Source organism: Pinus tabuliformis, chromosome Q (assembly GCF_031772625.1).
Source record: "Pinus tabuliformis cultivar Carrire ecotype Pingquan chromosome Q, CPIR1, whole genome shotgun sequence".
Lineage (NCBI taxonomy): Eukaryota > Viridiplantae > Streptophyta > Pinopsida > Pinales > Pinaceae > Pinus > Pinus tabuliformis.
In genome coordinates, this window is record NC_142296.1 from 564,221,414 (window position 1) to 564,293,502 (window position 72,089).

The 72,089-nt window shown below is 38.5% G+C and overlaps 4 long non-coding RNA genes across 7 annotated transcripts in view; all 4 read left to right on the forward strand.

Moving 5' to 3' along the window:
• LOC149220692 (uncharacterized) overlaps nt 1-2,235 on the forward strand; it is a 3,992-nt gene extending 1,757 nt beyond the window's left edge. Inside the window, exons 7-8 of the long non-coding RNA XR_016248764.1 lie at nt 1,873-1,937; nt 2,074-2,235. This is a non-coding gene — a long non-coding RNA (uncharacterized LOC149220692). The remainder of the gene's footprint in view (nt 1-1,872; nt 1,938-2,073) is intronic.
• An 8,998-nt stretch (nt 2,236-11,233) lies between these two features.
• LOC149220693 (uncharacterized) lies at nt 11,234-22,311 on the forward strand. Of its 2 annotated transcripts, XR_016248766.1 has the most exons (5): nt 11,234-11,887; nt 12,217-12,298; nt 21,635-21,711; nt 21,814-22,083; nt 22,224-22,311. It is a non-coding gene; the product is annotated as an uncharacterized LOC149220693 (long non-coding RNA). The 2 variants fall into 2 exon arrangements; XR_016248765.1 differs by having other exon boundaries at nt 11,234-12,298.
• Nucleotides 22,312-23,236: 925 nt separating this feature from the next.
• On the forward strand, nt 23,237-39,331 carry LOC149220694 (uncharacterized). 2 transcript variants are annotated; one of them, XR_016248768.1, is made up of 8 exons: nt 23,237-23,349; nt 23,440-23,516; nt 23,619-23,861; nt 23,998-24,070; nt 24,207-24,288; nt 35,726-35,788; nt 35,995-36,039; nt 37,840-39,331. It is a non-coding gene; the product is annotated as an uncharacterized LOC149220694 (long non-coding RNA). The 2 variants fall into 2 exon arrangements; XR_016248767.1 differs by having other exon boundaries at nt 23,622-23,861.
• A 406-nt stretch (nt 39,332-39,737) lies between these two features.
• On the forward strand, nt 39,738-49,911 carry LOC149220695 (uncharacterized). 2 transcript variants are annotated; one of them, XR_016248770.1, is made up of 7 exons: nt 39,738-39,886; nt 40,000-40,112; nt 40,251-40,396; nt 48,407-48,502; nt 48,604-48,699; nt 48,895-49,481; nt 49,562-49,911. It is a non-coding gene; the product is annotated as an uncharacterized LOC149220695 (long non-coding RNA). The 2 variants fall into 2 exon arrangements; XR_016248769.1 differs by having other exon boundaries at nt 48,895-49,911.
• Nucleotides 49,912-72,089: the final 22,178 nt, after the last annotated feature.

The following is a 72,089-nucleotide window of genomic DNA, read 5'->3' on the forward strand; positions in this document are numbered from 1 at the left end:
TGAGCCATACTTTTCTCATACAAAATACTATTGTCCTTTAATACACTGAAATTGATTTTTGCACAAGTTATCCTTTTGTAATGGTTTCGAGGTAGTATGATCTTGTTCATGTGTGTGAGATTCAAGAATATTTCCTAAAACTTTGATATGAAAGAAATAGAAAAGGTATACTTGAGGATCACATCTTTAGTGCTTATTTTTCATGATTGCTGCTACTATAATATTATCCAAGGGAGGGTAGGTATGTGAATGGTTGATAACACACTCAAAGGTGACAACACTTCTACTTTGCACAACGAAATAACATACATTAGTGAATCAACTAGTGCACATGACAATTTTGAGCTTTTTAAACCCTCTACTTTTTATATTAAAAACTATAATACAACAGTCTTGGGGATCACGTACTAGCAATCATGGCCCTTACATACAACCTTGATACGAGGACATTACTAGGGCTTGGTGTCAACTGCTATGACCACCAATCTACCCTAAACAAAGTAATACTTGACCTACTTGTTGATAACATGCACTATAACCCTTTTAGTCCACCTACCCTGAACACATATGGCAAGTCCTCTTGCCTCCAAATTCGCTCATCACTTCACTTGCATCTTCAGCTGCCACTATCAATGATCAAAACTCCTTTTGTGTCATTGAACTTTGGCTCACTGATTTTCCCACTAGCAGCCTTCAAATCCATTGAGAAGCTTTTTCCTTGGGTCTTTTGGATCTTCCCTCTTGTCAACCATATGGCTTCTTTCATAAGCTGAATTAGGGCTCCATTACCCTGCATCCTAACAGCCCATTGATTCCTTTCATGAACATTGTACTTGAGGTCTTCTAGACTACCCACTTGTCAACGTCTTGAATGATCCAAAAATGCTATTCTTAGGGCACACCAGATGTAGCCCTCTTGGTTGCCCTTTCACCCTTCAAATCTCAACCCTCAGGGCTTCCAAAATTACCCATACATCGTCAACACCATGACTAATGTAGGGTTTCCAAGACTGCCCTTTCTTCCTCAATTTGTCTCCTTAAATTATCTAGATCTAGGGCTATTCCAAACAACCCACCAACATTGATAAGATGCGTTCTATATCCTATCCCATTTCTTAGGGATAATTGCAACTTTTATTCAAACCTTTGAACAAACCTTCTCTTTTCCTTTACTACATCAACCTTCTCGCTTTCCTTCCATCTCAAACTTCTTTCCACAACAAAGAGTCATTTGCCTCCCTTTCTAGGGTGTCGACCCTCCTTATTCATCACAAATATTGGCTATTCTTTCGCTGAGATTTGGACAAACCATCGGATGCCTCCCTGCATAGGAAGACGCCCCAACTAGGGCATATCAAAATTGTTGGCCAAACCCTCATGGACAACCCTCCAACCTTAGCATTCTATCTCCTTGAGGACACTGCCACTTAGTCTCCAAGTAACCACAGTTCTGGGCATTTTCTTGACTAATATCTTAGTCCTTGCTACAGATCTCTGCGAACCCAAATCTAGGGTTATCTCAGACCTGTGGTTCCCTTCTTCCAACCATGTACTTGTTGCCTTAGTGTTATAAGGCATGCAATGCTACTCTAACTTTCCTCCAATCCTCATGGCGTACCAAAACCAGTGTTCTAAAAACCGACAGTGGAGATAATGTGCAAAGGGGAAGTTTGCAATTTTTATTTGTTGTATTCATGTTTTGTTTTTGTTGAGTTTGAGCATAGCCATGCTTTTTGTTGTACTTGTTTTGCTTTGTTTTACATTTTTTTCTCATTTCTTGTAGTTTGGTCTTGGTTTTGTTTAGCTTTGTTTTACGTTTTATTCTCATTTCTTGTAGTTTGGACTTGGTTTTGTTTATTGGATGTGCAATAGGAAAGGATGGCAACAAGCAGGGAAAATCAAAGAGATAAGATAGAGGTAATCATTCATAAATGAAGGTGAATCACCTTAACTATATACAATGCATTTCACTCAATTATTTCCCTCATTTGTGAATCCATTTGCTTGCTTTTCATTTTATTATATGTTTTGTATGTGGTCTCACACTCAACTATATCGATATGCTTTGTGTAGTGAGCGACCACAATTGTATAGTCTATGAAGGTCAAGGTGAAGATATCCTAGACATTCTACCAACACAGCTTGGACGATTGGTGAACCATATTCTTTTCCTACATAAAAATATTGTCCTTTAATCGAATGAATTTTTTTTTGCTAATCTATTTATCCTTTTGTCATGGCTTTAGGGTAGTGTTGTCGCGCAAATTGACACGACAACGCTCAGACCGGGGGTTGTCACTCTGATCCCCGATCTCTCCGTTTAAGCCTGTCTCCCGCGGCTAAGGGGGGTAGACCCTGCGAGATAAAGAATACCAACTGCCAAACAATTGGGTGGGAGACACGAGACACGATCAAGAGAAGCACTAAAATGGATTTAGAAATGAAAAGACCAGTGCCTTAAGAGATTATAGTTAAGATGATTACTTGTTAGATGATATGGAAAATGTAAATCGTGAACAGCAATCATTTGTCATCAGCTAAATCACAATGCTCTTAGAATGACCAAAACGATATCCAGCAACTAAAAAATGAAAGATGAATGCTTTAAACCACCACGAATCATAAACCATTAACCAGATATCGATTTCGCATCTCGACTTGAAAATTTAGATTTCAGTATGAAAGATATAGCATGAAAAAAAACCACTGAAACTAGCAAAACTAATTTTTCCACGAAAATTTTAATATTTTTTTTTTTAAATTTTTTTAAATTTTTTTATTTTTTATTTTTTTGTTTTTTTTTTTTTTAATAAAAAAGGGAAATCTAAAAATTTAAAAATCAAAATCTATTTAAAACTAAAATCTAAAAAAAAACTAACCCAAAAATCTTTTTTATTTTTTTTATTTTTCATAAAAATGAAAACTAAAAATCTAAACTAAGCAAAAATTTAAAACTATATTAAAATCTAAATAAAATACAACCTAACTTAAAGAATAAATTAAAATCTAAACACAATCTATGCTAACCTAAATCTAAAAGCTAATAAACAAAATCTAAAACTTTTTAATAATATATTTTTTTTTTTAAATAAAATTAAAAAAAAAAAAAACTAAACCCTAATGCATATATACGATTTAACCAAATGAAACTTAAACTAAAAAATAGAAAACGTAACTAAAAAAAAATCGACTACGTAATTACACCTAAACAAAATAAAGGAAAAATCGATTTTTTTAAATTTTATCAAACCTACGCTATGAATCTACACATATAACTCAAAAATGAAACCCTGAAGATGCAAGCAGACCGGCGGGATTTCTCTCAGCAAAAAAAAGAACTCATTTTACAGTTATTTACCTGGCGTTTTTACCTGGACATTGATGTTGGATGGAAAAATACCTGCGTGACTGCTACGGATTTCTTCGACGTCAAACTCGGCTTCACCTGACATGCTTGTTGAAAGAAAATCGACTGTTTAAAAACCCTGTCATACGCATTTCGTGCCTCAGTCGATGATGAGAAAATGTGAATCGGATGGGCATATGCAGATCGACCGCAGTTGTATTCGTTTTTTTTTTTTTGTGGAAATCGAAAGTGCTGTTACCGCCCGAGGACGACCTGCGTGATGGAGGCTTGGAACGGAATGATTTACGCCAGAAGTCTGGCATTTGATGCGTTTTCCCTTTTTATTTGTGCGTGGACGAACCGGCGGAGGAAACAATCTTATGATAATGTGCTGAGCGAGATCACTGCGTTTATTTGAACGTGTTCATCCGCTGGAAACCGTAACTCCATACGAATGTGATCTATCTTCTTACGGCTTCAATACTTTGATATGCAGTTTGCAATTTCCGGCACCAGACGGAGGCACGCTTGATCAATCCGCATTTATCAATTTCGATTTTAAATCCAGCTTTGCTGCTCACTGATGGGACGATCTTGATTTATCTCCACGCTGGATTAGAATGCAAATATTGCTTGCTGTCACTTTGCATGGAGGAGCGCTATGATCCGGGCAGCTCTGATCCCCTTCTGAAACCCTGTAAAACAAAACCCTAAAAAAAAAAATCTGTATAAAACAAAAATTTTAAACCCTAAATAAAAAAATTTGTGAAAAACAGAATTTTGAAAACCCTAGATCAACTGATTAATGTACAGATTCGGATTCTGGCGATAAGCTCAGAAATATTATCAAAATTTAATGTAAAACACTTCAGAAAACCCTGCATGCATTCATAAAAATATATTTCGAATAATAAGCCCGGGATCAAGAACTGGCTGGGCTCTTTCAGAAAACACAACCCGGGAGTTGGCTGGTTCAGCCGAGAACTTCCCCTAACGCCCAGTAATCTGAAAAAGGATTTCCTGCACAACTTAAAATCAACCATCAACGTAGAAGGAGAAAACAATAGTGAAACCCTGATCAAATGGAGATACCTGCCAATGTATTTCAGAATCTAAACTATCATTCAAACCCCAAAGATCAGGCAAGATACCTGTGCCTAGATCAATCTTCGTTAAGCTACCATTAATGACTGAAAATAAAATTATGCAGAACACATAGAACAATCTTACAGCATTTTCAGAAGAGTAACACCAGCAAGATTTTTAACCCCAAAGTCTTCTTTATTGCACAAGAATGAATTACAAGAGAGCTTCTTCAGCACCAGACTCACAAATCGAATGATCTCAAATGACTCCCTAAGACCCTATATAAAGGAAATGATCCTAACGGCTAGTTCGAGTGATCCATGTAGAAATGATCTCGACCGTTGATGAGGATCAAGACATCTCTTGATCTCATCCGTCGATTTATTAACTTAAAATATTATTATTTTATTAGTTAGAGTTTTTGCTTCATTTTTTAATTTTTTTATTATTTTATTATTTTTATTCATTTTTTAATTTTTTAATTCATTTTAAAATGGATCACTGAACTAAGCCCTTTCGGAAACATCACCTAGGACCTAGGACTTAGGACTCATGAGGGGATTTAAAACATTTCTCGACCCTCGGGACACATTACATCACGACTTTTACAAAATTACATCTTAAGGGACAAACCCATTTAATACAGACCCTCACAAAACACCCAGCTCTGCGACACAACGATAATCTAGCAGATTAACATATAAGATTCTCCTAAAGTTCTGATGACGAAATCCATCCCGGCTTTGGGGTCAGGTTTGAAGGAAAACTCTGCCGATCGTAGATCGGTGAGACGAAAAACCTCCCGGGATGCAGATCATCATTAGAAAGTTAGGTCCACCTAGGCAACTTTTAGATACATGACTCTGATCTGCTTAGACTATTTACAACTTATACATGCAGCTGGGTTTACAAAAAAAATGATCAAGTTGCTGATGATGGCAGGATGGCACGGTCATGCTGATCAGGTGCTGCTTCTCTCTGTCAAGAAAAACGTGGTGCACTGCATGGGTAGTTGACCAGTAGGGGTCAACATCTGGCTCTACTTGGGGACACGTTGATGCTTGCAGGAATGTGAGAATCCAGAATCTGCATCCATACAACACAAAAATAAGTAGCGTCCATCCAAAAATCAGCATATACGTTAAGCACAATAAAGATAAAAGCTCTTCATTTATTGACTATCTAAAACAGAAACGAAAATGCGGAAAAAACAAGGAGTAGGGTTAGAAATACGATACAAAGGATGCCCTACAGCATCAGATGTTTTCAATATAGTGCATACTGAGCATTTGCCTGCTTTCAGGCAAATCTGTCGGCTGCTTGTCGGATGTGCCATGTCCCATTTTGCATATGGTAGGACTCCTTCTTATCCGAAAATCAAGTTGCTCGCGGCCGTCTGATGCGTCAAATCTTCTTCTCATTTTCTTCCTCTTGCGCTTTTTCTTTCTGGCAGGATGAATTACTGATGAGCTGGAACTTTCTGTCTCGAAACTATTAGATGAAGTACGCGTGATATGTCTCTCTTTAGCCCGCATCTGATCTTTATCATTCTTAAGTCCATCCTCAATCAACCATCTTTCAACTGAACTAATAACCTCCTCATAATAAGATGGATCTTGTTGCAACAAATGAGAAGGCTCCTGATCTATTGATGTTATCTGTTTTCTTTCATTTTCCAATTGCTGAAATTTTTGAACCTGTATTCTAATGGCATCCATCTGTCTAGAGTGTTCAACCTTTATAGCACTAATTTGTCTGGCATGATGTTCTTCCATGTCTTTTATTACTTTAACATTTTCTTCCTTTATGTTCATCAAGCAATGCTGCATGGAATTTATTTCTTCTTCATGATTCGCTTGCATGTTTCCAATTTCCGTTTCATGTTTAGTTTTCATGGCCTCAATTTCCTTAGCATGCTGATTTTGCGTGTCCTCAATCTCCTTATTACGTTTTTCTAGATGGGTGCGTAAAGTTTTAACATCATTGATAAGATTAATTTGGTTGCTTTCCAGATTTTTTACCAGCATCTTTAAATCTTGTATTATTTGCTTTTGCTCCTCCTTTTCATTGTCACTTATCACTGATTTTTCACTATCCTGAACTTGATCTGACATATTCTGATCTTGAACTCTTTCTTCAACAGCTTGACCTTTAATATGATTACTTTCTTCTTTTTGCACAATTTTATAGGTAGAAGGCAAGCTGTGTGGACTATCATATCTATCTTTAAAAGCATTGAGAATGTCTTGTAAAGAAGTGAAAAAATCATTAGGAAAGTTATTAAACCAATTCAAGGCATCACCCTCTAAAGAACGGACAAATAGACGCATCTTGAAATCTTCATTATTATATTGAGGAAATCTACAGTATAAGATCATTACACAAGTAAACATGTTTAAATGCCTTTTAACAGTGACCGAATCATCACCCGAGAACTTAAGTAATTTACCAATGGCCTCTTTCGGAAGATCATGGAGATTATCAGTAAAATGACATGGTTTAAATGAATAATCCATGATGAACAATAAGGGATCAGATGGATGATAGAACTAGCTCTTTGCTCAAGAAAATCAAAAGATGAAAGAAGTGGAGTCGCCACTTGAACAATAAAACTGATTCTAAGATCCAAGAAGTAACCAACAAACAGATATGCGGGAGGCTTCTTGTCTGGGAAAAAATAAAAAATGGAGTCGCCACCCAAACAAGAAACATACCGAAGAGATGCTGCTGATATGTGATGAAAAGATGCCAAAATATTGAATCTGCCAGCTCAAATGAGAGATGATAAGATGAGAAGATGAATGTCAATGAAACTCCAAGAACAGAAAAACTCTGTCCCCGGCAACGGCGCCAAAAAATGTTGTCGCGCAAATTGACACGACAACGCTCAGACCGGGGGTTGTCACTCTGATCCCCGATCTCTCCGTTTAAGCCTGTCTCCCGCGGCTAAGGGGGGTAGACCCTGCGAGATAAAGAATACCAACTGCCAAACAATTGGGTGGGAGACACGAGACACGATCAAGAGAAGCACTAAAATGGATTTAGAAATGAAAAGACCAGTGCCTTAAGAGATTATAGTTAAGATGATTACTTGTTAGATGATATGGAAAATGTAAATCGTGAACAGCAATCATTTGTCATCAGCTAAATCACAATGCTCTTAGAATGACCAAAACGATATCCAGCAACTAAAAAATGAAAGATGAATGCTTTAAACCACCACGAATCATAAACCATTAACCAGATATCGATTTCGCATCTCGACTTGAAAATTTAGATTTCAGTATGAAAGATATAGCATGAAAAAAAACCACTGAAACTAGCAAAACTAATTTTTCCACGAAAATTTTAATATTTTTTTTTTTTAATTTTTTTAAATTTTTTTATTTTTTATTTTTTTGTTTTTTGTTTTTTAATAAAAAAGGGAAATCTAAAAATTTAAAAATCAAAATCTATTTAAAACTAAAATCTAAAAAAAAACTAACCCAAAAATCTTTTTTATTTTTTTTATTTTTCATAAAAATGAAAACTAAAAATCTAAACTAAGCAAAAATTTAAAACTATATTAAAATCTAAATAAAATACAACCTAACTTAAAGAATAAATTAAAATCTAAACACAATCTATGCTAACCTAAATCTAAAAGCTAATAAACAAAATCTAAAACTTTTTAATAATATTTTTTTTTTTTTAAATAAAATTAAAAAAAAAAAAAACTAAACCCTAATGCATATATACGATTTAACCAAATGAAACTTAAACTAAAAAATAGAAAACGTAACTAAAAAAAAATCGACTACGTAATTACACCTAAACAAAATAAAGGAAAAATCGATTTTTTTAAATTTTATCAAACCTACGCTATGAATCTGCACATATAACTCAAAAATGAAACCCTGAAGATGCAAGCAGACCGGCGGGATTTCTCTCAGCAAAAAAAAGAACTCATTTTACAGTTATTTACCTGGCGTTTTTACCTGGACATTGATGTTGGATGGAAAAATACCTGCGTGACTGCTACGGATTTCTTCGACGTCAAACTTGGCTTCACCTGACATGCTTGTTGAAAGAAAATCGACTGTTTAAAAACCCTGTCATACGCATTTCGTGCCTCAGTCGATGATGAGAAAATGTGAATCGGATGGGCATATGCAGATCGACCGCAGTTGTATTCGTTTTTTTTTTTTTGTGGAAATCGAAAGTGCTGTTACCGCCCGAGGACGACCTGCGTGATGGAGGCTTGGAACGGAATGATTTACGCCAGAAGTCTGGCATTTGATGCGTTTTCCCTTTTTTATTTGTGCGTGGACGAACCGGCGGAGGAAACAATCTTATGATAATGTGCTGAGCGAGATCACTGCGTTTATTTGAACGTGTTCATCCGCTGGAAACCGTAACTCCATACGAATGTGATCTATCTTCTTACGGCTTCAATACCTTGATATGCAGTTTGCAATTTCCGGCACCAGACGGAGGCACGTTTGATCAATCCGCATTTATCAATTTCGATTTTAAATCCAGCTTTGCTGCTCACTGATGGGACGATCTTGATTTATCTCCACGCTGGATTAGAATGCAAATATTGCTTGCTGTCACTTTGCATGGAGGAGTGCTATGATCCGGGCAGCCCTGATCTCCTTCTGCAACCCTGTGAAACAAAACCCTAAAAAAAAAATCTGTATAAAACAAAAATTTTAAACCCTAAATAAAAAAAATTGTGAAAAAACAGAATTTTGAAAACCCTAGATCAACTGATTAATGTACAGATTCGGATTCTGGCGATAAGCTCAGAAATATTATCAAAATTAAATGTAAAACGCTTCAGAAAACCCTGCATGCATTCATAAAAATATATTTCGAATAATAAGCCTGGGATCAAAAACTGGCTGGGCTCTTTCAGAAAACACAACCCGGGAGTTGGCTGGTTCAACCGAGAACTTCCCCTAACGCCCAGTAATCTGAAAAAGGATTTCCTGCACAACTTAAAATCAACCATCAACGTAGAAGGAGAAAACAATAGTGAAACCCTGATCAAATGGAGATACCTGCCAATGTATTTCAGAATCTAAACTATCATTCAAACCCCAAAGATCAGGCAAGATACCTGTGCCTAGATCAATCTTCGTTAAGCTACCATTAATGACTGAAAATAAAATTATGCAGAACACATAGAACAATCTTACAGCATTTTCAGAAGAGTAACACCAGCAAGATTTTTAACCCCAAAGTCTTCTTTATTGCACAAGAATGAATTACAAGAGAGCTTCTTCAGCACCAGACTCACAAATCGAATGATCTCAAATGACTCCCTAAGACCCTATATAAAGGAAATGATCCTAACGGCTAGTTCGAGTGATCCATGTAGAAATGATCTCGACCGTTGATGAGGATCAAGACATCTCTTGATCTCATCCGTCGATTTATTAACTTAAAATATTATTATTTTATTAGTTAGGGTTTTTGCTTCATTTTTTAATTTTTTTATTATTTTATTATTTTTATTCATTTTTTAATTTTTTAATTCATTTTAAAATGGATCACTGAACTAAGCCCTTTCGGAAACATCACCTAGGACCTAGGACTTAGGACTCATGAGGGGATTTAAAACATTTCTCGACCCTCGGGACACATTACATCACGACTTTTACAAAATTACATCTTAAGGGACAAACCCATTTAATACAGACCCTCACAAAACACCCAGCTCTGCGACACAACGATAATCTAGCAGATTAACATATAAGATTCTCCTAAAGTTCTGATGACGAAATCCATCCCGGCTTTGGGTCAGGTTTGAAGGAAAACTCTGCCGATCGTAGATCGGTGAGACGAAAAACCTCCCGGGATGCAGATCATCATTAGAAAGTTAGGTCCACCTAGGCAACTTTTAGATACATGACTCTGATCTGCTTAGACTATTTACAACTTATACATGCAGACTGGGTTTACAAAAAAAATGATCAAGTTGCTGATGATGGCAGGATGGCACGGTCATGCTGATCAGGTGTTGCTTCTCTCTGTCAAGAAAAACGTGGTGCACTGCATGGGTAGTTGACCAGTAGGGGTCAACAGGTAGTATGATCTTAATGGTTTTGAGGTTTGAGATTTTCCAAGAACTTTAATACAGAATAAAGGGAAATGTTATATTGAGGTTCACAATTTTAAAGCTTATTGTTCATGTTGGTTGTTGCTATAACATTAGCCAAGGGTGAACAGGTATGTGTATGATTGATTTATCTCTTTGTATATATGTTATTCATTTTCACTTATGGTTTATTTATGATCTCATATATACTATTACTTTGTGGAGTGATTGACTATAGTTGCAGTGTATGTTTTCTCGCTCCACATCACATGCACATCCCCACAAAATGTGCCTTGTAGAGGAGGTGGGTAAGGTCGAGCTAGCAAGCATACTGACCCTTCAACCAATCAACCATCGTGCTAACTTACAACACTATTGCCTTGTGGACCCTAGGATTTTGGGTGTTCAATATGTTTAGATATGCTTAGATTCCTTTTCCGAAAAATTTACATCTTATGAAAACATTGTTTGTATTACTCGTAGTAGAAGTACATCTAGTTTATAAAATTTATATTTTTTTGAGATATAACACAGAATATAACTGGAATCGAACTAAGTTGCATGACAAGTTCATACCTTCAAACTCTCTAGTTTAAATTCTATTAGAAATCTAATATTTTATTGTATATCTAGTGCAAATGGCTTGTTCCATTGAGCATGAATAAATGAAATACAAAATCGACTCTCCCCTTTTATATAATAGTCTTAAAGAAATGTGTGTTTCTTATTACGATTAGTTATTGTGTTCAACTCTTTAGTTGAACTTATATAATGATTCTAATATCGTATTTTGCGTTTGTTGTAGATGTCTTGTTTTGGTGAGCACGAGCAAGTGGAATACAAAAGAAAGTGTCAATCGATATAAAAGAGTAAGAAAGTGTCAATCGATATAAAAGAGTAAGAAAGTGTCAATCAATATAAAAGAAACTCTGGGGAGGTGCGTTTCCTATTATGAATAATTATTGGTTTTGAAATATGCTTACCATTACTAATTTTGTGTATATTTTAACCTTATTCAACCTACCTTTTTTCCTTTCAGCAGAGGAGAGCACATTGTTGGAGAGAATGTGTAAAGGGGATATTTGCAATTTTTCTCTGTTCTTGTTTATTTTTTTTGATATTCTGAGTTTGAGCATGGCCATGCTTTGAGTTGTACTCATTTTGCTATGTTTATTTTTTGTAGTTTGGTCTTGGTTTCATTTGTTAGTTGTGTTGTACTCGTTTTCCTTTGTTTTCTTTTTTATTCACGTTTTTTGTAGTTTGGTCTTGGTTTCATTTGTTGGGTGTGGAAAAGGAAATGAAGGAATCAGACAAAGAAAGAAATGAAGGAAGCAAACAGAGAAAATGGTGGTTATTGTTCATAAATGAAGGTGAGTTAACATAATGGAGGTTATTCTTCATAAATGAAGGTGAGTTAACATACCTATATGCAGTGCATTTCGCTGAGAAGTATCTTTTGCTAATTTGTGGCTCCACTTGTTTGTTATTCAATTTATTGTGTTATCTATGGTCTCATGATCAACTATATTGATCTTATTTACGTAGTCATTCATGGAAGTGAAGGTGATTTAGCATACCTATATGCAGTGCGTTTCACTAAAAAGTATCTTTTGCTAATTTGTGCCTCTACTTGTTTGTTATTAAATTTATTGTGTTATCTATGGTCGCATAATCAATTACATTGATCTTCTTTATGTAGTGTATGACTACAATTGTATAATCTACAAAGGTACAGTGGTGAAGGTACACTAGAAATTCTACAAACTTGGCGCAAAGGATGGGTGAGCCATACTTTTCTCCTACAAAATACTATTGTCCTTTAATACATTGAAATTGATTTTTGCACAAGTATTTATCCTTTTGTAATGGTTTCAAGGTAGTGTGATCTTGTTCATGTGTGTGAGATTCAAAAATATTTCCTAAAACTTTGATATGAAATAAATAGAAAAGTGATACTTGAGGATCACATCTTTAGTGCTTATTTTGCATGATTCTTGCTACTATAATATTAGCCAAGGGAGATAGGGAGGGTAGGTATCTGTATGGTTGGTTGATTTTTCCACGACACTCAGGAATCTAGTTTGAGTCTAAAATCACGAACACAAACACACGCAAATGTGACAACACTTCTACTTTGTACATACGAGCTATGGCTCTTAAGCACGAAAAGGAGTAATTACAGTCTGTGCACGTAATTGCTTATTCTACCTAGCAAGATTGGCATAATCAATGTAAGAAATGTTACAACACTTCTACTTTGCACAACGAAATAACGTACATTAGTGAATCAACTAGTGCACGTGACAATTTTTAGCTTTTTAAACCCTCTACGTGTTATATTGAAAACTATAATACAACAGTCTTGGGGTCACGTTCTAGTGATCATGGCCCTTTCATACAACCTTGATACAAGGACACAACTAGGGCTTGGTGTTAACTGCTATGACCACCAATCTACCCTAAACAAAGTACACTTGTCCTACTTGTTCACAACACGCATTATAGCCCTTTCAGTCCACGAACCTTGAAGACATATGGCAGGTCCTCATACATCCAAATTTGTTGATCACTGCACTTACATCTTCAGCTGCCACTATCAATGATCACAACTCCTTTTGTGTCATCGAATTTTTTCTCACGTATTTGCCCCATAGCAGCCTTCTAGCTCCATTAAGAAGTTTGTTCCTTGGGTCTTTTGGATCTTCCCTCTTGTCAACCATATGGCTCCTTTCATAAGTTGAGCTAGGGCTCCATTACTCTGCCTCCTAACAACCCATTGATTCCTTTCATGAACATTGTAATTGAGGTCTTCTAGACTACCCACTTGTCAACGTCCTGAATGCTCCATATTTCTACTCCTAAGGCACACCAGATCTAGCCCTCTTGGTTGCCCTTTCATCCTTCAACCCTCAACACTTAGGGCTTCCAAAATTACCCATACATAATCAACACCATGACTAATCTTGTTGAAGAAAGTGTAACTAGGTTCGGTCTTCATAGTGACATGATCTTTGTATTTGATGTAATAAAAGGAAATAAATTATTTTTGTAATCTTGCTACATGGGTTTCATGAGCAAGAAACGTCTCTAGGTAAAAGACTTCTTGATGTCTTTAGGATTTATTTAAATGTCAAAGAGTCATGTCATGTGTATAGAAACTCTTCATGAGTTCATGTAAATATGTACAAGTCTTCAAAGGTGTGTAACAACCCTCCAAGACCATGATCATCCAAGACCATGATCAATGCCTCAAAGAAAGCATATCAAAGTCTGCTAGCAAAATGATAAGAAGATGGTCATGTCGGCTCCAAATAAATGAATTAAATAAATACATGTCATGTCGGCTTGAAGCAATAGTCATGTCGGTTCATGGATCACGTCCGCTCATATATGAAAGTGTCACCACTATAAATACCCATGAAGGGTCAGCGCAATTACACCAAGAGATAGAATTCGTATGCCTCTGAAATCTCGCATGAAAGAGTCGCAGTTAAGGAGCAGGTGATTGGGTGAAGAGGCCGCAGATTAGGAAGAACATAACTTGCATTTTATCTCTGTGTTTTCGGGTTTCTAAGGAGCAACAGATCCACATTTCTCTGTGGATAGATCTAGGGTTCAGCTGCCTCCTTGGATGGGTATAAGGTGCAGCAGAACCTAGATCATCTTCCACTCGGCATACCTGCGATGTCCTCGAATGGATAAGGGTAGATCAGGCAGCATGTGATCTGGGTGCTCAAGTAAAGTGATGATTCTCAGAATGGGGACACAGTCACTATGAATAGAATACCCTCAACCTTCACACATACGATGATATACTTGTAGGAGCCTCGACACAGTGTATTGTAGTAGTTAGGGTTACATAAAGATGATCTATACTATCTCAATGAGTTTCTATGATGGCAGAAACCCTTGGCAGACCTGTGAGAAGAGACATAGTCTCATTGGTTACCACAGCATTCGGATTGAATATGATGTAGTCTTGACGTACTACAAAGAGCAGTAATCACAACAGCTATAGATATTGATCTAATAGATCAGTGATCTCAGTTTCAGTGTAATGAAGAAGGAGGAGCCTCGTCATGATGAGAAAGGAGTAGTGTCAAGGTCCTAGTGTCCCAACATGATATCATAACCTCGATGAAGGCTACAACAGTAAAGAAGATCTTAATGAAGCAATCATGGTGCAACAGTGACCTAGCTGGAGGAGCAGCAAGATGATGATCTCAACAGTGCTCGAGGAAGATGATTGATGGCTTGGTCTTGGAGAGGCAAAATTGTGTCAAGGGTCATGGTCTTGGTATTTGTTAATGGAATCTCTATAAGAAGAATTTTGCATGGGTTTTCCTCTCCAAGAATGAGAGGTTTTGGCCTTGGCAGAAAGCCAAAACATTTGTGTTATTGTCTCTTTTTGGTTTTGATAGCAGTTTGATGAAGCTAACATATACATGTTAATAATGAAGTAAAGATCAAGCTAAGAAAACTTGTCTAAACACTTCACAAATTGTTATCGTGTAACGAAGAATCAATGTAACTATGCCTGCCCTAGATTCTTCAACATGGTATCAAAGCAGAATGTAACTATGCTTGCCCTAGATTCTTCAACATGGTATCAAAGCGGAGGTTCAGAAGTCAAAAAGAGGGTAGAAAAGAGACATGCAAAAAAATTCAAGCATAACAAACTGAAGAATATCAAGAACTATACCTTGATCAAACTCTAGATCAAAAGGGTCAGTCTTCAACAGCAGTATGTAAACACAAGGATGGTTGATCAAGGAGACAATCTATAACCGTATCAAAGAATATCAAAGTACAATAAGCAGTCCACAACTATAGTCATCTACAACAAGGGTTTTGGAAGTCTGAAGTCGAAATCTGGTCTATAGCAACAGCTTTGGTGTTTCTCACAATCCACATCATGGCATGATCTCAACATTACAGTGATTGATCCTTTCAAAGAACAACTCGGATTCCCACTCAAAGAAGCAGATCCTCTACATCATGATTTGTATGGACAATACTCAATAAAGATTGAAGGTATTTAACACTAAGTAACGAGTCTCTATATCATGGCAAACAATCACAAGATAATGCTGCATAAATTCCTTATGCAACCCAAATATAGATGGCTGAAAGGCAAAGGAGGCAATCTTTATATAAAAGATCTCAGTCAAAGGAAGCACCAATATGTCTACTCCAACTACTATCAAGGTGAAAATTTCATCTTCACGATCAAGTAAGTACTTGTTTCATTTTATAATCAAATTTGGTTTTATGACTTCATGATTGCAAGAAGACCTATATACAGGATAGGTCATCAAAGGTTCTTGCATGGAATGAGAAGGATTGTCACAATCCTTAGAGAAGTCAATACATCAAGGTCTCCGTTGAATTCAAAAGAACTCTTAAGGTTCTATAAATCAAGAAAGGGGACATAAGAAGGAAACATGAAATACTAGAGGATATACTCTCTGGCATACAGTGCAGAAGGTGCCAAAGAATGAAGAAATGTCTTCATGAGATCTCAACTGAGAGATCTGGGAAAATGATGAACAGACAATCATCATTGATAAGTAAAGTGGCAAATGTCTATGAACAAGAAGGTCACCTCAATCAACAGTCTGTGGTTTGTATGTCAGATAGAGAAAGGCAAGTTGAAAGGACACAAATAAGTGCAAATAAGTCAAGGAAGGTTGATAAGACAAAATGAAAGAGGAACTCATATCATTGGAAGGATGGAGGAAGTTGAATAAAGATTAGAGAAAGAGGGAATGATAGATCTCCATTATGAATGAGATGGTGTCCCTCTCAAAAAGGATCCTATCAAAATCCCTTGCAGTTATGACAGTGGTTAGAAGATGCACCGTGGCATCATGGAAACAAGAATTCGAATGGAATCATGAAGAACATAGCTCTTGGGAATCTCCTTGGACATTAAAAGGAAAAAGGAAGAAGTCATCCAAGTTAGAGGAAACATTTGCCAAATGGAGACATACTAGATCTTGAAGGATCTCTGATAGAAACCTTAGTGGAGGATCCCCTAGTCTGGGAAGGCAACAAATGTTTCATCAGGATTTCCAACTTATGAAAATCATGAGACAAAGGACTAATGACATGATGAAGCAGATCAAGGGATTGAAGATCTGTTCAATCAAGAAAGCTGTTGAAAGTAGCCTAAAGGGAAAATGAGGTATGTATGCTAATATTTGTATTTGATATCATAATGTCATGATATATGGTTGCAGGTAAAATGGATCGGGCATGATCAAAAGGACAAGGATCTCTTCCTCTGAAAAGATGCAGAAAGACAAAAGTCAAACTAGATGAAATCAACATAATATGTACTCATAATATAGGATGAGGTAGTTGAAGACCGTTAAGGAACTCTGAGAGCTCCTAGGAATGAAGGATGTGAGGATGGAAAAGATCGTGAATTATGCAACCATGATGGAGGCAATCAACATCCAGAGGATCAGGAAGTCTTGACCAGGTCTCCCGGAGTAATGTGAAGACTTTGATGGAAGTCTGAAAAGATGAAGACCCTTGACAACGGATAACATAGGGAGATGTGTCAACTTATATGCAGGATGATTGGTACCTACAAGAAGATGTCACTAGAAAAAGGCCACCACCAAAAGGTAATATGAGATTTGTCTTTGGTATCTGACCTCTTGGAAAAGTCTGGGTATGTGTGTAGGATCAAGGAAAGGAGAGTTGTGAAGGATGTCACAACTATGTACCTTGTGATCCAGAGAATCATTGTTGAAGGAAAGTAAAGACAAATGAGCTTATGAAGGAAGCCCTAGATGTAAAGCCAAGGAGGATACTTTACGGAAAAGAAGGAATAACATGATAGAGGAAAGTGATGGCTGGTTGAACCCTACATGTGAAGAAATTGATGACATCGAAGTCTTGAATCGTCAGTCAACTAGAAAACCCTATAAAGCAGTAATGATAGAGTCCCTGGGTACGAGGGAGCTCTTGGAAGTTCCTATGACCAAAGGAACTCGAGCAAGTTTCTGAGTAAAGAGAAACTTGGAACTCTTCCCTGGTTTAAGAGGGAGAGTTAGACACGACATTCTTGTCTTCAGTTCGGAAGAAAAAATGGAGGATTGTGTAATCATCTGGCATCCAACACTCTTTGAGGATGTGGTAGGGCATCCAAGACAAGAGTGGGCAAGATGACCGATATTCTTGAGGGCTGGGAACCCAAGATGAGAATAGTCCTAGTAGGGCATACTCGGAGAATGCCCGGGTGGGTATGACCTTAAGAGAGACAATGATGATGTGTGTCTATCAGTCATTGGTCTCGCCAACATTATGTGCTCTGATCTAAGTGAAAGATAGAGTTGTTAGTCAAGGCCTTGCTAAATGGAAACAATGTTGGTTGAAATGATGCTATAACAGATGGATTGTGAATTCGATTCTTCTTATGAGAAATTCTTCAGATTGAGAATGAACAAGTACCATTATGAATACCTCCCTAGTTAAGAGGGAGTGTTGAAGAAAGTGTAACTAGGTTCGGTCTTCATAGTTACATGATCTTTGTATTTGATGTAATAAAAGGAAATAAATTATTTTTGTAATCTTGTTACATGGGTTTCATGAGCAAGAAATGTCTCTAGGTAAAAGAATTCTTCTTGGTGTCCTTAGGATTTATTTAAGTGTCAAAGAGTCATTTCATGTGTATAGAAACTCTTCATGAGTTCATGTAAATATGTACAAGTCTTCAAAGTTGTGTAACAACCCTCCAAGACCAAGATCAATGCCTCAAAGCAAGCCTATCAAAGTCTGCAAGCAAAACGATAAGGAGATGGTCATGTCGGCTCCAAATAAATGAATTAAATAAATACATGTCATGTCGGCTTGAAGCAATAGTCACGTCGGTTCATGGATCACGTCGGCTCATATATGGAAGCCTCACCACTATAAATACCCATGAAGGGTCAGCGCAATTACACCAAGAGATAGAATTCGTATGCCTCTGAAATCTCGCATGAAAGAGCCGCAGTTAAGGAGCAGGTGATTGGGTGAAGAGGCCACAGACTAGGAGGAAAATAACTTGCATTTTATCTCTGTGTTTTCGGGTGTCTAAGGAGCAACAGATCCACATTTCTATGTGGATAGATCTAGGGTTCAGCTACCTCCTCAGATGGGTATAAGGAGTAGCAAAACCTAGATCATCTTCCTCTCGGCATACCTGCGATGTCCTCGGATGGATAAGAGTAGATCAGGCAGCATGTGATTTGGGCACTCAAGTGAAGTGATGATTCTCAGCATGAGGACGCAGTGACTATGAATAGAATACCCTCGAGCTTCACACATACTATAATATACCTGTAGCAGCCTCGACACAATGTATTATAGTAGTTAGGGTTACATAAAGATGATCTATACTATCTCGATGAGTTTCTATGATGGCAGAAACCCTCAACATACTTCTGAGAAGAGACATACGGTCTCATTGGTTACCGCAACATTCAGATTGAATATGATGTAGCCTTGACGTACTACAAAGAGCTATAATCACAAAAGCTATAGATATTGATCTAATAGATCAGTGATCTCAGTTTCGGTGTAATGATGAAGGAGCAACCTCGTCATGATGAGAAAGGAGCAGTGTCAAGGTCTTGGTGTCTCAACATGATATGATAACCTCGATGAAGGCTACAAGAGTAAAGAAGATCTTAATGAAGCAATCATGGTGCAACATTGACCTAGCTGGAGGAGTAGCAAGATGATGATCTCAGCAATGCTCAAGGAAGAGGATTGATGGCTTGGTCTTGGAGAGGCAAAATTGTGTCAAGGGTCATGGTCTTGGTATTCGTCAAATCTCTATAAGAAGAATTTTGCATGGGTTTTCCTCTCCAAGAGGGAGAGGTTTTGGCCCTAGCAAAAAGCCAAAACATTTGTGTTCTTGTTTCTTTTTGGTTTTGATAGCAGTTTGATGAAGCTAACATATACATGTTAATAATGAAGTAAACATCAAGCTAAGAAAAATTATCTAAAAACTTCACAAATTGTTATCATGTAACGAAGAATCAATGTAACTATGCCTGCCCTTTATTCCACAATTTGTCTATTTAAATTGTCTAGATCTAGGGCTATTCCAAACAACCCACCAACAGTGATAAGATGTGTTCTATATCCTATCCCAATTCTTAGGGCTAATTGAACCTTTTCTTCAAACCTTTGAACAAACCTTCTTTTTTCCTTTACTACACCACCCTTCTCGCTTTCCTTCCATCTCAAACTTCTACCCACAACAAAGAGTCATTTGCCTCCCTTTCTAGGGTCTCGACCGCCTCATTCATAAAAAATGTCGGTTATTCCTTCACTGAGATTTGGACAAACTATTGGATGACTCCCTGCATAGGAAGAAGCCCCAACTAGGGCATATCAAAATTGTTGCCCAAACACTCATGGACAACCCTCCAACCTTAGCAATTTATCTCCTTGAGGACGCTACCACTTAGCCTCGAAGCAACCGCAGTTCTGGGCATTTTCTTAACTAATATCCTACGCCTTGCTACGAGTCTCTGTGGCCCCAAAGATAGGGTTACCTCAGACCTCCGGTACCCTTCTTCCAGCCATGTACTTGTTGCATTAGTCCTATAAGGCATGCAATGTTACTACAACTTACCTCCAATCCTCACGGCGTACCAAAACAACCTTAGTCTAGGTGTTTTGGCCCTCTAATAAGGTACAAGAGTTTGTTGCTATCACAGAAGTACCACTGTTATTAGCCCAGAACTTTCTACAGTTTTCCACAAGTCTCTTCCACTACTTCGATGCATGGACTTGCCCACTGAAACCCTCGCCAAACTCAGACAACATCCCTCATTGAAACTGGACTAGAGCATGAGACAAAAAGACAAACACGAAAGCCTTCTTATTCCTCCTTATCTAGCTCAACTTCCTGAGGTATGCATCCTCATTGGATTAGTCTTCACTTGAGAATAATTGCACTTGTGGGATAATCAAATGAGTTTCACTACTTCCCTTCTTAGAATTTTCTCACGATGGTAGACGTTGCCCTCAGAGGGTGTCTTTGCAAATCTAGGCCGACTTGAAGTTTCTAGACAAACCCCAACTAACTTAAGGAAAATTAGTTTCTTCATTTGATCAAAGACCCTTCATCATAGCCTTTATGAGACATTATGAAGACCAAACCTAGTTACACATTTCAACATCATGGGTGCGAGATTCAAGATTTTTCCTAGAACTTTGATATGAAAGAGGGTTGACATGTTTAGGGCTTTTTGTTCGTGATTGTCACTACTATAATATTAGCTAAGAGAGGGTAGGTATGTGTATGGTTAATTCATCGCTCTGTGTATTTGTTATTTGAGCTCTCATGGTTTATGACTACATTTGTAGTGTTTGGGAGGGTCGAGTGGAGAAGATACCTTAGGCAATGTAGATGCAACATAGAGGATGAGTGAGTCATGTTGTTTTCCAACAAAATATTGTTATTATTATTTGTTTGCCCGATGTTTTCTCCTTCTAGCATGGTTCTTGAGTAGTAGCACTCAATTAGTGGTTTGACATATACATCAAATGGTATGTTTAAATTTATATGCTTTCTTGCTCCACATCACATGCACACCCCCACACAACGTGCCCTAGAGAGGAGGATGGTAAGGTCGAGCAAGCAGGCATACTGACCCTTCAACTAATCGACCACTGTGTTAATGGACAACACTACTGCCTTGTGACCCCTATGATTTTGGGTGTTCAATAAATTTAAAATATGCTTAGATCTCTCTTACAAAAAGAATTATTTCTCTTATGATAACATTGGTTGCATTATTCCTAGAAGAATAACATCTAGTTTAGAAAATTTATATATTTTTAGATATAGCATGGAATATAAATGGTCTGGAATCAAGTTGGATGACAAGTTCATGCCTTCAACTCTCTAGTTTAACTTTTGTTAGAATTCTAATATTTTATTTTGTACTATAGAAGATGGATACATGAAATACAAAATGGATTATCCCTCTTTATATAACAAAACTCAAAGACAAGTATGTTTCATATTATGATTAATTATTGCATTCAATTCTCCAGTTTAAATTGTATATTGATTCTAATATCTTATTATGTATTTGTTGTAGATGTCTTGTTTTGGTGAGCACGAGTAAGTGGAATACAAAATGGAGTGTTTATCGTTATATAACAAACTCTAGAGGAGGTGTGTTTGCTATTATGAATAATTATTGGTTTTGAAATATGCTTACCATTACTATCTATGTTTGGATTTTAATGTTATTCACCCCACTTTTTTTCCTTTCAGCTGAGGAGAGGACATTGCAGTGGAGATAATGTGCAAAGGGGAAGTTTGCATTTTTTTTGTTTGTTGTCTTCATGTTTTGTTTTTGTTGAGTTTGAGCATAGCCATGCTTTTTGTCGTACTCATTTAGCTTTGTTTTACATTTTTTTTCTCATTTCTTGTAGTTTGGTCTTAGTTTTGTTTATTGGATGTGCAATAGGAAAGGAAGGCAACAAGGAGGGAAAATCAAAGAGATCAAAGAGATAAGATTGAGTTTATCATTCATAAATGAAGGTGAATCACCTTAACTATATGCCATGCATTTCATTGACAATTATCTTTCACTCATTTGTGAATCCATTTGCTTGCTTTTCAATTTATTATATGTTTTGTATGTGGTCTCATACTCAACTATATCGATCTGCTTTGTGTAGTGAGCAACCACAATTGTATAGTCTATGAAGGTCAAGGTGAAGATATCCTAGACATTCTACCAGCGCAACTTGGACGATTTGCGAGCCATATTTTTTTCCTACGTATACATATTGTCTTTTAATCGATTGCAATATTTTTTTTTACGAATCAATTTATCCTTTTGCCATGGCTTCAGGGTAGTATGATCTTGTTAATGGGTGTGAGGTTTGAGATTTTCCAAGAACTTTGATATGAAATAAAGGGAAATGTTATATTGAGGTTCACATTTTTAGAGCTTATTGTTCATGGTTGTTGTTGCTATAACATTAGCCAAGGGCGAACAAGTATGTGTATGAGTAATTTATTGCTTTGTATATTTGTTATTCATTTACTTTTATGGTTTATTTGTGATCTGATATATAATATTACTTTGTGCAGTGATTGCCTATGGTTGCAGTTTCTAGGATGGTGCAGTGTATGTTTTCTTGCTACATATCACATGCACACCCCCACACAACGTACCTTGTAGAGGAGGTGGGTAAGGTCTAGCAGGGAAGCATACTGACCCTTCAACCAATCAACCATCGTGCTAACATACAACACTACTGCCTTGTGGACCCTAGGATTTTGGGTGTTTAGTATGTTTAGATATGCTTAGATTCCTTTTTCGAAAAATTAATATTTTATGAAATCATTATTTGTATTACTCGTAGTAGAAGTACATCTAGTTTATAAAATTTATTCTTTTTTTAGATATAGCATAGAATATAATTGGACTCGAACTAAGTTGCATGACAAGTGCATACCTTCAAATTCTCTAGTTTAAATTCTATTGGATATCTAATATTTTAGTGTATATCTAATGCAAATGGCTTGTTCCTTTGAGCATGAATGCATGAAATACAAAATCAACTCACCACTTTTACATAACAATCTTAAAGAAATGTGTGTTTGTTATTACGATTAATTATTGTGTTCAGCTCTTAAGTTTAACTTATATAACGATTCTAATATCTTATTTTGTACTTGTTGTAGATGGATTTTTTTTATGAGCACGAGCAAGTGGAATACGAAAAAGAGTGTTCATCGTTATAAAAGAAGATACAAAATCGACTCTCCACTTTTATATAATAGTCTTAAAGAAATGTGTGTTTCTTATTACGATTAATTATTGTGTTCAACTCTTTAGTTTAACTTATATAATGATTCTAATATCTTATTTTGCGTTTGTTGTAGATGTCTTGTTTTGATGAGCATGAGCAAGTGGAATACAAAAGAAAGTGTCAATTGTTATAAAAGAAACTCTAGGGGAGGTGTGTTTCCTATTATGAATAATTATTGGTTTTGAAATATGCTTACCATTACTAATTTTGTCTATATTTTAACCTTATTCAACCCACTTCTTTTCCTTTCAGCAGAGGAGAGCACATTGTTGGAGAGATGATGTGTAAAGGGGATATTTGCAATTTTTCTTTGTTCTTGTTTTTTTTTTTGATATTCTGCGTTTGAGCATGGCCATGCTTTGAGTTGTAATCATTTTGCTATGTTTATTTTTTGGCTTATTTTTTGTAGTTTGGTCTTGGTTTCATTTGTTGGGTGTGGAAAAGGAAATGAAGGAAGCAAATAGAGAAAATGGAGGTTATTGTTCATAAATGAAGGTGAGTTAACATACCTATATGCAGTGCATTTCATTGAAAAGTATATTTTGCTAATTTGTGGCTCCACTTGTTTGTTATTCAATTCATTGTGTTATCTATGGTTTCATAATCAACTATATTGATCATCCTTATGTAGTGAATGACTACAATTGTATAATCTATAAATGAAGGTGAGTTAACATAATGGAGGTTATTGTTCATAAATGAAGGTGAGTTAACATACCTATATGCAGTGCATTTCGCTGAAAAGTATGTTTTGCTAATTTGTGGCTCCACTTGTTTGTTATTCAATATATTGTGTTATCTATGGTTTCATAATCAACTATATTGATCTTCTTTATGTAGTGAATGACTACAATTGTATAATCTACAAAGGTCAAGTGGTGAAGATACAATAGAAATTCTACAAACTTGGCGCAAAGGAAAGGTGAGCAATACTTTTCTCTTATAAAATAGTATTGTCCTTTAATACACTGAAATTGATTTTTGCACAAGTTATCCTTTTGTAATGGTTTTGAGGTAGTATGATCTTGTTCATGTGTGTGAGATTCACGAATATTTCCTAAAACTTTGATATGAAAGAAATAGAAAAGGTATACTTGAGGATCACATCTTTAGCGCTTATTTTTCATGATTGCTGCTACTATAATATTATCCAAGGGAGGGCAGGTATGTGTATGGTTGATAACACACTCAAAGGTGACAACACTTCTACTTTGCACAACGAAATAAAATACATTAGTGAATCAACTAGTGCACATGACAATTTTTAGCTTTTTAAACCCTTTACTTTTTATATTAAAAACTATAATACAACAGTTTTGGGGATCCCGTACTAGCAATCATGGCCCTTACATACAACCTTGATACAAGGACACAACTAGGGCTTGGTGTCAACTGCTATGACCACCAATCTACCCAAGACAAAGTACACTTGACCTACTTGTTGAGAACACGCACTATAGCCCTTTTAGTCCATGTACCTTGAACACATTTGGCAGGTCCTCTTGCCTCCAAATTCGCTCATCACTTGACTTGCATCTTCAGCTGCCACTATCAATGATCACAACTCCTTTTGTGTCATTGAACTTTGGCTCGCTATTTTTCCCACTAGCAACCTTCTAGTCCATTGAGAAGTTTTTTCCTTGGGTCTTCTAGATCTTCCCTCTTGTCAACCATATGGCTTCTTTCATAAGCTAAACTAGGGCTCCATTACTTTGCCTCCTAACAGCCCGTTGATTCCTTTCATGAACATTGTATTTGAGGTCTTCTAGACTACCCACTTTTGAACGTCTTGAATGCTCCAAAATGCTACTCTTAGGGCACACTAGATGTAGCCCTCTTGGTTGCCCTTTCATCCTTCAAATCTCAACCCTTAGGGCTTCCAAAATTACCCATACATTACCCATACATAGTCAACACCATGACTAATGTAGGGTTTCCAAGACTGCCCTTTCTTCCGCAATTTGTCTCCTTAAATTATCTAGATCTAGAGCTATTCCAAACAACCCACCAACAGTGATAAGATGTGTTCTATATCCTATCCCATTTCTTAGGGCTAATTGCAACTTTTATTCAAACCTTTGAACAAACCTTCTCTTTTCCTTTACTACATCAGCCTTCTCGCATTCCTTCCATCTCAAACTTCTATCCACAACAAAGAGTCATTTGCCTCCCTTTCTAGGGTGTCGACCCTCCTTATTCATCACAAATATCAACTATTCTTTCACTGAGATTTGGATAGACCATCAGATGGCTCCCTGCATAGGAAGACGCCCCAACTAGGGCATATCAAAATTGTTGGCCAAACCCTCATGGACAACGCTCCAACCTTAGCAATCTATCTCCTTGAGGACGTTGCCACTTAGCCTCCAAGTAACCACGGTTTTGGGCATTTTCTTGACTAATATCTTAGTCCTTGCTAGAGATCTCTGCGAACCCAAATCTAGGGTTACCTCAGAGCTGCAGTTCCCTTCTTCCAACCATGTACTTGTTGCATTAGTCTTCTAACGCATGGAATGTTACTCTAGCTTTCCTCCAATCCTCATGGTGTACCAAAACCAGAGTTTTGAAAATCGGCAGTGGAGATAATGTGCAAAGGGGAAGTTTGCAATTTTTATTTGTTGTATTCATGTTTTGTTTTTGTTGAGTTTGAGCATAGCCATGCTTTTTGTTGTACTCATTTAGCTTTGTTTTACATTTTTTTCTCATTTCTTGTAGTTTGGTCTTGGTTTTGTTTAGCTTTCTTTTACAAGTGTCAAAAGAGTCAAGATTACTGGCCAAGTAATCAAGGAAGAAAGAACAAACCAAGCGAAGGAAAAAGGAGGCTAGATTCACCATTATTTCTTCACGCATTCCAACTAGGGTTTTTGTAGTAGACGCTGAAATCGCAGTCCTGAAGAAACAAGTCGAAATTTTGGAAAAGGACCGAAATTTGAAGTATTGAAGCAAGCTTGACTAGTGTTGACTTTCTGGAAGAGAAATTCATTAAGAAGAGATTGGACTTGGCCTTGGAGGGATCTTTGTCAAGGGTCATAGGTCTTGGAATTTGTCCTCTGAAAATTCTATAAGAAGAGAAGAATTCTTGTGGGTTTTCCTCTCTAGAGATAGTGAGGCTACATGGAGTGTCTAAGAAAATTATTTCAAACTGAGATGCTAAGCTTACTTCTAAATTTTGGAAGGAGTTGTGTGTTGGTCTAGGGATAGATTTAGCCTTCAATACAACATACCATCCACAAAAAAAATGGGAATATCGAGAGGGTAAACAAAGTGTTGGAGGACATGCTGAGGATGTATGTCATGCACCAGCCAAAGAAGTGGGAAGAGTTCCTAACTTTGGTGGAGTTTTCCTACAATAATGGTTATCAAGGATGATTGAAAATGAGCCTGTTTGAGGCTCTTCACGGTAGGAAATGCAACACTCTTATCATTTGGAGGGATCCAGTGAACATGGTGCATATTGGACTAGATATGCTAAAGGAAATGGAGTAGGAAGTAATAGCCATCAAGAAAATTCTAAAGACAACTCAAGACAGGCAGAAGAGTTATGCTAACCAACATAGGGTGCATAAGTGTTTAACGTGGGAGATTGTTTTCCTCTCAATAGGAGAGGTTTTGGCCCTGGCTTGCAGTGTACATTTTGTGTCCTCTTGTCTCTTTGATCTTCATTGTTTGGTAGCTCTTTGATGATAACAACATAAGAAGAAGAAGCCACAAGTTAAGTAAAAGAACATCACAAGCAGTTATCAAAGTAAGAGAAATCACTTAATCTAGTTGCCCCTAGATTTCTCAACATGGTATCAGAGTTAAGTTGACTACAATAAGAAAAAGAGGCAGCATGAAGATCATCCAATTGAAGAAGAAGGATACACAAGGACATCATCAAGGAGAAATAAAAGGTATCAATAAAAACTATCCATCACATCACAAGGATCACATCATCACAACTCTTGGAAAAAAAGACCTCAAAGACCCTACCTCCAATCAAGAAGGACTTAACACATCTTGAAGTCTCCACATTCTACATTTCTACATCCAAGGAAACAAGAAGAAGCATTGTCATCATCATCAAAGAAATCAAGGTAATCTCCCTCCCATCATAGAAAGATCTCATCTCAAGCATACTGGAAGAAAGACATCTCTTGTCATCTAGAAAAATTACTATCATCTTTGCAGAAGGAAGACATCATCAAGGAAACAGTCATCTTCAAGAAGACATCTTCAATTGTCAAATCATCAAGAAGGCATCAAGTTGAAGGCATCTTCAAAGGAACATCTTCACTTGACAAGTAAGTATTCTATATTTTTATGTCTTGATCTACAAGCCAAATGACTTTGTTCTGCAAGAGAACAATAAATTGGTTGGGACCTCAAACTACCTTGCATGGAAGAAGAGAATTGATTTAATTCTCATAGAGAATGAAGTTAGTGAATATGTCACGGGATTTATCACCAAACGACCACAAGAGAAATCTTAAGGGCTCAAAGGATCCTCATAGAGTCAATCAAGGATTCTCTCTTCCCTTATGTTGGAAAGTTAAAGTCAACAAAGGAGATCTATGAGAAATTGGTGGAGTTGTTTTCTGTAAGCACTTTAGTAGAAATCATATCCTTAAGAACCGAACCATATAAGATGAAAATCTCAAGGTAAGAAGGGTTAGCTTCATATTTTATGAAGGTATCCGAAATTAGAGATCAACTGCAAGAACTTGGAGAAGTAATGTTTGATCGAGAGATGACCACAATTGTGCTTAATGCACTACTTGATGAATGGGGCAACTTTGTGTCAAGCATCTATGGGAAGAAGTAAACCACTCCATTCAGCGATCTGTGGTCATTATGCAAAGTTGAAGAATCTAGATTGAAGGCGAAAAACGATGTTGGGTCAAATGAACAAACTCCAGCATATGCAACATCAACAAAGAAGAAAGGAAAATTTGGGAAATTTGAGCCTCGAAAGAAGTTTCACAAGAAAATTGATATGTCAAAGATCCAATGCTATGAATGTAATGAATATGGCCATTTCAAAAGGAATTGTGCCAAACTCAAGAAGGACAACAAGAAGAGAAGGAGAGAAATGAAGCTCATAACACCAAAGAAATAGAAGAACCCGAAAAGAAGAAATCGAAAAAGGAGGAAGTTAAAGATCTATATTATGATTAAGATAACCTCCACTTAGTTCATTTCAGCATATAGAAGTTAGAGGTCATGATGGAAGGCGTCACAAGTATGATAGGATGCATGACATCATCATAGAGACATGAAAGGTAGTTGAAGTAGAAGTTAATATGGTTGAAGCAGTCATCATGTGTTGGAAATACTGAGGGGGGGTGAATCAATATTTCTTTTGAATTGTTATTTTTACCAGTTAGATCACTTATATTTAGAACAAAAAATGAACAATGATAGAATAAATACTTTTATTAATTTCTTCTTTCAATAAATTAAGTACAATATATGTAGGGCTCCAACCCTAGATGAAGACACCAATCTTCAATCTCCCGAGCTCCAACCTGTAATATGCTAAGCACCAACTTCATAGAGTTCATCACAGTCCAAGCATAGATGTCTAAGCCACTCCAAGATAGGTTGACTGCCCACTGCTCAAGAATTCGAGTCACTGTGAGATAGGTACACTGCACCACAGTCATAGTCGAGCAGATGAGACACTACAGTCCTTTGTTGCTGCACCAATCAACATTGTTGCACCTTTGTCTGAGCTACTATCAACACCTCTGTCTGAGCTATTGTGCATACATAGTCTGAGCTACAGGAGGAGGTACTGATCACAGTTTGTAGCAAATGATTACAAGGTCTGAGGATCTTGTTGTAGGTATTACTGCAATAAATCTGACTCCTTAACACAAGACTGTCCTCAAAAACTTTTTAAAAGAATTTGCCCAACACAATATTTTCTTGCTCCTCGGCCTCTTGTAGATATCTTTGAAATTGTTGACTGAATTGAATGCACAGAAATGAAGTCTAAATCATGTATATATAGTGATTTCATTTTAAAACTGAAGGGACATGTCTTTCTGGAGGGAGGCCGACTTGTGTCTTTGAGCATAAGTCGGCTCAACATTAATTATATTTTTCATAGCTTAAAAATTCAATATCTCACAAACTACTGGGAATTTCAGGACAAATAAGGGCTCATTAGAAAGGAAAAAATATATTCTACAAGATGGTATAGGACCCATGTTGAGAAGCTGCCTCCAAGATGCCAAAATTTATTTTTCTTTGTAACTCTTCTTGAATTTTTTATGTGCAGAAGGTGACTAGGACAACAAGGCTATTTTATTGTTTGGGACAACATGGCTTCGACATTGTTTGGCTCAACAATATTATTATGAGTGACATCATGAATGTATCCAATAATGTCATCATGAGTTTATCATCCCGTATCAAACTATCCAACAATGTCATCATATACTTGTGCAGTGATAAGTCATAGTGCAACATAAATTTCCCATTAGGAGAGTTGCAAGGTAGTCTTCCAATCATGTCATCAAGACCATCATCAAGTGTGGTCATTCATCAAGTGTATGACATCAAGTGTAATCCTTCATATGTCATCAAGGCCTTCTAGATCATCAATCAAGGCATATGATTGACACTTGGCACTTCTTAAGAATTCTTCATTAGTGGCTTGACATATTAATTGAGGGCATTCTTATCAAACAAGAGCTATGACATCATCATCTGGAACTAGGCATCTATTGTCTTCAACCTTATCATCTCATTCTAGGGTTTCATGATATTCATTAGGCATCTCAAGAATATTTACCGTCTCGATCAATGCCATATTGACATCAATGACAACCTTGATTAACATCATGATAGAAAGGAAGTAGCTGATGGCATCTTCATTGAAAGCATATAAGGACAACCGAAGTAGCAGTCGATATGGTTGGAGAAAGTCATCTAGCAAGATAGAAGATAAAGAGATCATCATACATCATCATCATTAGGAAGAAGCATTTGCAAAATGAGGATCGTCAAGGTCCTCCATTGGAATCTTCATTAGAAGGTTCATCTCTACTTAGAAGAAGCAAGTGTTTCGCGGAAAGTCTACATTCCACCTCGTGGGGGATCCACTATTTACAAGGATGAAGGAATGGTGACAAAGAAGTGCAACATGTCAAGTTTGTTTAAGTTTGTTGATGTAGGAAGCAAATGTCATGACAAAAGACCATCATAAAAAGGTAACTTTGATTTACTGTTCACTTTAATTTTTGAAAACATTTGGTTGGGTTGAAACAGGGCTACTGTGAAAATTCCTAGATCTAACAATCTCTGGAATCCTACTGCAACCAGCTGGATCTACTTCACCTTAGATTGTAAATTACATTACAAGCTTATTTCAGATTTTTTCTTGAAACATTGAAGTAAATTACTGAAGCGGCCTACACCAAATTAAATATGATTCTGAAACATAGAAACTGAGCAAGGAAAATATAAACACATAGGGCACCGTTATTTTTGTACAATAGTCCCTGGAAAAACCCAATGTGGGAAAACCGATGTAGCAGCTTTGAGGGTTTTATTATTATGCAAGAGAAAATCTGAGTACAATTCTAGGATGCTGAACTAGCAATCTGATACAGAGAGAATACTGAACAAAAGACTGGTGAAATGATCTCACCCTGTCACTGGAGAATTAGTGATTGATTCAACTGAACTGGAGGCTCTGCGTGGCCTCTGTGCAGAACTGTGTCACGCTCGACAGTTTATGCATCACCCCTCTTTCGGATCCTTTGCTAGCTGAGAAAATCAAACTTCTGCCTTTCGGACTCACACCTCGGCTCTCAGCAACTGAAACTCGACTTCCCCTCAAGGACTGCGTTGCCTCTACGTCAGCCTTCCTTTGGTCGTCTTTCTGTTCTCCCTCTGACTCTTACTCTCCGGAAATTCCTTCTTTCGGATTGTCACTGCGCCTTTGCTGCAAGAAATCTCCTTAATCGATTTTCTTCCCAAGAACTTCTCACTTCAGAAAAATCAATTTCTTTGATATCTCAGTGTGTTTTCCAAATGACCCTCAAGCCCTTCTTATATCTTCTTGAACAACCAACGGCCTGGATTAAATCATAATCAAAGGCTCAAATAGTTTTGGCTTGATCTGTGTGTTTTTCTAGAAGTTTCACCCATGATTAGATTAATATCCATTAATATTTTAATTTTCTTAAGTTTAGACTTTAGGAACCCCATTAAAAATATTAATTATTTTAATAAAATCACTTTTTGGTGGAATTTCCCTAAACGCTTTTTGGGTTCTTTGGAATACATGTGCCCAAGCCTCCCTGCAAAATTTGAGGCTTAGAGCACATCTGATGCTGCCCCAAATCGACAGCTATCAGAAGAGGTTTGTAGAAGTCACCTACAACTAGTATTCATGAGATTGGATGGAAGATCTTGATGCTACCCCAAATCAACAACTATCGGAAGAGGTTTGTAGAAGTCACCTATAACTAGTATTCATGAGATTGGATGGAAGATCCTGGAAGAAACATGACTTGGAAGAGGTAGTTGTATGAAGAATAGACATATGTGGACTAGAAGATCACTTCCCGATGAAGAAAAAGATGACATGAATATTGGTTCAACACTATGTTTCGTTGAAGGGAATTGATGGAGAAAATGGTCGATGCCCTACCAGAAGAAAGCTCCATAATGAAGAAGTTGTAGTTCATGACATGATGCAAAAAGGAGGATCCCTACTGGCAGCTGAGAGTATCACGATCTCCATCGAAGAGAGTTGCTATTGGTAAAGTCCCTTGTTAATAGGAAGCTTGGACAAGCCCCTTGTTAAGAGGGACCTTGGGTATATTCCTTTCATAGGAATGGGCAGATCCTCCATGGTTAAGAGGGAGAGATAGACAAATCATTATTGGTTTCATGTTATGAAGAAAGAATGGATCACTGGAAGCTTGGACAAGTCCCTTGTTAAGAGGGACCTTGGGTATATTCCTTTTATAGGAATGGGTAGATCCTCTGTGGTTAAGAGGGAGAGATAAACACATCATTATTGGTTTCATGTTATGAAGAAAGAATGGATGACTGGGTAAGAATCTGAGATTTATTCTGATACTCTTTGAGGATGAGTTAGGGCATCCAATAGGTGAGAGTAGTCAAAGAGGAAATTCCATGAGGATGTGTTAATCCAAGATGGGAATGGTCTTAGAAGGACATACCTTGTGAACATTTGAATGGGATATGTACCTCAAGAGACAATGATGAAGGTGTTTATTAGTCATTGTCTCCTCAGCATTGTGCTCTATTCTTGTGGAGAGATAGAATTGTTAGTCAAGGCCTTACTATATGACAATGTTGGTTGATATGGTGAGGTGCACAGATATAAGCTGATATGATAGCTTATGAGATGGTTTACCAATCCGACTCTTCTTATGAGAATTCTTCAGTATGAGAATGTCCAAGTACCTTGCATGGATTATGAATACCTCTCTAGTTAAGAGGGAGTGTTGAAATATGTAACTAGGTTTGGCCTTCATAATGTTAATGTAACCGTGATTTTATGTATTTGATGTAAAGAGAAAGAATTATCATTATTATTTTTGTAGCATATGCTCAAGGTTATTTATTTAGTAGATCAAACACCCATTGTGTGCTTCTAGGTTTTTTCATTGAGTCAAGAAGTCTATTGAGCCATTGTTATATCTGTAAGACCCTATTGGGCATCTTGTATTATGTAAGAGAAATTTATCTAAGTCATAAAAGACCCTCCAAGACAAGTCAACCTTGCTACCACAAGTCGGCCTCATGAAGGGCTATTCGACCACCTTGTGAAACTTATAAATAAGAACTCGACCTTACTTTAGAAGCATCCATAAAAGTTCGATTTACCAAGAGAAAGACCTAGAACTAGCAAAGAAAGAGAAGAAACTAAGGAAGAGCGAAGCATTTAGAGATTGATTTTTGGGTCATCTCTAGCAAAGAAAGAGAAGAAACTAAGGAAGAGCGAAGCATTTAGAGATTGTTTTTTGGGTCATCTCCATCTCACACGTGTGAAAAAATTAGGGCCACTCTTGCAACAACAAGACTGAAAATTGCAGTCATCTTAGAGACCGAAATCAAGTGTCAAAAGAGTCAAGATTGCAGGCCAAGTTATTAAGGAAGAAAGAACAAACGAAGCGGAGGAAAAAGGAGGCTAGATTCACCATTATTTCCTCACACATGCCAACTAGGGTTTTTGCAGTAGAAGCCGAAATTCTAGTATTGGAGCAGCAAGTCGAAATTCCAGAAAATGACTGAAATCTGAAGTATTCGAGCAAGTTCAGCTAGCGTTGAGTCGTTGACTTTATTGAAGAGAAATTCATCAAGAGGAGATTGGACTTTGTCTTGGAGCGATCTTTGTGAAGGGTCATAGGTCTTGGAATTCATCATTTGAACATTCTATAAGAAGAGAAGAATTCTTGTGGTTTTCCTCTCAAGAGAAGAGGTTTGAGTCCTAGCTTGCAACCTACATTTTGTGTCCTCTTGTCTCTTTGATCTTCATTGTTTGGTCGTTGTTTGATGATAATAACATAATAATAATCAAGTGAAAAAAGTAGCTAATAATAAGTACATCAAGTTAAGTAAAAGAACATCACAAGTAGTTATCAAAGTAAGAGAAATCACTTAATCTAGCTGCCCTAGATTTTTCAACAGAATGTTGGTTTTTCTCAAACAATGGTGGGCTTGTACTTGCCAAATAACCAGTATTGGTCTTGCAATTGCAGTCTTGGGAGGATCCCAATTCTCTTTCAACATTTTGCTTCATCCTTTCCATCCTTTTGTCCATCTATTTTATGCTTGATTTACTCTGTCAGCGATTGGTGGTGGATGCTGAGAGCAGTTGCATTTTCTTCAATTTTTTAGTTTTAGCGAAGTCAATCATGTTCAATGTCTCTTTAATGGCTTCTTTCAACTTATTAAATTCCCTTGTAGTACTCTCTATGTTAGCATCCAAGTAGACTCATAAACCTTCCACAACCCTCTCCCAAAGGAGGGTTAAATGAGCTGCGGCAAAATTGTGCCAAAATCAAAGCTAGCCTAGAGAATGTTGACAAAGGCATTGTTGGTGGGGAGTGGCTTTTTATTCTTCTTGGAGGCATAAGTGTTGAAGTGGAAAGAAAGAATTTCAAACACCAAGCAAAATTGTGCCAAAATCAAAGCTAGCCTAGAGAATGTTGACAAAGGCATTGTTGGTGGGAAGTGGCTCTTTATTCTTTTTGGAGGCTTAAGTGTTGAAGTGGAAAGAAAAAATTTCAAACACCAAGCAAAATTGTGCCAAAATCAAAGCTGGCCTAGAGTATGTTGACAAAGGCATTGTTGGTGGGTAGTGGTTTTTTTATTCATGTAGAATCAAAGGAAAAGGCATTGTTGGTGGGAAGTGGCCCTTTATTCATGTAGAATCAAAGGAAAATTTCTAATACAGACTAGCAAGATTAAAAGGAAAGAGAAAAGAGCTAAAGGTAAGATTAGCAAATACATGTTGATATAGGGTCATCCCTTATCAAAGTTAAAAGTGCTTGAAGATATTTTGTTGTGTGTGATACATGGAAAACATCTTGGATGAAGGCCATCATCATCCAAGCTAGTCAATTTATTGCCTGAGTCTTGTAACGCGTGCTCAGATGCCCTAAGCAATTAAGTTTGATCATCTAGCATTAAACGCTCACCATAATTAGTAATTGATACTTTTCCATCTCATAATGATACAAAGTAATTTGCTAATTGACCTCAACATTATAACCTTGGGCCACTTTAGTAAATATTATATGATTAAAGAAATTTAATTGATACTTTTCATCTAATTTGCTAATTGACCTCAACATTATAACCTTGGGCCACTTGATTATAAATATTATATAATCAGAGAAAATTAACAAGGCCTTGCATCTTTAAGTAGCTGGGAATGTTTAATGTTTTTAGGTATAGCATTGTTATTAGTTGGCATTGTTACATATTGCTCTCTTCATTTTCTAACAAGGCAAGAACTCTCAATCTGGGTTCAAATGTTATGAGCATGGGTTTCGATCCTCTCGCAGCAACCAATTCTGCTAGATGATTTCAAATTCCATTCAATGCATTTTTTTATTTAAATAAATTTCTTAAGTTAATTTGGAAGATGTACCTTTTATCTTGCTCTCTTCATTTTCTAACAAGGCAAGAACTCTTAATCCGGGTTCAAATGTTATGAGCATGGGTTTCGATCCTCTGGCGGCAAACAATTCTCCTAGATGATTTCAAATTCCATTCAATGCATTTTTTTATTTAAATAAGTTCCTTAAGTTAATTTGGAAGATGTACCTTTTATCTTTATAAATATGTTCACACTGACTAGTGGTTCAAATTTGCATTGTTAGCTTCATCGATCAGTTGGAACTAATGTTGGTGACATTGTAAAATTAGCCAGCAGGACTTTTAAGGTTTGGGAAATTTATGTCTGTTCGATTCTGTTCGATTCCCATGCCGGTAGATGATTTTTTCATAAATGGATTCTCTAATTTAAATTAGAAAAATGTACACGTATGCCTTGGGTAAACTCTTATACACATTTTGTTAATTTAAATTAGAAAAATGTACATGTTTGCCTTATATAAACTCTTATACATATTTTGTTATGTTTTCTTAGGTTGCTCTTGTGAAAAATCCAATTGTATCAATGGCGCAATCCTTGGTAACTTAATCTATACTCTATATTCATTAATAAGATGTTTTGATATCATTTCCTTCTTTATACAACAATGTGAGTGATTTGTAATAATGCTATCTACAAATGCCTCTGGTATTTTTTTTGGTAAAATTAAGTTTGTATTGAAAGTATATTTATTAACATTGATTTAATTTAAATAGATTGATGCACATGTTGGTGGTGTGAATGATATTGCTATTTCACACCCTACCTACCATCTCTTCATAATTACATGTGGGGATGATAAGATCATCAAGGTAATACGCTTTATCATGTGTCAAGACAATTGTCTGTGCTTGCATGTGTGGGATGCATGGGATGCATTAATACGCTTTATCATATGTGTCAAGATAATTGTCTGTGCTTGTATGTGTGGGATGCATGGGATGCAATAATTGGTCGAAAGTAGTACACATTTGAAGGTATATGTTCTGTTTGGCCTCACCGATAAGAAAATATTCAGTACTTAGTTCCTTGAGACCTGAAAAAAGAAAATATTCAGTACTTAGTTACTTGAGACCTGAAAATTTTATGTGCATTGCAGTTGAGTAATTAAATTCTAGTTGTGAAGTTACATTGCATATTCTATTTTTGTATTCAGTACTTAGTTACTTGAGCCCTGAAAATATTCAGTAGTTAGTTAATTGAGACCTGAAAATTTTATGTGCATTGCAGTTGAGTAATATTAAATTCTAGTTGTGAAGTTACATTGCATATTTTATTTTTGTTTGATGTCTGACTTTGGTGAATTTTTGGCCATATTACAGATACTTTATTGCACTAAAGATTGGCCATATTAAATTCTAGTTGTGAAGTTACATTGCATATTCTATTTTTGTTTGATGTTTGACTTCCTGTGAATTTTTGGCCATATGACAGATACTTTATTGCACTAAAGATTGGCCATATGACAAATACTTTATTTCACTAAAGATAGATGACTTATGAGTATGCAATTTATATTTTCTACATCTATTGATGGAAAGATCAAAGCCTCTTTATTGCACTAAAGATAGATGACTTATGAGTATGATTCTTTGTTTGTATGCAATTTATATTTTCTACATCTATTGATGGAAAGATCAAAGCCTCGTTGTATGATCTTGGGGGATCTAGGGTGGGCCTTGGGGGATCTAGGGTGGACCATAATGCTCCAGGCCTCTGATGCACTACAATATAGTGTTGATGGAACAAGTTTAAATGTTAACTTAGAATAGTGTTTAGTTTGTAAAGTCTCTTCAAGCCTCTGGTGCATTACAATATAGTGCTGATGGAACAAGTTTAAATGTTAACTTAGAATGGTGTTTGGTTTGTAAAGTCTCTTCAAGCCTCTGGTGCACTACAATATAGTGCTGATGTAATAAGTTAAAATGTTAACTTAGAATGGTGTTTAGTTTGTAAAGTCTCTTCATAGTGCTGATGTAATAAGTTAAAATGTTAACTTAGAATGGTGTTTAGTTTGTAAAGTCTCTTCATGTGGATCTGAGTTTTACTTTATCCAATTTTGTATATTTGCTCTGTCAAGGCTACTTCCTTTCTGAAGTATATAATCATTTGTGTTTTTTATTACGCAGTTTTTTATTAGGCTCTTTTCTGAAGTATATAATCATTTGTATTTTTTCATTTGTGTTTTTTATTACGCAGTTTTTTATTAGGCTCTTTTCTGAAGTGTATAATCATTTGTATTTTTTATTAGCCTCTTCTCCTGTGGAAGAAGTATATAATCATTTGCGTTTTTTATTAGGCTCTTTTCTGAAGTATATAATCATTTGTATTTTTTATTAGGCGCTTCTCCTGTGGAACAAGTAAAGTTGGTGATTCATAACTGGTTGAGTGGAATGAAAGTGAGGGAACAGTCAAGAATAAGTAAAGTTGGTGATTCATAACTGGTTGGTGGAATGAAAGTGAGGGAACAATCAAGCGGACATATTCTAGTTTTAGGAAGTGTTCCTTAGGTGTTGTGCAATTTGATGCAACCAGGGATAGATTCTTGGCAGTTGGTGATGAATTTCAAATAAAGTTTTGGGACATGGATAACACCAATATCCAGACAACAATTGATGTTGAGGGTAGTTTGGTAAGAAGTTATTTTTGAAGATGAGGATGTTTTATTTTCGGAGTTTGAGAGATATTGATCAGATCTCAATGTATAATCCTTGCTTTATTTCGAAAAAGCTCCAAGCTAGTCTCGCCTCCGTTTTAGTGAAAATGGTTCCCTGTTGGCAGTCACAACGAATGACAGTGGCATATGTTGAGGGTAGTTTGGTAAGAAGTTATTTTTGAAGATGAGGATGTTTTATTTTCGGAGTTTGAGAGAGATTGATCACATCTCAATGCATAATCCTTGCTTTATTTCCAAAAAGTCCAAAAAGCTCCAGGCTAGTCTCGCCTCTGTTTTAGTGAAAATGGTGATGGTTCCCTGTTGGCAGTCACAATGAATGACAATGGCATAGAGATCTTAGCTAACATAGAGGGATTTCACTTAATTCGCATGCTGGAGAGTAGATCCTTTGAGGGAAGAGACAATGGAAACAAGGTAAATTGCTTCTTCCATGCACATTTACTATGTACACGAACTGCTAATTAATGGCAAAGTTTAAACTCTAACTAGGTCATTTTTACTATGCAGACTTCAATTGTGAATGTCATGCCTCCTCTCATTTTTACTATGCAGACTTCAATTGTGAATGTCATGCTTCCTGCAGTCGCTGCTCCTGCTCCTGGTTCCCTTACAAGTTCTTTTTTACTATGCAGACTCCAATTGTGAATGTCATGCCTAGCAAAGTTTAAACTCTAACTAGGTCATTTTTACTATGCAGACTTCAATTGTGAATGTCATGCCTCCTGCAGTCGCTGCTTCTGGTTCCCTTACAAGTTCTTTGCTCCTGCTCTTGGTTCCCTTACAAGTTTTTTTTTACTATGCAGACTCCAATTGTGAATGTCATGCCTAGCAAAGTTTAACTAGGTCATTTTTACTATGCAGACTTCAATTGTGAATGTCATGCCTCCTGCAGTCGCTGCTCCTGGTTCCCTTACAAGTTCTTTTTTACTATGTAGACTTCAATTGTGAATGTCATGCCTCCTGCAGTCGCTGCTCCTGGTTCCCTTACAAGTGCTATAGACCATTCAGACAGACTTCCACCTGCATTGTCAAATGACCAATTTTGTAAGAGCTTTCTCCTTAGAATTGTTTCTTTTGGAATCTAGCTTCTACCTGCATTGTCAAATGACCAATTTTGTAAGAGCTTTCTCCTAGAATTGTTTCGTTTAGAATCTAGCGTATTTGTCCAGCCATATTCAGTTTAGTCTTCCACCTGCATTGTCAAACGACCAATTTTGTAAGAGCTTTCTCCTTAGAATTGTTTCTTTTGGAATCTATCTTCTACCTACATTGTCAAATGACCAATTTTGTAAGAGCTTTCTCCTAGAATTGTTTCGTTTAGAATCTAGCGTATTTGTCCAGCCATATTCAGTTTAGTTTGTTACATATATCTTATCATTTTATAGTTTAGTTTGTTACATATATCTTGTCATTTTCTGAACTTCACTCCGGAGTCCAGATATTGTTGCTTTCAACTTTCCATATAGTTTAGGATTTTGTTCTTTTTCCCTTTCAAATGCTCTATTAGCCATTATTTTGGCATATCTTTAATAGGAATAGGATGATATGATCAATGAATTCTAACAATAATATGACACTCAAATCCTAGATGTTAAACCAAGGCTTCTAAATGAGGTCACAGACAAGAGCAAGAACTGGAAATTGGCTGAGATCACTGATTCGGGTCAGTGTAGCTCTCTCATGTTGCCTGACACAATGCATGCGAGCACGGTATGCAATCGTCCTTCTATTAAAAAAAAACACATTAAAGGCTGACATTACAATTTTATGTGCTACAAATTCTGTCAATATTAATCAAACAAGTAATGTGCTATTTCTTGCAGGTATATAAAACCGATATACACCATTTTATGGTGTTGTTGTTTGAGCGCTGACATCCAATGCTCTCCATAAGCTATGACAATGGCCGTGGAGTGACCGGAATCCATCCGGAAAGGTGGGGTTCTTTAGTAGTAGTAGTCCTTTTTATTTATTTATCTGTTTATTATAATTTTGGATATATAATATGCAGCTGTACTTTATGTAGTAATGATTGACGAGTAACTAAGAGTTAGTTTTGTTCCACCGTCTACAGCGAGTATTCGACTACAGGTAGCCAGCTAGTGGGATTGTTATGAATAATGACATTGGCCGCTGCTTGTATAGCTTACTGAGAATGATTCCTATGTGATGTCTACCTCCGGTGGCAAGGTCTCCTTATTCAATATGATGACATTTAAGGTAAGAGAGCCTTTTACCTAAAGAGCAGTTTCATTTCAATGTTTCGGATGATATATATAATTTCAGTTTTGATACATTGGTCTGCTTAGGGTTTATTCTTTTTTTCTTTGTAAAGCTAATTCTATTAAAAGGAAACAAAAATAAAATTACAATGAGGCTGCAGCCTCAGCCGAGAACAACGGAGTTCCTTCTGAGTATCATAACTGCCCCATATTTGGGGAAACCAGTTTAACATTACAAAAAACCATGCAGAAGACCGGGAAAACATCGACAAAACCGGAGTGAAGACTTGAGACATTACCATCTGAAGCAGTTGTAAAACAAGACAGAATTGCCTACCATGTAAACGAAAAAACACAACAACAAAAGATGGACCAGTCAGCGTCGGAACCCTGAGCTGGCGCGCGGGTGTCCACGAGGCATCACATTGGGACGTCCTGGTCAGGAGCCTCCTCGATAATGGGGCACGCGTTCCCATACCAGATCTCACCTTCCTTCGCCACGTCGCTTTCCGCCCTGCCCCCTGGAGGTTCCCTCGCCTGAAGGGTGCCGCTCGAGCTGCCAGCAATTGCCATCAAAATTGTGGCTCCATGAGAGCTGCCACCTGGATGCCGAGTGTCGCCTGCATTATCACCTTCCGCATGCTGACCGCCACGCCTAGCTTCCCTGCCTTCTTCCGTCGGGAGCTGCTCAGAGCCACGACTAACATCCATTCTGCGAATGTCCTGAGGTTGCTCTGCAGAGTTTCGCACCGGAGCACTGTGTTGATCTTCTTCTTCTGAGAAAACGATGGTGACATTAGCAGTGATGATGGGCTGGTTCAGGTTGCTCTGGAACCTGAATTGAGTCGAGTGGGAGGCCGGATTAGGATGCCGAGGGAAGGTCTCAGTGTGAAGCCGGAAATCTCTATGCTCAGCCATTGAAGCCTGCGCACAACCTCTGCCACTGCTAGTGTGAGGATAGTGTCTGCGGGGCGAGCTGGGAGGGGGAGAATTGGCCTGAGGAGGAGGCGGAGAGGTAGGTGGTGGTGGCGGTTCAGAGCTTTGCGCTGTCTGAGAGCGAGCGCTACCACCTCGGTTACCTCCTCTGCGGCTCCTCATGCGGTGACGAACCATAGCAATGTGGCGGGAGAGAAGTTCAGGAGAATTGGGGACCTGGAAGGAAAGCAAAGAATGCATAGAGGGCTCCTGGACAGGGTTCAAAGGGCAGTACCTAGAATGGGAGTAATGATACCCATTTCCAAAGTCAATACAGCAAAGAAGCCAACATCGTCTTCCTGTAACAGTTCTACTGCAGGGGTTTCCGGCTTGGAGTGGGAAAATGCTGAAGGAGGGAGGGCAGACAGAGGGATTGATGGGTGCCATGTTAAATCGCATAGCTTTCGTATCTTGGCCTGAGCGGCCATTAAAGGCTTCCTGTAGGCGGACCTGCTCTCACCTCAAGTGAGTCTGCGGAGGCCATAACTGAACTTGGGATGGTGCGCTGGCCACCATCTGGCTGGGCCGAGCGCCGTCATTCCGTCGGCTCGCCATTAATGTTCTTGAATTTCACCCGCATCCGGGTGCTCTTCTCCTCCCTGTTTCATTTCATTCTTCACAAGATTCTGGTATTCCATTAATTGGTTTTCAGTGGCTAGCGTAGAAAGAGAACCTGTATGTAGATCCCTCCCACTTTCCACTCCTATATTAGCCAATAAATCAGCCGCTTTATTTCCTTCCCGACGTATGTGCTTGAGAATGATCGCTCTGTGAGAAGAGAGCCAGATTTCAATAAGTTCAAGCCGACTTGCCATTCTCCAACTGTTGCTCACTTTGCTTGAAGGTGTTCCCTGCATAATTTTGTTGACCATATTTATGAGGATCTGAGAGTCGCCTTCTATAATGAGCGGAAAAAAGCCATTTTTTTGAGCTAGAAGGAGTCCCTGCCATAGTCCTTCTAATTCGGCCGAGTTATTGGTGTCCCAGCCATTTGAACCTAAGAAGGTTAGAAGGGGAGCTCCCTTATGATCTCTGAATATTCCTCCAAATCTTGCTTTGCCTGGATTTCCTTTCGAGGCTCCATCAAAGTTTAGCTGGAACATATGACTAGGAGGAGGGAGCCACTTTTCAGGTGTCCTGCTCTTTGCTGGAGTTTTTCCTTTGATTATCAATTCTTGATTCCACTGAAGGTTCTAGTTTGCCCATATATTTTGTTCCTGAGGGAGTGAGGGAAAGTCCTCCTCGTGCCAGGTTTGGAGAAGTAAGGTTTCCTTGATATTTTGACAAATCATGTTCCATAGAGTTTCCAAGGGCGAGGAGTGATCCTTGAAGATTCGCCGGTTTCTCTCCTTCCATATTGTCCACATGAGAAAGCCCGGAATAAGCTTCCATAAGAAATTTAAAATCTTGCTTTTAAATGGATTCCGAGCCCAATTGCGAACAGTGGCTATAATGTCTCCTTGGATCCGTCCTTCCTTTTGGCATCGAAAACTGACTTTTTCCCAGAGCTTGCGTGCAAGCTGACAAGAGTGCATAAGATGCTTAGTGGATTCCTCTTCTTGCTTGCAGTTGGGACACAGGGAGGGCCCGTGGTAGTTTCTCTTCCTAAGATTGTCCCACGTGAGGATTTTGTTTTGACATAAAAGCCATAGAAAGGTTGAAACTTTCGGCCAATTAGCTGGGTCCCAGACTTTGTTCCAGAGAGGATCTTTGACAATATGTGCTTTAATAATGATGTTATAAGCCTCCCGAGTAGTGAAGGTACCTTTTTCTTCATAGCCCCATCTAAGGATATCCCTTTCCTCTGAATGTTGTATTTTCCTCTTCGTTAATTCTATACCAAGAATCTGTTGAGCTTGTTCCATTCCATGTCTTAAGATGTGATCCGCGCTAAGCCATTGCCTGTTCCCCTGTGTTGTAGAAGGGTTCCAGAAAAGCTTGACTTTGTCATATGTCTGCATATCCTGCTCCGGAAATTGAAGAGGTAAGATTAGGTCCTTTAACTTGGGCTGTTGCTGCCAGGAATCTTCCTAGAATCGAGCTGTGTTTCCATCCTTAACCTCCCAGAAACTGTGCTGCTGAATTAGGATTCTATGTTGCTTGGCCGCATTCCAGATTAGAGAGCCCGGGCTGACTTCTGATATTCGGATTAGTTCTTTTGTAGGGCGATTACTGGCATATTTTGCAGTCTAGAGGGTGGCCCAGGGGGTGAATGGCGCAGTAAGCCATTTCCACCAAATGCGAGCACCCATGACCTCATTGCTATGATAAGGATCCCGCAGTCCAGTTCCACCAGCACATTTTGGAAGGCAAACTGTGTCCCATTTGACCAGAGCCCATTTGCGGAGTTGACCTGAATTGCCCCACAAGAAAGAGCGTTGGATATGTTTGATTTCTTTGAGAACCCATTTGGGAGCAGCTAGGGATTTGACCTGAATTGCCCCACAAGAAAGAGCGTTGGATATGTTTGATTTCTTTGAGAACCCATTTGGGAGCAGCTAGGATCGAGAAGAGATACAACGGCATTGATTGGAGGACAGCTTTAATTAAGACTAGACGACTTGCCATATTGAGGGCCCTGTGAGTCCAGGAGGAGAGGCGAGCCTCCAATTTTTCTAAAAGAATCCTCCAAGATGAGTGCTTCATGGCAGAGTGAGTCATGGGAGCTCCTAGATATTTGGAAGGGAGGACAACAATAGAGAATCCAAGAAAATTGGGTAATAGCAGGGGTATGAAAAAAGAAAATTTGGGATTTGGCTTTATTTATTCTTGCGCTGGAGGCTTCCAAAAAATCCGTTAGTATCGATTTGAATTGATGTGCTTCCTGGACTGAAGGATGACCAAAAAGTATGTTGTCATCCACAAATTGCTGGTGGGTGAAATCAGGGGAGTTATGAAAGGACAGTCCTCTTAGATGCTGGGATCGTTGTGCCTTTTTAATACTGCGGCCCAAACCTTCTGCCATAATAACGAAGAGGAAGGGGGAGAGAGGGTCTCCCTGTCTGATTCCTCGGGAGGGATGGAAAGGGGAGGGATGGATACCATTGATCAGAACAGAGAAGGAGGAAGATATGAGACTCATTACCCATCTTACCTAGGGAAGAGCGAAACCAAAAGCAATTAGAGTTTTTTGAATATACAGCCAGCTTAAGCTATCAAATGCTTTTGAAAGATCTATTTTAAGGAGCATACCTGACTTTTTGGAGTGCTTCAGGGAGTGGATGATTTCATGAGTAAGGATGATGCCATCCGTAATCTGCCTACCTTCCACATATCCAGATTGCTCAGGCGAAATGAGAAGTGGGAGCAGCGATTTGAGTCTGGAAGCAATGATTTTGGAGACAATCTTGTAGATTACGTTGCACAGGGCGATAGGCCGATATTTGTCAGGGGTACTGGGTTGAGCTTCCTTGGGAATAAGGGCGATGAATGTGGCATTCATGGTTGGAAGCATCCATCTCAAAGTTCTCGATTCCTCAACTACCTGCCAGACTTCCATTTTTATCAGCTCCCAGAAATTGTGGAAAAATTTGAAGTAAAACCGTCAGGGCCAGGCGCCTTCCCCTCTTTCAATTGATGAACAACAGTTTCCACCTCCTGTAAGTCGACCAGCCTGAGAAGGAGTTGGTTGTGCTCCTCTGTAATGACTTTTGGAATATTCCTAGTAATTTTTTCTATGGCTTGCGATCTGTCAATCTGTGGCTCTTGATGAGCCTGCTTGAAGTAGTTGAGAAGTTCGTGTTCGATTTCTTCATGTGTTTCCACCTTTACCCCCTGCTCATTTTGAATATGAGTGATGTTGTTATTCATTCTTCGTTGGATAGTAGTTCGGTGAAAAAATTTTTGTGTTTTTTTCTCCTTCTTTAAGCCATCTTATTCTCGATTTTTGCCTCTAGAGCGTTTCTTCCTGTTTTTCCCTCTTTGATATCTGAGACTCAAGATACTTTTCCTGTTCTAACAAGTCATCTGATCTGCCTTCTGTAATAATCCTTTGCTGCAGTCATTTCATATCTTGATCGAGGGCAATTTGAGCCTGGAAAATGTTGCCAAAAGAAGAATGGTTCCATTGTTTGATCTTACTCTTGAGGTGTTTAAGCTTCTGCTGAAATTGAAACATTTTTGTACCATTTGGAGGAGAGAAGTTATTCCATTCTGAGTTTATTAGGTTGATGAAATTCGGATGAGACATCCAGAAAGCCTCAAAGCGAAATGGCTTGCGGGTTGTATTGCCAGGACGAGACCATTGAAGAGAGATTGGCTAGTGGTCTGACCCTGAGAGCGGCAAAATTGAAGCTGAGAGGTCTCCTCCTAGATGGATTGCGTTGTCTGAGAGTAAGAATCTGTCCAGACGAGAGGCAATCTGATGCAAACCTGCTCTTTTATTATTCCAGGTATAAAGTCCATTGTTGAAAGGCATGTCGATGAGCCAGTTGTTTTGAATGAATTCTTTTAGATGATTACTTTCCTTGTCCAGTCTGTTCCTGCCTCCCCATTTTTCTTCCAGCTTGGTTATCATATTGAAGTTGCCCCCAGTGATCCACAGTGGATGAATTCTTTCAGTATTGATTACAGATAGGGTATTTAAAATTTCTATCTTGTACATAGCCTCCTGGGGAAAATACACATTGGTTAAATGACCATGTATGCTGGTCCCTGTGATGTGAAAAGTGGCTTGAATAAAATGCTTGTTAGCATGGATGTTGTTGAGCGTAATGGTACGAGCGTCCCAAATGATTGCTAGGCCTCCTGAGGCACCAGAGGCATCCACTACAGCTGTGAGACATCTTGGCCAGGCTTTTGCTACAATTCGTTCTAGAGAGGTAGAATTGCATTTGGTTTCTTGCAAGAATAGGATTTGTGGCTTCTCTTGCTGTATCATATTTTTAATCAGTCTACCTTTCCCGGGGCCATTGAGCCCTCTGATATTCCATGATATTAGCTTCATTAAGGAATGTTGGGGAGGGAGTTGTAATACTTTGTAAGCTTGGAGTATCTTCCTGATTCCACCAGCATTTCCCCGATGCGGATTGTTCGTTGGAGATCTGTTTTCCTTCCACGCTTTTTGTTATCTTTGGTGACATGTTTCCCATCCCAAAGGCCTCCGGTCTGAATGCCTAGGGATTTTTGCCTTTGTGCTCGTGAGAGGATCACTTCCAGATTCTCCAGTTGTCTCTCTGGGATTTTGTCATAATTTTTTGTTTTGCATGCCTGCTCAAGGCCAAGAATGTCCAGATCCCCAATATCTATGCTTTCTGGTTCCTCTTCCATGTGCTGAGATTCACTTAATCCTTCAGTTGTTTCTGTTGCTATTATAGAATCAGGCTGCATGTTATCAACCTCCATTCCTTGAGTATTCCAGGCTGGGACTTGGTGCAGGGCAGAGGGGAAAGATCAGAGGGCAGGGGATCTTTTTGGGTTTCCTTGGAGTCTACATGGGCAGATTGTTTGTCCTTCTTGGGATCCTCCCCTGAGGAAGCGGGGTTTTCAGAGTTATGGTCATCTTGTCGGGCCAACGCTTCAAAGCTATTGCTCGTAGAGGGCTTGGATGAGCTGGCATGAGGCATCTTAGGGTTTGAAGCCAGTTTCTTGTGGTTTTTCCTACGATTGGCAACTTTAGTGAAGCCATCTGAATCAGGCCTATCAGGTGCTGAAGGATTTGAGGGTTTCTGATTTAAAGGACAGTCCCGAAACAAATGGCCCAGGGCATGGCATCTTCTACATCTAAACGGGACATGTTCATAGTCTATTAACTGAACCCATTCAACATTGTCATGGTAGAGACTTACCGCATCTGGAAGTGCCTTGCTGAGGTGCATATAGACGCAAATTCGGGCATAGGAAGTGTATCTTCGGAGTTTTGTTTCCTCTGCAACTTTGATAAATTCTCCAAGACCATTCCCAATGTCTTGTAGAGAAGCTTCGTCCCAGTATTCCAGGGGGAGTGAGTAGAGACGAATCTAGACTGGAGCCCAGCTGAGGTCTTCTTTATCCGGGTTAAAGCGCTCGACCCAGTCCCTCAGATACAGGCCGGCTGCGTTGAAGAAATACGGCCCTCCATCTAGGATTCTGTTTCGGTCCTCTAAGCAGTTAAAGATGGCCGTGAAGAACCCTTTAGGTCCCAGCTGCAGGGTGATGTGTCCTTTCGGCTTCCATTTAGCTGCTATCCAGCCATGCAGAGCTTTCTCTGTTGGCCATAGTCCTATAAACTTGCCTATCAGGGCATGGTCTCTCATGTACTGTATCTGAGCATTGATCCGGTGACTTGGGAGTTCTATCTTCGGGCGTTCAGCAGCCACTGGCTTGCAGGTGGTCGATGTGACTTGGGGATGTTCTTTATCATCTATCTTGGCTTGTTGTGGATTCATATCCGTGCTGTCTCCATTTTGTTCATCTTGTCTGGTACCTTCCTCATTCTTTTGCAGAGTTTCATTTTCATTGGGGGGAGGCGCTGCGTCCTCCCCTTGGGGGGGATTCATGATACGCGTGACTCTTCTGTCGTATATGGATAGTCGTATTGCTGGTGTTGAAGACAGGAATGCAGAGGTCTGTGAAAGTCTGCCGTTGCAGGCTCTGCAGTAACCCTAGAACGCTGTTCCTCCAGATCGCCGCCTCCAACCGTTATCTTTGTTTAACCGTCTGCTTAGGGTTTATTATCTAATATCTCACCTCCCATTTTATCTAAATCACTGGTTTCATGGGATAGTGATTCATTGCAGGTCATGACAACTTTCATGCCACCTCCTGCAGCCACATTTGTGGCTGTCCACCCGTTTCATGGGATAGTGATTCATTCCAGGTCATGACAACTTTCATGCCACCTCCTGCAGCCACAATTTTGGCTGTCCACCCTCAGGACAATAAAATAATTGCAATTGGCGTGGAGGATTCATCAATTCAAATATACAACGTTCGAGTTGATGAGCTGCTGCCTGTGAATCTATCTTTGAATTTAAAATTCTTGTCTTTTTTCTTCATTGTGCGGTTTTATAAAAAATGACCTAAGTGGCATGCTCTGAACTTCTGCAATTTTTAGGTAAAAACAAAGCTCAAAGGTCACCAAAAGAAATCACAGGCCTGGCTTTTTCACATGTTTTTGAATGTGCTGGTATCTTTTGGAGCTGATGCCCAGGTATAGTATATGGTTTCTTTTATTACTATATGTAGTCTGATTCCGTGATGTTATTTACCGAATAGAAATGTTCATGTACTCACAACCACGTCTTTTGGCAGTTATGAATCTGGGGGCATAGATGGTGGGAAAAGCGAAGTTCAAAAGTCGTACCAGTACAGTCAGGAAGATCTTCACCACTAGTGGAGGATACAAGGGTACAGTTTCATAAGATCAAATTCATTTGTTGGTTGTGTATGAGAGCCAGCTTGCTATATATGATGCTTCCAAATTGGAGTGCTTGCGTTATGTAATTATTTGTAAGCAGTGTTAAATTCAAACATAGAGAGATATATAATGTCACTTACCTTCTGTATCTGATTGGATGACCTTGTTACATGGTTGCATTGCAGTGGTCTCCTCATGATCCCCTATCTGTTGCTATTTCAGAGTGCTGTATCCTCATGTGACAGCGTCCTAGTTTATGCGAGCTTCTGTGATGCATTGCAGTGGTCTCCTCATGATCCCCTATTTGTTGCTATTTCAGACTGCTGTATACTCATGTGACAGCTTCCTAGTTTGTGCGAGCTTCTGTGATGGAGCAGTTGGAGTGTTTGATGCAGAAAGCCTGAGGCCTCACTGTCGCATTGCACTCTCTGCATATTATTCATTTACCATCGGGAATGAACAGGGAAATGAGCTCCTTCCATGTCACCTCACTGTCGCATTGCACTCTCTGCCTATTATTCATTTACCATCGGGAATGAACAAGGAAATGAGCTCCTTCATCCTGACATGGTTGATACATTTATTTTTCAGATTTGCCTTTTGACAAGGCATATTATGATTTAATTTATTGTTTGGTTATTTATGCAGTAGTAATGCCTATCCTCTATTCGTTGCATCACTGCATTACATCAATCCGAACAGAATAAATTTTCTCTTAAAATAAGAGATGGAGTTCATGTTATTGAGCCTTCAGAGTAAGAAGGGAAATGGGGTGTTGAGAAGGGAAATGGGGTGTTGGACCAACACCAATTTTCTCTTAAAATAAGAGATGGAGGAGTTCATGTTATTGAGCCTTCAGAGTAAGAAGGTAAATGGGGTGTTGGACCACCAATTTTCTCTTAAAATAAGAGATGGAGGAGTTCATGTTATTGAGCCTTCAGAGTAAGAAGGTAAATGGGGCTGTTGGCCCACCAATTTTCTCTTAAAATAAGAGATTTATGGCGGAGTTCATGTTATTGAACCTTCAGAGTAAGAAGGGAAATGGGGTGTTGGACCACCCCCCAGATAATGGTACTTGATGATCGCCTGGGATATTACTATAAGACTGTCTTCTACTTCGCACGTTTGGCCCAGCCAATAATCAATCTCTGAACCACTCCTCACCTCATTTCATAATATGAATCAATACTTTCACTCATATTTAACCCACATTGATTTTTACTTCATTAGTATTAACATTGATTTTTATTTCATTAGTATTATATTCATAACTGGAAGGATTTCATAATCATGAATCGATACTTTCACTTATATTTAAGTTACATTGATTTCATAATCATGAATCGATACTTTCACTTATATTTAAGTTACATTGATTTTTGTTTCACTGGAATTATATTCATAACTCTATGGAAGAAGGGGTTGTTTTTCCCGTCTTCCTTTTTCATGAATACAAAACACAATGATACTTTCACTTATATTTAAGTTACATTGATTTTTATTTCACTGGAATTATATTCATAACTCTATGCAAGAAGGGGCTGTTTTTCCCGTCTTCCTTTTTCATGAATATAAAACACAATGTTAAGTGTGGAAGTGTGTTATATTTAACTTATATTGATTTTTATTTCATAACCCTATGGAAGAAGGGGCTTTTTTTCCGTCTTCCTTTTTCATGAATACAAAACATAATGTTAAAAGTGGAAGTGTGTTATATTTAATTTATATTGATTTTTATTTCATAACCCTATGGAAGAAAGGGCTTTCATGAAAACAAAACATAATGTTAAGAGTTGAAGTGTGTTATATTTAACTTACATTTATTATCCCTATGAAAAAAGGGGCTTTCATGAAAACAAAACATAATTTTAAGAGTCAAAGTGTGTTATATTTAACTTTGATTATCCCAAGAGTCAAAGTGTGTTATATTTAGCTTTGATTATCCCTCATGGAAAAAGGGGCTTTCATGAAAACAAAATATAATGTTAAGAGTTTTAGTAACATCCTTTCTACAAGTTTATGAAAAACTTGAAAACTTAATTTTCTTACCTAAATAATTAGATTAAATAATATCATACAACTTATTTTTTCTTATTTAAATAATTAGATTAAATAATATCATATTATTGTGGACTTAGGTTAAGCAAAGTACTTTAGAAAACTTAACTTTCTTACCTAAAATATTGTAAAATACTGACATTTTTGGACTTTTAATAGAGATATTGTTGGCACCAATAATGTTTTAAAGTTTTAGAAAGACTTAACTTTCTTACCTAAAATATTGTAAAATACTGTGACATTTTTGGACTTTTAATAGAGATATTGTTGGCACCAATAATGTTTTAAAGTTTTAGTAGCATCCTTTCTACAAGTTTATATGGAAAACTTGAAAAAAAAAATTGGCCAATGACTAAGGTAAAAAAAAAAATTTTTGTGAAAAATATAATAATTATAAAGAAACATAAAAATATCAATTATTATATTCCATTTTTTAATTTTTTAATTAAGTATTAATTGTTTGCATCCTAAAATTTAACAATAAATAAATATTGTAATTAAGACATATTATTAGTTACTTTATTAGCTACTTTATTGTAATTTATAGGGATGAGGCAATATTAGGGAGAAATGGAATTCATGCCCATAGAACATTTGCAATTCAACTATTCATTTTTTCAATAAAACAATAAAATCATTGCCTCATCCCCAATTCTCTTCTAATACTATTGCCACAATGACTGTTTAAAGTGAATTTCTAAAATTATTGCTCCATTCATCATGTTTGGTCACATTATTGCATCGTATACTATTTTCAAAATGATTGTGTTTAGCCAACCACAATTTATCAATTTGTTGGGTCACTATTGTAATGTCTTACCATGTTGTAATTAATAATATTGAATGTAGAATAAATGGTAATAATGACAAAGTATTGAACAAGTTAATGCTTTATTTGTGCAAGAAATATGGTTATATGGTGGATCCACAACACATGATTCATTTGCTATGTTGCAAGATCACCCTTCAAGGTTGTGACCATATGATGTGATAAATCAATAATTATCTATGTGATCCATGAGTGTGTGAATAGTATGTCCATGTTGCCCTTGCAACTTATCATAAAATGAAAATTGAAACTCATGCCTTATAATTTCACTATGAGTAATTTCATTGTTTCTCTAAACTTTATCCTAATTATAATAATAAAAACAAAAAGCATAAAATGAATGTTATTTCTAATAATGATTAAATGGACGAAAAATGTGATCCATGTGAATAGCATGTCCATCCAAGACAACATTTGAGGAGCTTAAATATTAATTTTTCTACTTCATTTCATTTTTATATTTTTATAATGGACTCTAGGAAACAAATTTCAAATTTGTCATAAAATGAAAACCAAGGCTTTATAACTTCACTATGATTAATTCTAATTGTCTGTAAACTCTATCTTATTTGTATAACAATTTATCTTATTTGCACAACAATTATAAAATGATTATTACTTTTAATCATGATTACTCTTTGAATTGAATTATTTGTATAACAATTATAAAATGAATATTACTTTTAATCATGATTACTCTTTGAATGCCTTTTTCTCTCCTTTGTAGTCTAAGGAAAAGGTTAAAAAGAAAAAGAGACTAACTTAGGGGTTTCCATGACGATGGAAACCAGCTCGCAAATCTAGGGAACTTGGGGTGTTTCGAGACCGTTGCCCAAGCCTGGGGAACTTGCGGTTTCCATGTTGCGGCGCGGCAGGAACCACCAACGGAAACCACCCAAGTCTGGGACCCCCGGGGTTTCCATGTCGCGACACACCCTGAATCGCTCAAGAGTCGAATTTCCATGTCGTGGGGCGACAAAAAGCCGCCAAAGTCCAGGGAACTTGGGGTGTCCATTTCGCGGCGCGATGGAAACTGCTACCCAAGTCAGTGGACACACGGGGTTTCCATTTCGTGTCACGACAAAAATTGCTACCCAAGTCTGGGAAACACGGGGTTCCCATGTTGTGCCGCGGCTAAAACTGCTGCCCAAGTCTGGGGAGCTTCGGGTTTCCATGTCATCACGCGACATTTCCCTGTGGCGCGATGACATGGAAACCCGAAGCCTTTCATATATTTATCCATCCATTAACTTAATTTTTAGTCATATTTTTTCAAATATTATATCTATCAATTTAATATAATAAGATCATTAACTTAATTTTTAATCATATTTTTTCAAATATTATGTCTAAACAATTTAATATAATAAGATGAGAAATACACTAACAATATATCCTACATTCAAAATAACTCACTACAAACATTACAAACATTAATGTTACAGCTCACTTCAAACATCACTGTTTTTTTTCCATTTTGGATGGAGTTAATTTTTAATCATATTTTTTCAAATAGTATGTCTAAACCATATAATATAGCTCACTACAAACATTACTATTTTTTTCCAATATATCCTACATTCAAAATAATTCACTACAAACATTACTGTTACAACTCACTACAAACATTACTGTTACAACTCGCTACAAACATCACTGTTTTTTTTTTCCAATTTGGATGGAGTTAATTTTTAATCATAAATTTTCAAATAATATGTCTAAACCATTTAATATAGCTCACTACAAACATTACTATTTTTTCCAATATATCCTACATTCAAAATAACTCACTACAAACATTACTGTTTTTTTTCCATTTTGGATGGAGTTAATTTTTAATCATATTTTTTCAAATATTTTGTCTAAACCATTTAATATAATAAGATGAGAAATACAGTGACAATATATATCCTACATTCAAAACAACTCACTACAAACATTACTATTTTTTCCTTTTTGAATAGAACTCCATTCGGGAAAATCGATGAATCATTAATGTTGCAAATTGTTAAAAGTTATCGGTCTCAAGCACTTTGTATTATGAAATTCATTTGAAATTGTACTTTCAAACCTCTAATTAAAACATACCAATAATCTATGATATATACTATATATTTCTTATAATTCCAATAGTCCTTCGAAGATATTCTTTATATATAATTATTACATTGTTTTCAAAATTTTATTACAAATGGTAATTCAATTGGTGATAAATGAATATTCTCAAGGCCTCTTACAAAGCATCCTTCCACCTTATACCTATTCACTTTTAATTTTAAAATCATTCTTCCACCTTATACATATTCACTTTTAATTTTAATTTTAATTTTAAAATTTTAAGAAAACAATGTTTTTTAATTAATTTTAAAATTTTAAGAAAACAATGATTTTTTATTTTTTTTAATCTTAAAATTTAACAATGATATTTATTTATTTTTTATATTAAAATTTTTAAGATAATAATGATTTTGTATTTTAATATTAATATTAATATTAAAATAAAATATAGATTAAGGCAACATATAATTTATAATTAATCTTAAAATTTACGAATGATTTTTTTTATCTTAAATTTTTTAAAATTTTTAAAATTTTTTAACTGAAATGGTTGTGTTTTATTGAGAATTCCAGGTTAGGCAGAGCCTAATCAACCAGATTACAATTCATGGATTTACATGAGCTCCTCTCCCAGTTAAGGGATGATTGCCATTTTCAAAGCGCCTGCGTTTATGTTGATCATTCCACTTTGTTGAGTGCAACCTGTATTTGCCAATCTGTCCGCCTCCTTGTTTAAATCTCTGAGGATATGAAATGTTTGCACCGAGGAGAAGTCCTTCAGAATTCTGTTCACTCTTGAGAGCTGTTTATTTAACGGAGGGTCCTTTAACCATTTCTTGCTTATTAATGCCTTTATCAGCAATTCTGAGTCCCCAAAAATAAGGATTTCTCTTTGGCTTTCTTTTCTGGCTAATTGGCAGGCTTTTAAGAGACCGAGAGCTTCAGCCTGATTGTTGGTTTTCGTTCCTAGTCCCCAACTGAAATCTTCTTTTTCTCCACTCGGATAGTAGATTACCCCTCCTGCTCCTGATGTGCCTGGATTGCCTTTTGAAGCGCCGTCAAAGAAGATAGTGCACTTGCCCTGGGATTTCCACCACTGCTGAAATCTATCCTCGGGTTCTCGGATCTGCCATCTTTCCTTGTGGGTTGGCCGAGTGATTGCTGAAGGTCTGGTGTTGAATGAGAAACCGTCCAGCCAAGCCCTTTCCTCTGTTCGAAGGGAGTTGTCATCTTTGACTGAAGAATGATTCAGGGTTTCTAGAAGGAGTTTCTTTGCCTGTTCTGCCACTTTTTCTGCTGATATTTCATTTTGGTTGAAGATGATTTCGTTCCGGGCAAGCCAGAGCTTCCAGCATACGTATTTTGGAGCAGCAATCCATACCTTGTACCATAGAGATTTGCCAGCAATATTGTGAGGGTAACTGGCTTTCCAAGTGGAGAACATATCTGCAATCGTACAGTGAGCTGAGGATCTCACATTTAATCCAGTCAGAAAGATAGTCCAGGCCTTCTTGGCATACTCACAATTAATAAACAAATGATCTGAAGTTTCCAGAGCATTTTTTGCATAGAACACATCGATGGGGGCCTGCTATGTTCCTCTTGCACAAGTTTTCTCCGGTCAAGATTTTGTTATGGAACAGAGTCCAAAAGAAAAAATTGATCTTAGGAATGCTAAAACTGTCCCAAACCTGCTTCCATACTTCTTTCGGATGAGGCGAATTCTTTTTGCTTTGCATTTGTAGGTATCCTTGCCTCGCTGTGTACACACCCGTCTTCCCCCATCCCCAGGTGTCTTCTTCATCTCTATGAACTGGAGCGAAGTCTGTAATCGCCTTTTTAAGAGCGTGTAACTGTGGGATTAGATGCGTTGGTGCCTTGGGGAAATTCCAACGTTGCCATTCTCCTCTGTTATCCCAACCAGCGATGTCTTCGATCTTACGGATTCCTTTTGATTGTAGCCATAATCTTATCTCTGCGATTTCACTGTTTTCTTTGAGAGGAGGGTGGCCCATGACTCTGTCTTTCCATAACAGAGTGTTTTTGCCGTTCCCAGGAATTTTGTACAGGTGAGTTTTGAAGAATTCGATACCTTTGCTGCATAACCTCCAGGCTTGCGTTCCTTTAGGGGCTTTCTCCGGAATGAAGGATCTGATTGACTGTTGTTTGAGATATTTGTATTTTAATATCTGGCTGACAGGGTGACTAGGCTCATCAAGCAATTGCCACAGTAATTTGCATCCCAGCACTACGTTTGCAAGAAGAGGGTCTCGTATTTGGAGGCCACCTTCCTCTATAGGTCTTTTTGTTGTTTCCCAATTTATTAGGTGAAATCTATTGTCATTTCCTTGCCCTCCATTCCACAGGAAATTTCGCATAAGGCTGGAGATCTGGTCTGAGATTTGCTTTGGAGCTAGCATTAAGGAGACCTGAAACGTTGGCAATGCCGAGAGGACCGATCTAATGAGCGTGAGTTTACCTCCTGTGGTAAGCCAATAACCCCCCCATCCTGCGGTCTTTTTCTTAAATTTAGAGATCACCTCTTCCCACAGTTGATTCCTATTGGATCCCTTTGTTATTAGGAGACCTAAGCATTTAAATTTGTCCCAATCTGCGTGTCCATTGAAGCCCAGGTCGCTGGCAATTCTGTTGATAGTCTGCTGTTCTGTGTTCCACCCATAGACAACACTTTTCCTTTCACTGATTAATGCTCCAGAGATGCTGCAGAACTTTTTGAGTATGATTTTGAAGGAGTTCGCAATTCGTGGAGATGCGCCCCCAAGCAATAGTGAGTCATCAGCAAACAGCGCGTGGTTCATTGGGTCGATTTCTTTCACAATTCTGATTCCAGGAAGGTTACCATTTTGTTTTTCCAAAATTAATTTTCTGCTCAGGGAGTCTGCCATCAGTATGTAAAGAAATGGTGACAAGGGACAGCCCTGCCTCAGTCCCCTAGTGGCTAAGAAGAAATCTGCTGGTCTACCGTTTACCATTGGAGCTATCCAGATCTTTTCTAGACATGCTTTGATTAGATTTATAAACTCTTGATTGAATCCAAAGGCTGAAAGGACCCTGTACAAAAAGGAGCGATTAACTCTATCAAAAGCATTACACATGTCCAGTTTTATAAGCATACCTTGTTCTTTGCGTGAATGGCTCGAGTGCAAGGCTTCTTGGACTTGGATAACATTGTCCAGAATGTGTCTTCCTTTCACAAATCCCCCTTGAGCTGGAGAAATGAGCTTTTGCAAGAGAGGCTTGATTCTGCTCGCCAGAAGTTTGGCCACTATCTTGTAGGACGCATTGCACAGTGAAATCGGCCTGTACCTGTCCAAAGATCCTGGATTTGTCTCCTTAGGAATTAAGGCAAGAAAGGTAGAGTTGATTCCGCCCCCGATCCTTGCCTTTCTCATGAATCCACGTATCATTCTGAGGAGATCAGGTTTGATTAACGCCCAACAGATTCTGTAAAAATGGATTGAAAATCCATCAGGTCCTGGCGCTTTGTCAGGCTCCATAGACCAAACAATGTTGGATACTTCTTCTTCCGTTACTGAGCTCATGAGGTTTTCATTATCCTCCGTACTGATTAGCTTTGGAATATTTGCGAGGAACTCTAGTGTATCTTCCTCACTCCCCTCTTTTTCTGCTGTAAGTAGAGTTTGGAAGTGTTTCACAGCAGCTTCCTTGATTTGGGCGAATCCTTTGCATACCTGTCCATTAGATAAGGTGATTTCTGCTATATGGTTTCGGCTGAGTCGAGCCCTATACTGTCTATGAAAGTATGTGGTATTTCTGTCCCCAGCTTTAAGCCACAGGCTGCGGGACTTTAGGCGCCAATACTCTTCCTCGCTTCTGAAGGAACAATATGTTTTCCTTTGTGCAATTTTTTCTTGGTCTAAATCCATAGAATGGATGTCTTTCTCTTCCAAATCAAATTGCATTTCTTCCAGCTGGGTGACAGCCTCTTTCCTCTGACTGGTGGGAGTTTTCATAGGTTTCTTTATCCACTCTTTAAGGGCCTTCTTTGTATTTTTTATTTTTTGCTCCCACACATAGCTTGGGGAACCTGAGACTTCTGTACTCCATGCTGTTTGGACTGTTTCAAAGAATCCTTCTCTTTCCGCCCAGAGAGGACTGAAGCGAAAGGGGAGAGGGCCTAGATCCTCTTCATCTTTCAGACAGAGGAGGACAGGTTTGTGGTCCGAGCTGAGCTTTGGAAGAATCTTATTGATGACTATTCTTTTCCCCATCATTATAGAGCTGCTGATGAGGAATCTATCCAGCCTTGCTGCGATATGATTTTCTCCTGTTCTGTTGTTGGTCCATGTGTATTTTCCTTTAACTGGCTTGAAGTCTACTAAATCCCTCTGTAATATTATGTTCTCCACTGTGGTAAGAAAAGGATCTCTTGAGTAAGTCCCTCCTCTCTTCTCTTTAGGATCAAGAATTATATTCAGGTCGCCTCCTATAATTATGTTCCTGGGATTGTTATGGTCTAGAAACTCCGAGAGTGTCTTCCAGCACTCTCTCTTTTCCTCGTAGTGAACAGGAACATACATATTAAACAAGGCTAAGTTGAGATTGCTTGCTATGTGTCGCAGTTCAGTAAATATCCAATGCTGGGTCTCGAATGATCTTTCTAGAGAGAAGGAGTTTTTTGCCCAGAATGTTCCTATTCCTCCAGCCGTGCCTCTTGCACTCACAACCTTTCCAGAGTCGAATTTCCATTTGGTGTTACTGGTGCTTAGAAGGATCTCCCCTTCTACTTTTGTTTCTTGGAGCATGAGGATGTCTGTGGGTTCCATTTTCAAAAGATCTTTTATGGCTTCTGCTTTTGTGGGATTCCCCAAACCCCTGCAGTTCCAAGAGGTCAGCTGCATCATTTACCACTTGTAGGGGTAGGCCCTCCTCCCTTGGGGGCCCTAGGCCTGGTATTCCTCCCAAGTGTCATTTCTATGGTAGCTTGACTGCCGAGGGTTTTTTGTCTTTCTGACTCCTCTTCTCTAGTTTCCCTGTTTGTTCTTCTTCCAACCTTTTTTGCTGGCCTTTCAAATGTTTCATCGTCTGATGAGCCCATATTCTCTGTGATTTTCTTCTTTTGTTTGATTATATCTGCATAGGAAGGGGAGGAAGTATTTCTTGGGGTAGGGATTGGGTTATTACCTGGATCTATGGTGTCGTTATTCTCCAGCTGAGGTGGATCTTCTCGCTCTGCCTCTGGAGGATCTGAAGGCGGCATGAGAATTTCAAAGGGGTTTTTGTCCCCCTCATTGCTGTTTGTATCTCTGCTTCCAGTGTTTTGATTGCTTGCACTTCCATTACCTACTTTATTCTTCGTCTCTTTAGCTTTATTTTTGTTGTTCTGTCTGTTGCTTGTTGGTTTCTTTGTCTATTTCCATTGTTCTCCTTTTTCTTTCTCTGATGCCTCCTCATTTCTCTTTTTGCAGTATCTTGCGAAGTGCTCGTACTCATGACAGTGTCGACACTTGAAGGGCAGCTGTTCGTAGTCGAGCTCTTGGATGTGTGTCCAATCCGCCACCGATAGCTTTATTGCTTCAGGTAGCCTGATTTCCAGGTCAACCTCCACACAGATTTGAGCGCAGGAGAATTGATCCTTCCTCGGTGCCTGATCTATGTATCTCCCTAGGGCATTGTCGATGGATTGAAGTGAGTTCTGACTCCAGCAATGAAGGGGAAGGTGCGGGAGGCGCACCCAGACAGGAACAACCTTAGGCACATCTTGTGCTGGGTCGAAATCTGGAGACCATTTGTTCAAGTAGAGGCCTTGAGGGCCCATGAAGTATGGCCCATTTCTGAAGATCAGGCTTCTGTCCTCTGCATTGTCAAACACGAAGACGAAGAACCCTTTGCCTACAAAGTGACTCTTTATTCCTTCGTTGACCAGTGGTAACCAGTTTCTTTTAACCCATTCTTCGACTGCTCTCGGGGATGGCCACAGTCCGGTAAACTGGCCAATGAGGCCTCTTTCTGCGAGTTTCAGCGCTGATCTGCAGGTTTCCTCCACAGGCAAGGTCACCGTGGGGATGTTGTCCAGTTTTTTAACAAACTTTTGCTGCGGGCTTGAGGTCTGGCGTTTCCCTGCAGCAACTACTAGAGCTTTGAAGGCTTCGAGCTCCGGAGGTAAGGGAGGAGGGGCTGCAGGGCCACCTCCAAGCTCCATGGGGGAGATCGCGCGAAGGTGAGTCGGTTCAGACGGCGCGGCTAGGGTTGCAGCAGCGCAGCGCTTTTGGCCTAATTTTGATCTTAAAAATTTTAACATAATAATGATTTTGTATTTTAATATTAATATTGATATTAAAATAAAATATAGATTAAGGTAACATATAATTTATATAATTATAATAAAAATTAAGATAATAATGATTTTTTATTTTAATATTAATATTGATATTAAAATAAAATGTAGGTCAAGGCAACATATAATTTATATAATAAAGATTGAGATAGGAAGAAACAAGTTTCATAAAAAATGATAGGAATTTAGGGCTGACTTGATGATATATCTCAAGACCTACAACGCATCCTTCCCACATATTCACTTTTACTTTTAATTTTAAAATTTGTATAACACAATTAACATTTTTAAACTTAAAAAAAATCAATAATAATAATTACTTATTCACTTTTACTTTTAATTTTAAAATTTGTATAACACGATTAACTTTTTTAAACTTAAAAAAAATCAATAATAATAATTACTTATTAATCAAAATTATGATTAATCTTAAAATGAAGAAACGTATAATTTATATAATTATAAAGTTCGATATTTGACCAAACAAGTTTCACATAGGAAGTATGGATATTTGACCTTTCTCTCGCTGGCTTTTACCACAACAGTAACAGTAGCAGTAACACACCATGCCCTGTAGTTTATTTACCACAGCAATAACAGTAGCAGTAACCGCACCCTGCCCTGTAGTTTATTTACCACCGCAGGGATCGTTCCCAGCACCCTGCCCTGTATATTCTTAAAGCTTCTTTTTTTCTTTTTTTAAATAATTCACTTCTGTGGCTTTTTAGCTTTCTGTTACAGAGTATATCATGTATTGCTTCTATGCTGTCAATTTTGTCCCTGAAAATATGAGAATAATAGGGATCTGGGCCACACGGCAAAAACCCTTTGTTGAAGCTCCTTCAGGGATCTGTTGACATTCTGAATCGCCTCAGAGGAAAAGTAATGGACGATGGCAGGTATCTGTGGAAATGCTGAATCACGTCAGAGGAAAAGCAATGGCGATGGCGATGGCGAGATCAAGAAGTGCACAACGCAAGAAGGCTTGTGTTGGAAATGCACAGCCACAATAATGGAAGCCGGAATTAACAGAGGGCAATGTCGTGAAAAATAGCGGAAACATCAACAGAAAAACACAGACGCGGTACGGATAGATTGTCCGCAGAGAAGTTATAACTTATAGGCAGGAAAGTTATCACCTGATGGGTTATTGCCAGATAGGTTATCGGCTGAGAAGTTATCAGGTTATAGGTTATTATCTTAAAACTTATCAGGTGATAATTTATGGACTGATAGATTATCAGTCAATAACTTATCAGAAGATACCCTATCATCGATAAGTTATCAGCTGATAAGCTATCATATGATACGTTATCAGCTAATAAGGTATCATGATAAGTTATGAGTCGATAAGTTATCACCTGATAAGTTATGGGTCCCTATCACAATAAGTTATCACATGAAAAGTTATTAGTCAATAAGTTATCATCATCTGATAACTTATCAGACTACTTATCGAGTGATAAGTTATCACCTAATAACTTATCGTTCAATACCCTATCACCTAATAACTTATTAAACTTATCGAATGATAAGTTATCTAATGATAACTTCTCGGGTAATAACTTATCATCCGATAACTTATCGACTGATAAGTTATCATCCGATAACTTATCGTCTGAAAAGTTATCATCCGATAACTTATCGATTGATACGTTATTATCCGATAACTTATCGATTGATAAGTTATCGAATGATAACTTATCATCCGATAAGTTATTAGATGGATAAGTTTTATAAATTATCAGTTGATAGGTTATCGGCTGATAAGTTATCATTGATAACTTATCATCAGATAACTTATCATCGATAAGTTATCAACAAATAAGTTATTAGCTGAGAGGCTATCGAAGATAGATTATCAGCAGATAGGGTATGGATGATAAGTTATTCGCTGAGAACGTATCTGTTGAGAATTTATCGACCGATAGATAACTTATAGGGAAGGCGCATTCCACTTTCACAAGCACTAAGTTGATAATCGCGGTTTTGGGAGACCATGGCTTGTGTTCCATCCACCGGGTGGATCCAAGGGCCCCTCGACCCATTATTTGTCGCACATCCAATGCGCATATCCGAGGGACCTAGACAGGCTGGGCCATTCGATCTGTGCCACCTAGCAGTTCCTCGTTAGCGAGATCTGGGCGATTGGACGTTAGCCACTTGGCATCCCCTGTTAGCCAGATCTGCACCACTTGGCAAGCCCTTTGCCGCACTATCTTAGCCAACAGATCTGTGCCACTTGGCATTGTCTTCGCCACGAGAACTCCGCCATTGGATTTGCGACACTTGGCAGTGCCGTGAATGCTAGATCTTGGACATTAGATCTGCCACACTTGGCAGTGCCGTGAACGCTAGATCTTGGCCATTGGATCTGCGCCAATTGGTTCCTTCAACCCTGGGTGGATACATCCATCGTTGTTTCCTTAGTTGGTTTCATGTTTTAAGGTGCGCCGTTGGGGTCACTGGTTGGCCACTGACATAGGCGACTACTTCAAGCGGTAGGGTAGCCTGGGTAAAGTTGAGATCTGCCCAACTTCCATCCGTCGCGCGGTCTCCATACCAGCAGTTTTTGCTTTTTGTAGAGACGTACTGACTTGATCTTCAGAACTTTCGCTCAACTTAAAGTGGGCTTTCCCTACGAACCCATGGCAGGCGATGATTTGGTAGATTCGAGCCACATCCTGCGGGGCTAGTTCCTCCAGCTACTTGGCCCTGTTACTCATGGTCGTTTACCTATTCATCGGCGAGCCGAGACCCACTACAACAGGCCCCTCCATTGGAGTAGAAGGGATAGTTTTGTGAAGTTGAATGATTAAACTGAGCCTAATTAGAATCTAGTTATTGTTTAGCACGATAACCATGTCCCTAAAGACTGAGGCCATTTTGTTCATTCCAATCAGTAACTCTTCGCACAAAGTTAGGGTCAGCTTTATCGAGGTCAACGGGGGAATATGCTAAGATCTCCTTATAGCGAAGGAGGGTCGAGTTTACCGAGCTCAAAGAAATAGGAATTTGATGAAATATTAACATATTATTTGGCACTCCCATTACTATTTCCTTTTGGGCAGTAGAAAAGGATATTGGGACCCCACTAACGAAAGCCACTCATGCGAAAAAGGAGCATTAGGGTTATTCCCGAGTATGGGAGCCCTCCACTTGGCAGTTCTCTGGCCACAAGATGTGGGCTATTTGATTTGCACCACCTGGCAATGTTTTGGCCACAAAATCTCCACCTCTTGGCAATGCCAAGGAAGATCTCGGCCATTTGATCTGCGCCACTTGGCAGTGGCCTGGCTGCTAGATTTGTTCCAATTCACAAATCCCTAGCCACTAGATCTTGACTATTCTTAGCAGTGGTGTGGCGGCTTAGATTTGTGCCACTTCGCAGAGCCCCATCCACTAGAGCCCAATTTCAAGGGACCAGGGCATGCCACTTGTCATCCATCAAGCGCTTAGAGCCCATGGACCTAGATAGCCCACTTGTCATCCATTGAGCCCCTATATTGAGGGCCCTTGGCAGGCCACTTGTCATCCCTCGAGCACCAAGATCAGAGCTTGGCAGGCCACTTGTCATCCCTTGAGCACTGAGACCAGAGCTTCACAGGCTACTTGTCATCCATTGAGCACCCAGATCGAAGGGACCGGTAGGCTACTTGTCATCCATCAAGCGCCCATGTCAAAGGCACCTTATCAAGCCACTTGTCATCCATCGAGTACCCATATCAAAGGCACCTTATCAAGCCACTTGTCATCCATCGAGCGCCCAGATCGAAGGGACCTTGATAGGCCACTTGTCATCCATCAAACGAAAAGATCAGGGCCCTAGGAAAGCCACTTGTCACACATCCAATGCCCTGATTGGACGAACCTAACACTGCCACTTTGTCCTCTGTTGAGAGCCCCAAATCAAAGGGCCCTCAACCGCCACTTGTTATCCATCTAGAGCCCAAATCCTAGGGCCCTCATCACACCACTTGTCATTCAAGAGAGCCCATGTCTTAGGGCCATGAGCACACCATTTGTCATCCATCATGCGGCGTAGAGGACCTTGGACATAGCACTTATTAAACATCCAACAACATGATCGAAGGGGAGTGACCCCACCACATGTCACACATCTAGCAACCTAATCGAAGGGGGCGTGACCCTACCACTTGTTGCCCATCCAGTTCGTACATTAGAGGGGCATGACCCTGCCACTTGTCACCCATACAGAGGGGCTTGAGCCCACCACGTGTCGCCCATCAAGAGCCAACATCCAAGGGCCTTGATCCTGCCACTTGTTAGCCATCGAGGGCCAAAATCGAATGGGCCTAGACAAGCCACTTGTCAACATCCAAATTCAAGGGCCCTAAACCAACCACTTTTCACCCACTCAGCGTCTAGATATGAGGGACCTAGGCAAGCCACTTGTTCACCATCGAGCACCCAAATCTAAGGGACCTGGGCAGTGCACTTGTCCACCATCAAGCACCCAAATCCAAGGGTGTCAAACAGGGCACTTGTTGCCCATCGAACATGTAGTTCTGAAGGCGCTAAGCAGGGCACTTGTCACCCATCAAGCCGACAGATCTGAGGGCCCTAGGCCTACCACTTCTCATCCATTGATCACCTAGATACGAGGACCCTAGGCCTGCCACTTGTCACTCATTGAGCGCCCAGCTCCAAGGGATATGGACATCGCACTTGGCATCCATAAAGCACCCAAATCCAATGGACCTAGGCAAGCCACTTGTCATCAATCGTGTCCCCAGATTGGAGAGCCCTGGGCAGGCCACTTGTCTTCCATCAGGGGCACAGATCAAAAGGCCCTAGGAAAGCCATTTGTCATCTAGCAAGCACCTAAATTAAAGGGGCAAGACACTCGTTATCCATCGATCGAGCACCTAAATTAGAGGGGCAAGACACTCATCATCCATCGATCGAGCACCCAAATTAGAGGGACTTGAACAATCCATTTTTCATTCATCGTGCACCAAGGTCAGAGGGCCCTAGGTAGGCCACTTGTCACTCATCTAGTGACCTGATTGGAGGGACCTAAGCTTGCCACTTTCCACTTGTCACTTGGAAGACTATTTGTCCCTATGCAACTTCATTCTCAAGGACAACGTGTGCCAAGCTTTTTACCCTTTGACAAACCAACTTGCTAACATCTCTTCACAAAACCTCTATTAGAGGCCACCTTTGCCAACTTATGGAATCATACTAATTTGGGAGATATGGCATTCAAGGGGGGATTATATATAATAGCTTCTCTATTTGCCTCGTATTCAATTTTAAGAATGGATGTATCTTGTGAATTTATTCTCCAAACCAAATTGCTATCATCTCTTCACAAAACCTCTATTAGAGGTCACCTTTGCAAACTTATGGAATCATACTACTTTGGGAGACATGGCATTCAAGGGGGGATTATATATAATGGCTTCTCTATTTGGCTCGTATTCAATTTTAAGAAAGAATGTATCTTGTGAGTTGCTTCTCTCCATAGCCTCTTATTTAGATTAAGCAGGGGTATTGAAAGAAAACATTCGTAGAAATTTGAGGTAGTGCAATGTTGATGAATCATTTCAATTCCATCCTACAGAAGACTATTTGGCCCTACACAACTAAATTCAACAACTTCATTCTCAAGGATAGCTTGTGCCAAGCTTTTTAGCCTTTGACAAACCAATTTGCTAACATCTCTTCACAAAACCTCTATTGGAGGCCACCTTTGCCAACCTATGGAATCATACTACTTTGGGAGATATGGCATTCAAGGGGGGATTACATATAATGGCTTCTCTATTTGGCTCGTATTCAATTTTAAGAATGGATGTATCTTGTGAATTTCTTCTCTCCATATCCTCTTATTTAGATTAAGTAGGGGTATTAAAAACAGTATTGAAAACAAACATTGGTTGAAATTTGAGGTAGTGCAATGTTGATAAATCATTTCAATTCCATCCTACGGAAGACTATTTGGCCCTACACAACTAAATTCAACAACTTCATTCTCAAGGACAGCTTGTGCCAAGCTTTTTAGCCTTTGACAAACCAACTTGCTAACATCTCTTCACAAAACCTCTATTAGAGGCCACCTTTGCCAACTTATGGAATCATACTAATTTGGGAGATATGGCATTCAAGGGGGGATTATATATAATGGCTTCTCTATTTGCCTCGTATTCAATTTTAAGAATGGATGTATCTCGTGAATTTCTTCTCTCTAAACCAACTTGCTAACATCTCTTCACAAAACCTCTATTAGAGGCCACCTATGCCAACTTGCTAACATCTCTTCACAAAACCTCTATTAGAGGCCACCTATGCCAACTTATGGAATCATACTAATTTGGGAGATATTGCATTCAAGGGGGATGATATATAATGGCTTCTCTATTTGGCTCGTATTCAATTTTAAGAATGGATGTATCTTGTGAGTTGCTTCTCTCCATAGCCTCTTATTTAGATTAAGCGGGGGTATTGAAAACAAACATTAATTGAAATTTGAGGTAGTGCAATGTTGATGAATCATTTCAATTCCATCCTTCGAAAGACTATTTGGCCCTACGCAACTAAATTCAACAACTTCATTCTCAAGGACAGCCTGTGCCAAGCTTTTTACCTTTTGACAAACCAACTTGCTAACATCTCTTCACAAACCTCTATTGGAGGCCACCTTTGCCAACTTATGGAATCATACTACTTTGGGAGATATGGCATTCAAAGGGGGATTATATATAATGGCTTCTCTATTTGGTTCATATTCAATTTTAAGAATGGATGTATCTTGTGAATTTCTTCTCTCCATAGCCTCTTATTTAGATTAAGCGGGGGTATTGAAAACAAACATTTGCTGAAATTTGAGGTAGTGCAATGTTGATGAATCATTTCAATTCCATCCTACGGAAGACTATTTGGCCCTACACAACTAAATTCAACAACTTCATTCTCAAGGACAGCTTGTGCCAAGCTTTTTAGCCTTTGACAAACGAACTTGCTCACATCTCTTCACAAACCTCTATTAGAGGCCACCTTTGCCAACTTATGGAATCATACTGATTTGGGAGATATGGCATTCAAGGGGAGATTATATATAATGTCTTCTCTATTTGGCTCGTATTCAATTTTAAGAATGGATGTATCTTGTGAGTTTCTTCTCTACATAGCCTCTTATTTAGATTAAGTGGGGGTATTGAAAACAAACATTCGATGAAACTTGAGGTAGTGCAATGTTGATGAATCATTTCAATTCCATCCTACGGAAGACTATTTGGCCGTACACAACTAAATTCAACAACTTCATTCTCAAGGACAGCTTGTGCCAAGCTTTTTAGCCTTTGACAAACCAACTTGCTAACATCTCTTCACAAACCTCTATTAGAGGCCACGTTTGCCAACTTATGGAATCATACTACTTTAGTAGATATGTCATTCAAGAGGGGATTATATATAATGGCTTCTCTATTTGGCTCATATTCAATTTTAAGAATGGATATATCTTGTGAATTTCTTCTCTCCATAGCCTCTTATTTAGATTAAGCAGGGGTATTGAAAACAATATTGAAAACAAACATATGTTGAAATTTGAGGTAGTGCAATGTTGATGAATCATTTCAATTCCATCCTATGGAAGACTATTTGGCCCTACACAACTAAATTCAACAACTTCAATCTCAAGGACCGCTTGTGCCAAGCTTTTTAGCCTTTGACAAACCAACTCGTTAACATCTCTTCACAAACCTCTATTAGAGGCCACCTTTGCCAACTTATGGAATCATACTAATTTGGGAGATATGGAAGGGGGATTATATGTAATGGCTTCTCTATTTTGCTCATATTCAATTTTAAGAAGGGGTATAGCTTGTGAATTTCTTCTATCCATAACCTCTTATTTAGATTAAGCGGGGTATTGAAAACAAACATTAGTTGAAATTTGAGGTCTAAAATGAGCCTCCTAATAAAAATAATAAAATAAGAGTTATGAATTATCAAAGGGAAAGAAACAAAACTACTTTTTGCAAATTCCAAATGTAGGCACTCATTAGATTTCACATCCAATGAGTGCTTACACATGAAATTTGAGTAAACCTATAAGGAGATAAACCAAAAATATGATTAAAAAATAGTTTTTTTCTGTTCCTTCCAAAAATATTTACCCTTAATCATCTTCTTGAATCATAGTGGTTCTTTTAAAGTTGATTTTGATTGTACTTTTTTAACCTCAAAATTACCCTAATGGTGTAACCTTCATTTTCAACTAAAATTTGCCTATATTGAGCTAAATATTTCTAACCCCGTTGCATTTTTGTCTAAGGCTAACCTTATATTGAGCTAGGGATTCATAAACCCACTCTCATTTATATTGAACTAGGTATCCATAAACCCACTCTCACTTGTGTTGAGTTAGGTATCCATCAACCCACTCTCATTTATATTGAACTAGGTATCCATAAACCCACTCTCACTTGTGTTGAGTAAGGTATCCATCATCCCACTCTCATATGTATATGAGTTGGCATTCCATATCCCACTCTCACTTGTGTTGAGTTAGGTATCCATCATCCCACTCTCATTTGTATATCGAGTTGGCTATCCATATCCCACTCTCATTTGTATTTAAGCCATGAACAATAATATTTCAAATCGGGTATCCATGAGCCACTCTTGTTTGTATTTTATCCATGCCCAACCCTATATCGAAATCGGTTGTCCATAAGCCACTCTTGTTTGTATTTCATCCATTCCCAACCCTATATCGAGTTTTGTATCCATAAATCCACTTTCATTTTTATTTCATCATTTTTCTCTACAACCCACTCTTCAATTTAATGGGGGGTTGTTGCGAATGGTTTAGTTTCACTCAACCAAGTTTGACATAGGGTTTTAATAATTATTTTATGCATTAGGATTGGCTTGTTAGAAATCCATGCACCCTAGGTATGGTCCATGCCTTAGCTAGGAAACATAAACATATTAATAGTGCCCAACTTTATACAATTTTGCATAGCAGAATATACCAACAATTAGATCAATGACCATACACAATATTATATTTCCCAAAACTTGTTTATTACAGTTGCATTAATAAGAAAACACATGAGGCTATTGCACCAAGGATAAGCCCTTTAAATCCCAATATAATGCCAAATACAATGTTAAGTCCTTTTGACCAACACCCTAAGGTTCACACTTTGTCATCTAAGCATTTCCTACCCTCATAAATGTTGTTTTTCCACGATCATGGTGTTTAGGATAGAATCTTAAATCACGAACGCTACCAAATCAAGAATCACAACGAAGCTACTTTGCACATTGGAATATAAACAACAGTAAATCTACTAGTGCACAAAATATAGACAACTTTTACACAATTTTTTACAACAACTTTGTTATATTAATCAACTTGAATAATACAATAGTCTTGGGCTCTCATACCAGGGATAATGGCCCTAAAATATCCACAACTACAAGAATACAAAATTGGGGCTTGGTGTCAGTCCACCAACAATAAATCTACCCTCAACAAAATACTCTGAACATCTAGTTGTAGCACACTCTCTCAGCTCCTCTCGATCATACCTTGTACCTGCCCGGTCCTTTGACTCCCAATCTGCAGCACTGCCTCTATCTATGATCCAAGTCCATCTGACCATTGAACCTCGACTATCCAATTTGCTCACTAGTTGTGCCTTAGTCCATCAACGACACAACACATCGAGACTCTTGTCGAGTTGTTCACAACTTCATTTGTGAACTCCTCAAATCCGCCCACTTTTACTCCTCAGCTACTCAAGGACTTCAACCCACTATAGTCCTTTTGCATGGCTCCAATGAAGACTAGCATAGGGCATGGAGGGTTGCCACCTATCACTGCAGGATGTCCATCTCCCACAATGGACACACGCTGCAACAAACTGCTCCTCTGGTTGATCAGACCTATGAGCTCCAACAAATTTCCTCTCCTAACACCCTTTGTCCATCAAGGCACTACACATAGGGATCCACACTTGGGTAGTTTCACGCTACCCTCCAACAGACCTTATATGCCTAGTACAACATCAAACATCATGCCCTTCAAATTTTCTCAATCATCATCACCCTAGAGCTTTGAAGATCTGCCCTTTGATCTACAATAGAGGAGCTATTGCACAAATCTAGGATCCAGTAGACTGTTGTAGCATATGCCCACTGGTTAGGGCATCCAACCACCTAGGAAACCCTTCCTCTTGACTACCAAGAGACGTCACAAATTTTCCTCTCCTAAGAAACCATCCTCTAACATCAAACAAGATGACATCTATAACTCACTCATGTTGCCTCATCTTTGGGATTTGCGCAAACTCATGGAGAAAATGTTTTATTAGGTTGCGGCCTTCAAGAGATGAAAGTGGTTGGGTTAGAGGGTCTCTCCTAGGCCTCTCGACCCACTCAAATCTCCCTCCTCAACATTGTTGCACCTTCTATGATCTGCGACCCAAACAATAAGCAATTACACACTTAAACAATGCACAAATAGTCCCCAACTCACCTCTAACCCAACGGATTAGGATTTGCACTTATGGATTGCTTCAACCAAGCCAAGACACGTCCCAAATACTCTTGAACATGCCTCAGACTTGCGACCTTGTTCCTCAGAAATCCACACTCCTAAAACAATCCCAAACTCGTGCTCCTAGCCTTCTTCGTCCTCCCTTAATCTTATTGTCCAATCGCAAAGGTATTCCTTTGATGTGAATGTACTTGAATGTCTAAAATGAGGTCTCCCTTACCTCTTATTTATATAAGTTTCTAGGGAAATGTCTATCCCATCAAAGGGTCGATAATGGCCCTCAAATATCCACAAAGTACAAGAATACAAAATTGGGGCTTGGTGTTAGTCCATCGACAACCAATCTAGCCTCAGCAATATACTATAATCATTTGGCTGTAGCACGCTCTCTCAGCTCCTCTTCATCATAACTTGTACCTTCCCGGTCCTTCAGCGCCTAATCTGAAACACTGCCTTTATCGATGATCCAAGTCCATCTGGGCACTGAACCTTAGCTATCCAATCTGCTCACTAGTTGTGCCTTAGTCCATCAAGGGCACAAGACATCGAGACTCCTGGCAATTTGTCCACAACTTCGTTTGTGAACAACTCTCATCTGCCCATTGTTGCTCCTCAGTGACTTCATCCCACTATAGTCTTCCTACACTACTCCAATGAAGATTAACATAAGGTAGAGAAGGTTGCCACCTATCACTGCAGGATGTCCATCTCCCACAATGAATACAGGCTACAACAAAATTCTCCTCTGGTTGATCAACCCTATGAGCTCCATCAAACTATCTCTCCTAGCATCCCTTAGTCCATTGAGGCATTGAACATAGGACTCCACACTTGGGCACTCTCATGTTTCCCTCCAACAAACCTCAAATGCCCAATACAACATCAAACATCATGTCCTTCATATATCTCAATCATCATCACCCTATAGCTCTGAAGATATACCCTTTGATCTACAATAGAGGAGCATCTGCCCATTGGAAACCCTTCCTCTTGGCTTCCAACAAACTTCACAAATTGTCCTCTCCTAGGACACCATCCTCTAGCATTCAATCATCAAACAAGACATCATCTGTAACTCTTTGTTGTTGCCTTGTCCTTGGGATTTGAGCATGTAACAAGTCTGGTTAGGGCACACCAACAACCCTACACCAGTGCCCAATCTTTGTGTTCACCTTCTCCAACTAGGTTGCTTCACTTGTTCATTCTAGGCACCAAAGCATAGTAGTAGAGCTTGAGGATCCTCCTCACAACACCCTACAACATACTTGTACCTTCCAACAATAGAAATCTGCCCAGACTCATGGAGAAAGGATATGTTTAGGTTGCAGCCTTCAAGAGATGAATGCGGTTGGGTTAGAGGGTCTCTCCTAGGCCTCTCGGCCCACTCAAATCTCCCTCCTCAACGTTGTTGCAACTTCTCTGATTTGCGGCCCAAACAACAAGCAATAACACACTTAAACAATGCACAAACAGTCCCTAACTAACCTCTAGGCTCTAACTTAGCGGCTTAGGATCTACACTTACAGATTGCTTCAACCAAGCCAATACATGTCCCAATTTCCCCTAAACATGCCTT